At 41.8% G+C, this 60,538-nt stretch overlaps 3 protein-coding genes across 6 annotated transcripts; 2 read left to right on the forward strand and 1 right to left on the reverse strand.

Moving 5' to 3' along the window:
• Positions 1–285: 285 nt before the first annotated feature.
• cpsf4 (cleavage and polyadenylation specific factor 4) lies at positions 286–3,912 on the forward strand. The gene is made up of 8 exons (XM_040006120.1): positions 286–706; positions 848–898; positions 1,382–1,534; positions 1,635–1,730; positions 1,868–1,961; positions 2,194–2,266; positions 2,427–2,585; positions 3,300–3,912. The coding sequence occupies exons 1-8, from the start codon at positions 604–606 to the stop codon at positions 3,366–3,368; spliced, it is 798 nt and encodes a 265-aa protein (XP_039862054.1). The 5' UTR covers positions 286–603; the 3' UTR covers positions 3,369–3,912.
• Positions 3,913–3,956: 44 nt separating this feature from the next.
• On the reverse strand, positions 3,957–17,704 carry atp5mf (ATP synthase membrane subunit f). 3 transcript variants are annotated; one of them, XM_040006122.1, is made up of 6 exons: positions 17,700–17,704; positions 11,391–11,397; positions 6,776–6,813; positions 5,747–5,854; positions 4,237–4,353; positions 3,957–4,115 (listed from the first exon to the last, which is right to left on the reverse strand). In XM_040006122.1, the coding sequence occupies exons 3-6, from the start codon at positions 6,789–6,791 to the stop codon at positions 4,087–4,089; spliced, it is 270 nt and encodes an 89-aa protein (XP_039862056.1). In that variant the 5' UTR covers positions 6,792–6,813; positions 11,391–11,397; positions 17,700–17,704; the 3' UTR covers positions 3,957–4,086. The 3 variants fall into 3 exon arrangements, with proteins under 3 accessions (XP_039862056.1, XP_039862057.1, XP_039862055.1); XM_040006123.1 differs by lacking the exon at positions 11,391–11,397; XM_040006121.1 differs by lacking the exons at positions 6,776–6,813; positions 11,391–11,397; positions 17,700–17,704 and adding an exon at positions 6,245–6,329.
• Positions 17,705–25,085: 7,381 nt separating this feature from the next.
• slc29a4 (solute carrier family 29 member 4) lies at positions 25,086–45,390 on the forward strand. 2 transcript variants are annotated; one of them, XM_040006166.1, is made up of 11 exons: positions 25,086–25,339; positions 27,113–27,478; positions 30,482–30,613; positions 30,699–30,812; positions 33,299–33,427; positions 35,165–35,239; positions 35,349–35,608; positions 39,729–39,849; positions 40,036–40,223; positions 42,126–42,366; positions 43,233–45,390. In XM_040006166.1, exons 2-11 carry the CDS (start codon positions 27,256–27,258, stop codon positions 43,376–43,378), a joined length of 1,629 nt encoding a protein of 542 aa, XP_039862100.1. In that variant the 5' UTR covers positions 25,086–25,339; positions 27,113–27,255; the 3' UTR covers positions 43,379–45,390. The 2 variants fall into 2 exon arrangements, with proteins under 2 accessions (XP_039862100.1, XP_039862099.1); XM_040006165.1 differs by having other exon boundaries at positions 25,087–25,339; positions 35,349–35,617.
• Positions 45,391–60,538: the final 15,148 nt, after the last annotated feature.

Below are 60,538 nucleotides of genomic sequence, written 5' to 3' on the forward strand. Positions count from 1 at the left end.
TGTAGTCAGTTTTACATCTTTTCCTTCCAGCTCCCCCCTGGCTATTCATGCTACACTACAGTAATTTCTGATTTTAATGCTCTTACATTCAGATTACAAATGATCTACTATAGAAATTTCTGTTTTGGCTCCACAGTTTTTTCCTGTAATTTTTCTCATTTCTTACAGTTTAAGCCCAAAGAGAAATGCTGACAGATTTTACTAAAGCAGCATTTCTTCATCATGTGGAAAAACTGAAACTTACTGTTGAGTTGTGGATTTAACGAAGCGCTCTGCGATCGTTTAGTCATGTCTGATTTTGTCAGGTCGGAGGTCAGCCTGCGCGCCTCCCATCATCCACACAGAACAAGGAGTAGTTCGGGGACATACAAACATTTACGGACCGGTCGTGTCCATGGCTTGTCTTTAAAACTGACATTAGACCTACAAACTACGGCATCTGTTGTATTCTCGGTATCGGAGTTTGGTGCTAACTTATCAGTTAGCTTGGCTAGCCGCCTTAGCAGGCTGAGAGGGAACTTGGTAGCTAGTAGCTAGACTTCGAGCTAGCTTAACCGAAACGGACATTTATCTGATCGGAGGAGTGAATAGACTGCAGCGGACATGCAGGATTTGCTGGCCAACGTGGACCACATCAAGTTTGACCTGGAGATTGCCGTGGAGCAGCAGCTGGGAGCCCAGCCGCTGCCTTTCCCCGGCATGGATAGTAAGTGCTGGGATGCTAGCTGGTACTAAGCCCGCTGCGGGTTAACCTTAAGCGGAATTAACGGTAAAAGTGACGAGGGGAGAGTTGACCGCCACTGACTACTTATGTTCAATGACCCTGTGATCGTGTGTGTCTCTGCAGAGTCCGGGTCTGCTGTGTGTGAGTTCTTCATGAGAGCTGCGTGTCAGAAAGGTAAAATCACAACATGGTCTCAACTCTGTGGTGATGTCACTGCAGCGTGAACGGCCCCAACAATGAACTCTTTAACTTCCGAAAAGTTAAAGTTTAGACACTTCACGCCACTCAAACGCACAGATCGGTGCTGGTTGACCTTTTTTAAAGCAAGCTCGACCTCTCATGTCTAAATACAGCCTTAGATATACTGTTTACGCACTGCTACAGTAGCCTGCACCTCACTGATTTCCAAGAATAGCCCATTTTCATAATGTTGTGAATTCTATTACTCCTCTTAATAGCTTCAAGGGAAATTACCTTTCCCCCCATCTTTATTAAGCACTTTTGTAACCATTTCAATCCCTGCCATTAGGCCAGTCTCTGCTGATCTCAAAATGTTCAAATTTAAAGTACTAATTGTGTTTTAAGTGATCAGCATGACACAGAGAGCCATGTGTGTCTTAATGAGGAGAAGGTCACAGAGCGCACTGTGTCTCACAGGTGGGATGTGTCCGTTCCGTCACATCAGTGGAGAGAAGACAGTGGTGTGTAAGCACTGGCTCAGAGGTCTGTGTAAGAAGGGAGACCAGTGCGAGTTTCTCCACGAATACGACATGACCAAGATGCCTGAATGCTACTTCTACTCAAAGTTCGGTGAGTTGACATCATGAGTGCATTTATTTGGTTAAACTTTGCACAGATCTTGTCAGATGAATGCCGTACTGATTAATGTTTTGTTCTGCAACCCTCACAGGTGAATGCAGCAACAAGGAGTGTCCTTTCCTACACATAGATCCAGAGTCCAAGATCAAAGACTGTCCCTGGTATGACCGAGGCTTCTGCAAACACGGTAAGGTCAAATTCTGGTACTAATACCACAAACCCACTGCTTATAGACGTAGCCTGTCTGTTCTGTGGTTTAAATAGAGAAAAACATAATACGTCTTATTATTTGTCCTCATCTGTGTCTCCGTCTTCTTACCTCAGGTCCTGACTGCCGACACCGACATACCAGAAGGGTGATCTGTGTGAACTACTTGGTGGGCTTCTGTCCAGAAGGAAAGTCCTGTAAATTTATGCAGTAAGTAGTCCTTTTACATTTACTTCCTACACAACAGGTATGATTCCTGATAGGACCGCTGCTACACATTAAGTTGGTTAAATCTGCCAAGCAATTGTGCAGGAATTTCATTACATTACACTCCAGTATAAATGGTCTTTGTTTGATTTTATAATGATGGATAGCTGGATTAAAAGTTTTTTGAGACTTCACCCTGCAGTAACGTAAATTATATGTTGATGTTCCTCCACAGCCCCCGATTTGAGCTGCCTATGGGTGCTTCTGAACAGCCTCCTCTCCCACAGCAAAACCAGAACCAGGCAAAGGTAAGAATGCACACAAACACTCGAATGATGCATCCCGATGCCGGCGTGGATCCATCTCAGAGGATGAATCAGCATGACTCTCGGTGCTTCTATTTAACTGTTCGTTCCTGTTGCTGAGGTGCACAGTGAAAACAGTCTCTCTGCTTGCCTCCTGCCGCAGCCCGTGCCTACCATTGGTCGCTCGTCGCTCTCCTTAATCCAGCTCACCAACTCCATCCCAGCCCAGCGGCAGCAGAACAACACGACTACTGTGTCTCAGCAGAACAATCTAAATGCCAACAGAGGGCCTCGTCCGCTGGACCAAGTCACCTGCTACAAGGTGAGTCGGCTGTACATGTGTGATTAAAGCTATGCCAGTCTCTCGCTTTGGTCGTAATTGCAATCATTAATCAAACTGTGGTTGGTTATATTGCCAAAGCATGCACCGGCCATACATTTAGATCATTAAAACCATAATTTTCTCAAGTTTAGATGCACTTGTAAGGTTTTACCTATAATACTGGTTTCCTCTGCGTGGTTGCAGTGAGCCTTGAATAAGATGGATCACTGGTGCTCTTGTGAATTTATCCAGCTTCTTAAAGGGGAACAATTTACACATTTGCCTAAAAGCAAAAGGTGGTGACACAAATCTCTTTGGGATGAAAAATGTGCACAAGAGTCTGGCCCCTCAGTTCAAACACAATCTGGAATCATCAGTTTTAAGTTTGCTTCCCACTTTTTTCTGATTGGCTGTCTCTTGCAAATTGTATGCTGAACATGTATGAATGTGGATGGAGCAGCTGTTCCAACAGCCTGGGGTTTTGGGTTATAGGGTTTACTTGGACATTCACTGATATCATTATTTAAACCTTGTACACTTTTAACAGAGCCACCAATCTCACAGCACATATGACTGTAAATAAAGAAGGGAAAACACCCCTAAAACAATCTCCTTTAAAAATAGATTTGTTCTTTTTTTCTCGCTACTGGGAACAACTGGAACATGCAGTAAATGTCGTTAATTGCTTCATTTCTGTCTTCCTCTTGTCTGCAGTGTGGCGAGAAGGGCCACTATGCCAACAAATGCACTAAAGGCCATCTCGCCTTCCTGAGTGGTCAGTAACCTTCAGCCGAACACCTCAGTGCTGTAGCGCACCACCCCTGATGTGAGCAGAAGAGAGAATGGGGAAGACTGCTCTACATGCTGGTGTTTCTTAAAGACTAACTGCTGCCCGACAGACACGGACAGTGGGAGGGGGGGGCCTGTGGACACATGAAAGTGACAAGAAAAAAGGTCGTCCGGCCTGATTTGCTGGGTTTGTACAGTACAGGTGACTTTGAAGAGTCACTCCCAGGGTCCAGACTGCTGCAAACACCAATACAAGTGCTGTTGTTCCTCAGGTCATGTGACTGCAACTGCCACTGCTATGTTCCAAGTCTGACCATGAAAAAAAAAAATTGAACAAATGTGATAAACATCTTAGGAATGTAATTTAGCTTGTACTCAGTGCCCAAATCCACACTAGCTACAAAGGTCTCATTCTGGACATTTCAGCCTCGGTTTAGCAGCTGTGTGTGGCAGGTACGGTAGTGCAGAGCAGCTGGAAGAGACGCTTTGTTGACAGTCTGAACATATTCTGTCTGTACAAATAAATGTTCTTGTTTCAGATTTTATTAATTTTTTTTTACCCCTCACTTCTGATCTTCTCAAAGCCACTTCTGAGATTTACACAGTACACTCACAACATAACAGTAAATCCTTATCCTTATTTTTTTATTGGTCACAACAATCACATGAACAGAGCCGAGGATAGAAAGAGCTGATGCGTTCCTGAAGGGGCTCAGTGGTACTTCCTCCAGCGATCGTGTTCTACAAGAAAAGAAGCAGAAGTAGTTTAAAATATTAGCTTTTTTTTTTTTAACCAGTGAGGTTAACTGTGACAGGAGTGCAAAGAAAGAAAAGAGGCTCTGTAAGCGAGTGTGTTTCTTACTGATGTGGTCGTATTCCCATAAGTAGCTGATGGCCACGTAGCCCACGAGCAGCATAGCTACACCACCGATGCCCCCCTTCTTCACATTGATGTACTTGTTGTAGTATCTGTCATGGCCTAGAAGAGAAAACAGCATGGTCAAGTGTCCTGTTTAGTATTCAATACATGCAAGAGGAGCACTCATTCTGTGACCTTAATTACTACTGAGGCCAGATTCTCAAATTAGTGTCCAAGTATAAGTAAAGCTACTAGCACAGGGGTCAGCAATCTTTACTGTCAAGAGACATTTTTTTTAGCAATTTTTGATTCAAAAAAAATAAAAGACCACAAAGCACGAGCCTCATGTAAAGAAGGATACTAAGATTAAGTGTAAAGTAGCCTAAATGAGTAGATTCTTACTCTCCAGTGGGCCATTTCTGATTATTTTGTACTTCAATTCTGGATTTTCACTTTATTTTATACTTATTACTAACAAAACAGAAAAGTGGAGTTAAAATTAGCATTTTTAAATCCACTTTGAGACAGAGCAGGTATAATTTTCAACCCAGGTTTCTGTGCAAATCAATCTTAAGGGGCCCCAATCAGACAATATATCAAACAAAGTGAAATCTAAAAACTTTAAAACAGTCAATTTTCAACATAATTTTAACTAAAGTCCAGCTTTAGATAAAAAAAATACTTGGTGGTGAAAGTGAAGAAATCATTCCATTTTCCCCTCACACTTTTTTGTTTTTAGATCTGGAATCCATACCAACGGAGTTAAAACTACACAGCCATGCTGACCCTTTTTACTGAGGTTCAGCAAAAATCAAGGCGATAAACATGAGCTATGATGCACATCGTAAAATATTTTTTTAAGAATCTGTGTTTAAGGACACAATTGTACTGCTGGTAAACGTAAAGAGTGTTTTAGATCAGGGGTGTCGAACTCCATGCCGGTGTCCTGCTGAGTTTAGATAACACCCTGGGTCAACACCACTGAATGAAATGATTAGTTCATTGGCAGGCCTCTTGAGAACTTCAAGACATGTTGAGGAGGTAATTTAGCCTCACTGGCCCCCCGAGGCCTGGAGTTGGACACCTGTGCTTTAGATCAATGCCAAAAACTGAAATGTTCACACACAAAGCCATTGTTTATTTTTATATACATATCCATTTTCCAATAAAGTCACTGGAGAGGTTCAGGACCCCTGTACTAAGGAAGCGCCTAGCCAAAGGCAGAGCTGAGCCCTCATAAATAACATATTCCTTACATAACAGATGCGTTACAGGTGAAACAGTGAAGATGCAATAAGCTGAAGTAGTTAATGTGGATGGGTTTAAATATGTGGGGGTCAAACATCCAAAGCAACCAACAGTGCACAAGAGAGGTGAGGAAGAGAGTGCAAGCTGAAAAAATGTATATAAATAATCAGTCAGTGTTTAAAAACCAAGTTCCAGTAGGTTAAAAAAAAGAAAAGAAAAAAGTTTTTCCTGCCCACCAGAAGTAGTCGGAGCAAGTTGTACTCACCCCTGCGAATGGCTGAGAGGATGCCATTGGGAGTAAAGTCTCGACCTCCAAGCCAGGCTCCCAGCTCGTTGAGTTTCACGTCCATCAGCCGCTTCTCAGCTAAGGAAACTAAAAACACGTAGAAAGAGCGTCATCACTGAAAATGCACACTGTCAACAAATAAAAACATGCCACTGAATTACAAACATTAGCAATCTAAAAAACATGTTTAAACCGCTTGTCTAAGAAGACAAAAAAAGTGGCAACATCGTGTACCGAGGACAAAATTGTAATTTCCCTACATATTTTCTGACTTTTTTTTTTTTTTTTTAAATATCCAATAAACTATTAACCATTCAAATAATTATCAGGCTAAGAGTTACGGAGACTAATTAAAAACCGAAGCTCTTAATTCTGCAAAATAATTAACAACTTGTTAACATGTTTTCAGTCGTCGCAGTAATTCAATTACACTCAAAACACAGCAGCCGACTCGCTAGGAGCTAGTTTGACATTTACCAGGTGTGTGTAGCCGATTGTAATGACATAATGAATGAAAGTTTGCTGGACCGCTTTTCAAAAACACCATAAAGCACACAACAAGACAACCAAGCACCCAAGTTCTTCTTTATGTTTTTTACAATTAAAGTTGGTCAAAGAGACCATCCTAGTTTGTGCTAGTCGCACCGTGTTTGCGTGCTACCGAGCAAGCTAGCTAAAGAAACCGTTATATAATCGACACGTTTATCAACAGCACGATTATTAGAGCTTCATCCAAGCTTTAGGTCACTCTGAAAGGTGCAGTTAAATGTAAAAAAGCGGCCTGCAGATTTATTTTCACAGTAAATCCGCCAATGACACGCAAAGTCCTTGACGTGACTCAAAGGGTTTAGCGAGGCCTTCAGTCCGAAAAAGACCTTCAAGTGACGAATTCACGGCTTGTCTGATAGAAAACACCCCTCAGTCCCCAAAAGCCTCGTTATATGCCAAGATGATGACATATAAAACAAAAATAGGACAATATTTTTGGAAGAAGGCACATTACGGTACCTGCTCTGTCCGCCATCTTGACCGGTGCAGAAGGTTTGCTGCAAGGAATGATGGGAATAAAAGGAGAAAGTGCATTATGGGAGGTCATGTAGTTTTAAAGTGAATCCACTAGAGAGCGGCAAAAGCAATAAAACCAAACAACAAACATTATTATTATTATTATTATTATTATTGTTATTATTATTATTATTATTTCCTAAATAAATTAATTTCTTCTATTTTATCGTAATCTACTCTGAATAATACGTTCATGTTTATTAACATCTTAATTTATTATTTATTTTAGTGTAAATTTGTATCTGTTCACCCTCCCTCACTTTTAAAAATCTAGAATGAATCATTATTCAGATATTTTTAATGTTACTCCCAGTTGTCTGTTTACGTCTCTACATGTGTTAAAAAATAGGAACAAACTTGTCAGGCACACCATAATTGAAGCAACACTTTTGTTAAATGGTGTGCACAAATTTAATTAGAGTGAGATCTGCCCTTTATAACTTATTGATTGAGTAAAGACTTAAAAGATTAACTTGCACACTTGCAGAAGCCTGCTTTTGTTGCCAGCTTTCCTTCCTGACTTTGGCTACAGCACCTGTGCTGCTAGTACCTTGTTAGGATTACAGTTTTGCCCCACATGTGTGAAATTGGCACTGCAGATGCAAATAGTTGTATGCACCTCCTGGAGGTACTGATTTGTGCTCAGTGGCCTGGTCACAGCTCTGGATGGGAGTTCTTAGCTTGGTCGCTGTTGTGAGTTAATTTTTCAAGTGTGCATCACCTCAGGGAAGCCTGGTCTGCTTTGTATATCAGATAAAGATTTTGTCTGCCTCAAAGAGAGGAAATGCCGCATTTGATAGAACACCTGCACACTGGAGTTGGATTTCCACCATCTGTGTAACTAATGGAAGCTGTGTTTCAAACAAATAGTAGGAGAAGCACAAGAGGCAGGACACGGAAGGACCGTAGCAACTGTCAAAGTGGCCATTTGTGTTTTGGACTAAGACAGAGCATGACCTAAAGTCTCAGTTTCATGCCAGCAAAGGTGCATTGAGCCCCATGCAGGGTCCTTCCCCTGAGCTGTCTTTTCCGAGTGTATGTGGAGACTGAAGATGGGTCAGAGGCTTCCCCCATTAACTTTAGAACACAAGTGCCTTGCTCATGCCTGGCGGTTCTGTTGCATAGTTTGTCCATGTGGTGATCAAAAAGATGCCTCACCTCACAGATGAAGGGCTGATATGACAGAAGAGGTCAGTCCAGTGAGTTTGGAAACCATTGGAGGGAAAAACAGCACACATCTCAAACAGTCTCCTCGGCAATGAAGCACCTCTTATCTGTTCTGAAGGGCTCATTCGGATGGACACCACTGGAGCAGTGTTTATATCATTGATCAAGCCACTTGAAGGTCACTGGAGTCCCTGAAAGAAACCTGAAGGCTGCTGATGTGAGCTTATAACTGTTTTTCATCCTTTAGGTCAATGCAGCTCACAGAGTATTTCTCAAGGCACCTTAAACATTTTCTAAGGTTAATTGCTCAGCGTGGCCTCTGGGTCCGTGCTAGCTCTGGATGTTCTGTCATTAGCCAGTACAAGGTGATCAGCGAGTGGGAATTGTGTTTTTGTAAGATTGTTGGCTGGGATGAGTCATCAACCTTGTTAAGTTGCGAGGGAACAAAAAAGCCGCACTGGTCTCTGTGAATCTTTCAGGGCATAAGGATTTTGAGAGGCCGGTTGTAGGCTACCACGTGGGATTTTGTTGTTCCGTTTGTGAAAGATCTGTGATTCACAGAAGCAGAGTTACCTTTGTAACGTACAGTTTAGGGTGAGCTCACAGCTTTCCCCCTGCAGCAGATGAAAGAGCAGGACTTCCATCAGTGCTGCACAGCGACGCTCAAGCATCCACATGGAGCAACACAAAGAGCTGAACTGAGAGGGACTTCCATTATAAAAGAGCCTCTTACTTATTTAAAAGGTCTTCATAATACATTTAAAAATGTCAGGACTACAAACCCTGATTTTCCACAGCACACATGGCAAGGTGAAGTAAATAAGGCCCATTCTTCTTACACTGAAATGCTGTGCTGGGAAACCTTGGGTCACTGTGTTGCCTGCCTAAACTGGGGAAGTGGGAAAGTAACCTAAAAGGCAAAATAATCCAAGTAAAGGGTTTTATTAATAATAATTACGACCTTGAAAAAAAGAGAGAAACAAACATAACAGAGTCCAGAAGTTGGCCACCAAACAAAAGAGTAAGTTACGAAGGGTAAATCACCAGAAGACACACAGCTCATAAAGTGCAAATCAAAACAGCTCTCTGGCACCAGCATGCTCCTCTCTCTGGCATTAAGTACTCTGGCTTTATTGCTGAGTCAAGTCAGACGTACAAAAGGGAAGCAGCTACACCTGGAGAAAGAACAGAACACACCAACCGGGTCAAATCACAGCAGGCCTTGCTGGAGTCAGAGCACAGACCATGTTGTGGCTGATCAGTAGTGCTATTGTAACCTGTGCAGAATTTGAATGGGAAATCTGCAGACTTATTTATCCAGGATAACCTGTGTATGGTTCTTGTGCTGGCTGCTCTCCACGTTTTCTCACATTTTCTTTCTCTCTCTTTTAAAGGATCGGTGCTCATGAATTCTGAAATACTGACCTGAAGGGTTTACTATTGATGTGTCCCGACACGCTATCAGACAGGTCCTTTTTATTTTGGTTTCAGAAAAGGAGGCGATCGATGAGCAGCACAACAACAGCTTGTAGCACTTATACATAATGTACCTGAAGATACAGTCTCATTCAGAGCGGGGTTTGTGTTAGTGGGAGAGGAGGTGCTGTGGTGCTTCAGGTCCCTGCTAAACACACCCACCAATCAATACACCCCTGTGTGTCAACCCCACCCCTACGCACACACACACACCACTAACTAAATTATGGTTAGTGTGTTTCTGGCCTTCATCCAAGACTCAAGACTCAGCACCAACCTCTTTCCTTTATTAGACTGATTTTCCTGCTTGTCTCTAATGACTTTTATTAGATGGACGACTCGCAGACATGTCCAGCACCCACTATCCTTAGCTCTGCTTCTCCTTGATGTAGGTGGATACATAAATACACTGTGTGTGTGTAAGAGAGAGACTCTTTGATGTTTGATGACTGAATTCTCTTTAATGCATGTTAACCCAAATGCCATGGAAGTGCAGCTCAGTTTTTATATTTTTGGTACAGAAGTATCTCTCTCATGCATGTTCAACAGATCAAGAGGAAGAAAAAAGATATATTTCATCAAAACGTTAAAGACATAATCATAATTTTCATATGAGGTGTGGAGCTGTATGGTAATTTGGTTCACTAAAAGCCAAAGAGAAATAACATGTCAGTTATACTTCTGCATCAGATCTTAGGCCATAACCACGACCCCATTTTAATCCTACGTCGCAATCTTCTACGTATCTTGATGTGCACCTCCCGAGAAACACATCGGATCAACACACCAGGTAGATGCATACCACAGAAGTCCTAATCAAGCTTCAACTTTTTAGCATCATTCAACCCCTTGTTTTGGATTTACAGTCCGCATGTTTAATGGTTTTTAGACACAACATCAAATTCCTTATGATGATCCTCCATGATGTAGTGGTTAGCACCTTCACCTTACATGAAAAAGATTTCCAGTTTGAGACCTAGGGGCAGACGCAACCCCAGTCCAAGGAGTTATAAACTAATACACGCCTCGTGCAGGCTTCAAGTCCCCATAAAGAAGGTTGCTTCAGGAAGGGCATTAAGTATAAAATCTGCACCAAATTAAACATGAGGGACCAGCTGCTGTGGTAGTACCTTTGGAAGTAGGGGAGCAGCAGAAAGTACCTTATATAATTCTTCATAATGAAGTTTTAAAGAGCTCCCTGCATTACCTGGGCACAGAAATAACAGAGGAGCACTAAACCATGCTCGCCTCATGACCAAAACACAGTTACATTGTGAGTATTGCAATTATTTACCGAACCCACGCACCACTTTAACACTACACTTTTATCATACTATTGCTCTGTATCTACTGGATTGCTCAGTATGCTGACTAATGATGATGCTGAGTACGTACTGTGTTCACGGCTCACGTCTGGTGCTTGGACTTTATTATTTTCATTATGAAGACTTCATATGAATGTGGAGGTGTGTGCCAACGAGCACCTAAAATTACCAGTAACAAGAAGCACTCATTGAATGCAAACCTCCGCCAAGCCAGCTCACTCTCTGGACAGGATTTACTTACTAAGACAAAAGCATTGTGGTTTGTATCCAGGTTCTTTTTAAACATCTATTAAGTAGTTTGAAGTAAAAGTGAAAGTACAATGTACAAAGTACAACGCGTCGCCTCAGTGAAGGTTAGTGATGTGCCAGCTGCACAGTACCCAAAGAGTGAGGTACTTGTGTCCCATTCCAAGGCAAAACAAAAGTGTTTTTTCTGTTTTAAGCCTGACCATTTAATTGCAAATTGTGAGGCCTACAAACAGAAACAGTCGGTCTCAAGGGCTAGGAGTGTGCCAGCTAACAATGCTAATGCAGGCATGGTTTCAAGATCCAGAGCAAAGCTCTGTTTCTTCTGCCACAAACCTGGCCACCTGATTGCTCACTGTTCGAAAGACAACTCAAAGCAAAATCGATCTGCTTTCAAAAGAGTGAACTGTGGTTCACAAACGGACAAAGTTGCCAGTCCTAGGCGACAGTTGGAGCATAATTGCTCGGTGGTGTCATTTGGTCACTGTCAGAGATCGACTAATTGTGGTCCGCCACCTGTTGACCGTCTTTTAGGTCCAGAAGACCTGCAGTGTGACACATTGTGTACGACACAAACATTCAAACCTGCACCTCTGGCTAACCAGCATACCTGTTGCCATGACCCAGCGAAGAAGCATCTGAAAAGTGTTTCGGAAAGGCCTTCTAGCTATTCGCTGGGTTCTCCATATGTGATGGCTCAAAAAACATCTGGCTGTCACTTGGGACACTATGTTGAGGGACTTGAGCCAACCCCATTCAGTGTTTTCAACCCATCAAAAAGGTCTTGGCAGATTTGGCAGGGTATGCCTAACCGTTATTATGGTGCGTGGTAGGTGATATGTTTAAAAGTTGGGTAGGACGTTCTGTGACAAACCACTGGTTTGTATTTATGGGAGGGGGTGTTACGGCCCTAGCTGGGCCTCCTGATACTGCCCTTGTGTGGGCGTGGTGTTTTTCTCCGCCGCCTCCTCTCTTGCTCCACCCCTCTGTCTCTCTCTTGCTCTTCTCTCTCCCCGGACACAGCTGCTGCTCATTGGCCTCGTTTACCACCTGGGCCCAGTCAGCAATCACCTCTCTGAGGTTATATAAGCTGGGGATGGGCTGGATGTGGGAGGGTGGCTTTCTCTGGTGTAGCTGCTTTGAGTGTCAGGCCTGCGATTGGCCTGCGATTGGCCTGCGATTGGCCTGCGATTGGCCTGCGATTGGCCTGCGATTGGCCTGCGATTGGCCTGCGATTGGCCTGCGATTGGCCTGCGATTGGCCTGCGATTGGCCTGCGATTGGCCTGCGATTGGCCTGCGATTGGCCTGCGATTGGCCTGCGATTGGCCTGCGATGTGAGCAGTGGAAGAGGCTTCTGGTGGAGTTCCTCTGTGCTGGTCAGTGTGTGAGTCTGGTCTAGGTGTGGAAAAGGCCTGCTGTGTGTGTGACCAGCCCCACTGTGCGTGGCTCTTTGTGAGTAGCTCTTAACTGAGCAGTGGTTTTGCTTAAGTGACGGCGGCCTCCATTATTTGGTTTGGCCTGCCTGGTTATTGCTAATAGCAGCGTTGCTGTCTTTTTCTGTTGAAGCCTTATAGTTGTTTTCTTTGTTGAAGTGGTCACCATCTTTTTGGGTTGGCCTGATTTATCATTAAAGCAGCGTTGCTGTCTCTTTTTGTTGTTACTGTGTATATGAATATTGAGTTAATTGATTATAATAAAGATATATTTTGTTTTAAATACCTCTGCCTGGCATTCTTTTCATTTCAACCCGGATCCAACTGTTACTGTCCCCCACCCTCTTCGGCCTAGCTTTCATGTGGGGATGCAAAGTGAAGCTTTTTGTTATTTACCCTGTTGAACCAATTTTAATATACTTAACATAATTTTGAGTACAATCACTTTAAAACAATTGTGTGGATTTAGTACATGTGTAGCACTGATTTCTTTGTTTATTAAAATTTAAATGTGTAGAAATAAATATCAAGTGTAAAGAGTTTTTGAGATCACTTCATATTTTGTATAAAAAAGTATTCATGAACATTGTGCATGTATTTAAACAGTTATAACCTGTTACTATTCTGTACAAAAAAGTCTTAATAAAATGATGTCAAGACAAAAAAGGCAGCAGAAATTGATGCATTGCTTTAAAGATAAAAGACTTTTTTTGAAATTCTGAGCTTGAAGAGGTCAGAGGTTAAAGTAACTTACATCCCTATTTATTGTTCCCTGTATGCCTATATGTTGTCGATACAAACAACTGAAGTAAGAAAGATTTAAATAGCTCTGTGTAGAATTATCATCAATGACCTTCAGATTGGTCTGTTGATCTTGAAAGAGAAGTCAGTGTTCAAAAGTGGGATGATATTTTAAATCTTTATATGCTACTTTCAATATGTTGACAATACACACCGCACTTATGAGAATCATAGTTTCTCAGTCACGAGGTTTTTGCTTATTGTTAACCTGACCCCACTCCACACCTCTACAAAGTTTGATCACAATTGATTCAGAAAGTTTTGAGCTATTGTGTTTATAGACAGAATGATGACACATGCACACGCTGCCAAAAACGCTTGGAGGTAGTCAGTAATGGAAATATGCTGTCTCCTGAATCCAAACTGGGAGCTGGTTCCACAGGAGAGTGGCCTGAGAGCTGAAGGCTCCCATACTACCTGTAGAAACTTTATAGAAAGTCTAGAAATGACAAATAAGTCAGAAAGATATGATGAGGCCTGATCGTTCAGGCCTTTGAGTCAAAGACAAGCTAAAACAGGAGCAATATGATGGATTTTTCTAGTCCCAAGTCCCTGTGAGCTTTTGGAACTAGATAGTGGATTAATGTGACAGTTAAAGGACATTGTTTTGGCAAAGTTTCTACAATTTGGGTTATTGTAGGCTCTGTCTTACAATATAAATGCCGCTGTTTTGATCTATTGCTATATAAATAAAATAGAATTGAGCGTCTATTTTAATTAAATGTGTCTACTATACTACACAAAAAGTCAATTAACTGCGATGTCAGCCTGCAGAAAACGGCTCAGTCTATCCACGTTGCTCTTCTCTTCTCCGAATGAAGGTCAGATTCAGTCACACACTCTGTGGAACCAACACCTGTGTGCGTTTCACACACAGTGTGGGCCAGAACCTCTAATCCAATGTCATCCTTTGACACCGAGAAGCCGGCACCAACCTCCAGAGTGGCATTTTCCCAAATGCTCTCATCAAAACGCCTACACACACACACACACACACACACACTGATTCACACATATGTACAATGGCAGACTGGCACACTGAGCAACGGTGCAGCACAAACCCACATGTCTACTGCACTCAAATTTCATTTGGGCTCTGAGGGTTACCAGCGAAACTGTAACGTAATCTCATTTAGAGAATGAACCCAGAGGCAGAAGTGACCCCGCGGCCGAGCTTCACCTGCTTGTTTATTAGTTTTGCTTGTTTGCTGCAGCGCTGCTGCCCAGCGGCCTCAGTGCACTTCAGAGGAGTCTGCACTAGCTACACACACACACACACACACACACACAAAGGCACTAGGGGACGTATGATTTAATTCCACCTCAAGAGGCAGGTGCCCTCGAGGTCTGCCACAGAGACAGCTCTTTGAAGCTGATGGAGGGAGATAGAGGGAGAAAGAATGGGAGATGGAGGGAGGGGGGCTGGTTTGTGTGAGGGTGAAGAGTAGGCAGGCAGACAGGAGCGAGCGAGGACGAGGGGCTAGAACAGAGATATTACAAAAGGAGAAACTGGCAGCAGAACGAAAATGATGGAGGGAGATGAAGGATAAAGAAGAGAAAAGAGGAGAGGATGGAGCCCCGTGTCTCTGCACACGGATCTGTAATACACATGACCTTTAAACAGCCACGCTGCCACTCTCTGCCTGTTCATCCATCCCTCACCGGGCACATCCTTTTAGGTTTTTTCAGACTTTTATCCATGTTTTACTTAAAACTGCCACTTTTTTTCCTCCTCTCAGCCTCGCAAGAAATTCCTCCCTTCCCCCATTTGTAAGTGTCACTCACTTTTTTGCTCATTTCCTCTCTTTCTTGTCTTTTCACATCGACCTGTTCTTCTCCACATTGTTACAGATGTCCTTTTCTCATCGTTCTCCTGCTGCCGGTGACCCGGATGCTTTTTTTCCCCCTTCCTGACGCCCTGAAATGTAACAAAGGTGGGACGGTTAGTGAGCAATAGATTTAAAAGATTTTCTGTTACTACAGTAGTGTCATTAGAGATATGCAGATCATCAGGGGAGAAACTAAAAGGAGATCACAAGCCTGATGAAGGTCCCACAGGAAACTGGTGGGTGTGTGCGTGCGTTAGAGAGTAGGTGAGCCAGCAGGGTGGAGGGGGATGGATGCTACACGCACAGAAATGCTCCACAGGGAATATATTATTCATTGCAGTGATAATGGCTTCATCCCCTAAATCAAACTTTCCCATTCAAATCCAATCACAACCTTAATTGTAAGAGGTGCTAATGGCAAGCGGACTAATCAAAGGCACACTTGTGGATGACCTCGATCACAGATGAGCATGTTATACATTTTTTAAGAGAGCTAAAAACCGGCTTTCAGTTTACTGTCAAATTAATTGGCTGCTTTATTTACAACGTGGATCCCGAATGCTTGTCAGCATTGCTTGTTTTCATTTATTTAGGACAGCACCCAGCTGACTGCTCATTTAACCTTGAAGAATAATTCATGGTTGGAAAGCACGACGCCTCTGAATTTCATCACAATCCATGTTTAGTCGAGAAACAATTCAGTATATATTTTATTCTGCGTCCATGTTTTTCTCCACAGTTACTGTTTATTTAGGCTTGTATCTGTGGTTTGCTGTGCTTTATGTGACTGAACCCTGTAAAATTGCATTTTGTGTGTTGTGGATGTAAACACGCGGCTAGTCTCAAGGGCTGGGAATTAACAAAAGCTATAAGATAAGTTTGACTCTCTGTACCGGAACCATGTTCAACTGCATCGTTCTACTGCAAACTTTGCAGTAATATTACAATCTCTATCATACTTAGTTTGATATCCTGAACTGATAAGAAAGAAATGCATTTTTACTTACAACTCGAATTCCAGTAAAGTTGTTGTGCTGTGTAAAATGGAAATAAAGACAGAAAGCAGTGATTTGAATCCACATTTTATTCACGATAGAACATGGAAAACATATCAAATGTTGTAAAGCGAGGCGATGAAATGAAATTGTGAATGTGATGGCAGTTTACCACTGTGTAGCATCAACAGTCTGACGAATGTTGCTCCATTCATTCCAGTCTCATTTGGGAGATATATACCTCCTAGTTCAGTCTTCTACAAGAAGCTACGCCACTGTAATAGATGCAGTGTGCAGTTTAGCACTATCTTGCTGTAAAATGAAGAAGACTTCATCTGGATGTATATTGCACTAAAACCTGAATATACCAGTTATGGTGCCTTTCCAGATGTGCAAACTGCCAATTCTGCAGGCACTGATGGACCCCCGTACCATCAGAGACTTTTAAACCGAGCGCTGGTAACAAGCTGGATGTTTTCTCTCCTCTTTAGTCCAGAGCAGCGGTCCCCAACCCCCGGGCCTCGGACCGGTACCGGTCCGTGCGTCATTTGGTACCGGGCCGCGAGAGTTGAAGCTCAGGTGTGAAATGTATAGTGTTCAGGGTTTTTATCGGTTTTCAGCGTTATTTTGTTATCGTTTTTATCGTTTACTCGGTTTTCCTGGGTCTTTTCACGTGTGTTATGAATAAATTTTCTTTTTTTCGGTACCGGTACTAGTTTTATTTTGTTCTATTTATCCGCGACACCTTAAAGGCCGGTCCATGAAAATATTGTTGGGCATAAACCGGTCCGTGGCGCAAAAAAGGTCGGGGACTGCTGGTCCAGAGGACACAATGTCCATGTTTTCCAAAAAGAATGACAAAAAATGACCACAGAGCAGTTTTGCACTTTACTTTCTGGATCATGTTAACATATGGCCTGTTCTCACGTGCATTTGTAGATGGTATGGTGAAGCGCCCTGACTCCTGTACACAGAGGTTTCTCCAGATTCTCTGAATATTTTGATGCTTTTTACTGTAGATAACGAGATATTCAAGGCTTCACAATTTCACAGTTTTCATTTACATTTCTTTCCAACTTTGTGGATAAAGTTTTATGTAGATTGGTGAACCTCTACCTCTCTGAGGTGCTCTTTTATATTAAGTATTCAGTCATGTTACTGACCTGTTACCAGTTAACATAAGTAGTTGCAAAATGTTTCCTGGCTTTTGATGCCATAGTGCCAACCTTTTTTGAAACATGATGGCTCCATCAAGCTCTAAACACCTGATATGTTTTCTGTGCCTCACTGTGTATAAGATTTGTAAATCATTGCATTCTGTTTTATTTAGACTTTACATGCCACTGTGGGTATTTTGGACTGGACTCACATTTATCTGTTTAATGTATGTCCACTAACACGACACCAGGTGCTTGTATATACAGGTGAGAGAGGGGAATCCAGAGGCGGGCACAGGGGAAGTCCAGGAACAGGGGGTCTTCACACAGCTCCACTCTCAGAAAACAAACGCCACACACAAGTCACTTTGCTCGCCCAGGGCTCCAAGGAGCTGGAGACCTATGCACAAGAACAAGAGGTTAATCCAGTGAAACACGAAGAGCAAACTAGAAACATGCGAACGAGTGGTTTTACTAATGAGGGAACTCAATAGTCCAGAGGTGAGATGTTCTCAGCCACTGCCTTAAGTAGTGGACGCTGGTGAGGTAATGAACCACAGGTGCATTATGACTTACAGGTGTGAGGGCCAGGGGCGGGGAGCCCGCAACGAGCTCCGCCCAGGCGATGCATAGCTGGGCAGACACAGGGACCATGACAATTCCAGCTTTTAGACCTGTTTTCATCTTCACTACCTCCTGGCAGAAATCCTCTGTTAGCAGGAAGTGCTCAGTCGCTAACTTTGTCTGTGTGTCGTTTGACGCTGAGCAAGTATTGATAGAGCTTTTCACTGAGATCAGCTACAGACTGTGTCTGAAAACCATCTTATGAGAGCTGAAACAACAGAGTATCAGAGAACCACGGCCGCCCTGTGCCGGAGATTAAACACAGATTGGTCCAATTGTTTGGCCGTAAAATACTGCAGCGGGGGGCAAAGAAACATAAAACCACAAGCCACACATTGAAAGGCACACAATAAAACACACACGGTGTGTTAAAGCCGCGAGCAAAGTAAGTGAAGTGGTGAAGAAGCTCCTCGTTACATATCAGCCTTTAATACACACAAGAGGGAGGCAGTGCTGAACTCTGACCCTCCCAGTGCCAGCGATACAGAGCACGATGTTTGCATGTTCACACACACACACACACACACACACACACACACACACACACACACACACACACACACACACTAAGAAGCTTAAAGCAGTGTGTGTGTGTGTGTAATTTGAATGCTTATGCATTGTGTCTGTGTGTTTGTGTGCATTTTTGTGTTACATAAAGGAAAAAAAAGAAAGAAAGCAGAGACTTGCTGGGATTTGCCTGTGTTGTCGTGTAATTCCGTCCCAGCACTGATCACTGCCAAACATAACAATAGTGTGGATTTACAGCAAGTGCTTTCCAAGTGCTCAAGGCACTCTCCAGTCTTCACAGCTTCCTAGAGTGTGTGTGTGTGTGTGTGTGTGTGTGTGTGTGTGTGTGTGTGTGTGTGTGTGTGTATTCTGTCTGAATGTGTTTTCCTTGTATATGCCCCGCGAGACAATAAAGACACTGAGATAATGTTTGCATGTGTGAGAACAGTAAAGATTAGGAGCTCATGTTTCCGTTTCTTAGGTGTGTATGTGCAATAGCCACAACCAGGCTCCTGAGACAACATTTGATTCCTACAACATACAGGAAACCGTTTTATTTTAAGCTGAAGGCCTGAATCATGTTCTTCTCATTAACCAAAGTGGGTTTTTCACTGTGTGAGCGTCTCTGCGTGCAGAAAATATTTACTGAAGCTCCTCTTTTTATTACAGCCTTGTTATGGTGCGCCTGTTGTTTTGTTGTGTTTTGATAATCGAAAAAAAAAAAATCTGGCACCAACTTTTAATTTTCATTCATAGCCATTTTTAAGTCTTTTTTAATCCTGAAACATTAAATTCTAAAGTGTGGTTGAAAGTAGCAGGCACTTCTAAAACATGTCATCTCGGACACAAATATGATATTCTTGTACTCAGGATCATATGCACAAAATACTCCTGTGGACAAAGTGACCACTGTTAAAATAACTTTGAGTGTTGTACAGTGAAGTTCTTGCTCTTACACAAAGACATCTTCTTCTCATACTGAAGGACTGAAGGACAGCCTGTGCAGCAAATGATTCCTGCTGATAAATGTCGTAAGAATGCCATTGTATGACATTTTGTGTACGTTCCCAGGTGAAACAAAAGCTTGGTAGTTAGGAACTGTGTGATTCAAACGTTTCCACAGTCCTGTAAAGACCTCACTGCTTCCTTTGGAATTAAGTGGATAAATAGCAGCAGGCGCTGATAACTAAATGCACTTGACTGATTGATCACCAGGAAGTATGAGCACCTCTATAAAAGCAGATGTTCTGGAGCAAGTGTTAAGAAAACGCTGCAATCTTCCCGGCAAATTTACCCCCCGGCCTCAGCGCCCACAAGCAAAGCAAATATTTATCTGGCATTATTCACACACATTCGACTGTTGGAGCATTTACACAGTCTGTGATCATCCAAGGAATCAACACATGGTCTGTACAGATGTCAGGCTGGGTTGCACTGAGCCTGTTCTGTGAGGCTGTTCAGCTGAACTCACCTGCAGTGCTTTGATTTCCTTCCAGTTTCTCACACTTTCTACAGATTTGGGTGGCTTTGGCCGTGAAGCTTTAGATAATGAACATGAAAAAAAGAGCGGTGTTGTGAAGTTAAAATTCCTAATCAGGTCACAGCTTCTGAATTTGGTATTACCAGGAGCGAGCAGTGAGTCAGTGCCGACCTCACTCTCTCTCTCTCTCTAGTCCACGATGCAGCGCTGCGTGTCTGTTGAAAATCCTTCAATTTTCCTCTCTTTTCTCTCTTTGTCAGATCTCACTGGAGCCTCTGCAGAGTCAATACACTCTCTCTGCCTCTTTCTCCCTCCTGCACCTGTTCCTGCCTCTCTACTTTTCATTTTCCCTCCAAACTCACATCAACTGAGCGCCTCTCCTCTGTTCGCTACAGAAAAGCCTGTAGTCTCCACTTCCTGTACATGCACTTTTATTTTTGATTGAACTATCCTTTACTTTTTACTCCCTCTTCCACGCTCTCTCCTTCCTCAGACACAACAGCTATTCTCCCCTGCTCTCTCACCCTTCGATTCGTGTGTCTTCATCTCTGCTCGTGTGAACTCCCCACCTCCTCTTCCCGCTTCATCTCTCTCTTTTCCCCCTCCTCGCTCCATCTGTCTCCATCTCCCGATGCCTCTGCCTCTTTTTTTTTTTGCTTCCACACCTGCTCTCTCCTTTCATCTCTCTCCTTCACCTGCCTGCCTCGCACGTCGCCGTCACCTCCTTTTCTTCATATTTCTCGTACTCTTCCCCGTGTGATAGGATGAAGGCCTCCATCTGTCTTTGATTGTGGTTTTTTTGGGGGGGTCTTTTTTGCCTGTTTTGCTCTCATCTTCTTGTCATCGTTTTCTCTCATTCGCTGATCCTCCTGCTTTTGTCTCCCTCCGTTCCGCCTGCTGCCTTTCTCCATCTCGTTCTTCGGAGGTGAGCGGAGGTGGTGATAGGCAGGAGTACTATCAGCATGCAGAGTCATGGCGCTGTGGCTCTGCCGTCATTGATTGAACCAGGAGCTAAATATAGACACAGCAGAGGCTCAGCATCTTTACCAGGCTGGAAGGAGGGATGGATGAGCGGATGGAGGGACACACACACACACACACACACACACATTGCTCTAAGGCAGTGTGGTAAAGAGCAGGATAAATATTGGATAGAGATGATAAACTAGTACCACACATAGATACTACTGTCAGTGCAGCACCTCGGGCTATTGTTGGGAAGAAAACTAACTCCATCTGAGCAAAGGAGGCATAACATACTCTGACCTTTTTACACATTCATGACAGAGAGCTACTGAGGAAAATATTTACGGGACACACACACTCACTCACAAAGTGTTGCATCCATGATTTCGGAGGATATCACACTGACATTTACTTCCTGGAGTTCTAGTCTCACCTGAACCCCCACCACAACTTTCTTTTAACAAAAAAAGGTATTAGCTTTCAAATTTAAAGATTTATATCAAGAAGAGGGAAGTCATAATGTGACTGTGCAAACACATTTAGGTCTTCCACAACATAAGTGAGACGTGGATGCCAACAAATCTACAGGAAGTCTTTTTTTTTTTGGACATATTGCTGTGGGCTAAAACAACACGGCGAGCCATTACTATTCAACATGCAGCATAAATCCAGAGATGTGAGCCTTCCTACGAGCTGAGCAGAGGGAGGCAGGCGCGCAGCCAAAACGAGAGAGCCGGTGAGACGGGCAGGCTGGAGACTCAGTTATAACCCAGGCGGACAGGCAGACGGGTGAAGGGAGAGGAAGACAGGTGCACAAACAAAACAGCCAGCTAAAGAGATAAAGCAGGCACCAGATCCAGGGTATTTCACACAGATTAAATTCATCTTAAGGAAGCGTTTCTGGACCACCGTCAGAATGCCTGCTCCTCGGCCACAAGATCTTTTTGCGTGTCTCCGTCTTCCCCTGTAGCTGTAACCACTGACTTCCTTTCCTTTCTCTGAGTAGCAACCTAAGAACTGAAAGGAATTCAGAGATGAAAGTTCAGCTTTTCAAATTATCCAAGCAGTAAAGGATGCAATCAGGGAAACCCGACATTTTTTATAATTAGTTTGGCATGAAGTTAAGAAAAAAGTTGCCTGGATGGGTCCACAGGGGATAAAAGCCTCCTAAGAGCCCCTCTTAAAGTGAACCTGTTGTCTTTTCCCTTACGTTTGTGTCAGATACAGTACATACTGTTACAAATGGTACAGACTGCACTGCATTTTCCGTTTCAAACTTCTTCTCTGCTCCTGGCTCTTTATGACATCAAACAGGACAGGCGGCTCAGGCTGTAAACACAGCTGCCCTATCAATCTGCAGCACCAGCTTTTTCTTTAGGAGGGGCAGCCAATGAGAAAAAAGCTGTCAGTGAGGGGAAAGAGTGCCAAACTGGAGCAGCCAGCTCTGTTTATTGAATTTGTTTTTCTTCTTTGAATGGTTTAAAGATACAAGGGAAAATGTGTTGTTAGTGAGCTTTGCATTTTTTTTTTCTCAAATCTTTTTATTTGGTTTTCCAGTGTTCTTTATCATAAAGGCAACTAAGATTCAAATATAAATGATTACATATATACAATAGAAATTAAACAAAGTAAAAAGAAAAAAAAAAGAAAAGAAAAAAAAAGGCAACAACAAACAACGTTGGACAGAGGATGCTATTTATCGAACTAACAATGAGGCTCAGTGACCATTTATATCTGTACAGTATTGAAGAAATCTATAAAAGGTTGCCAGGTTGAATGGAATTCCTCCAACCTCCCCCTTAGTAGGAGTTTAATTCTTTCCAGCTGCAAGTGTCTCAATACATCTTGTATTAACGCTGATGTGGTAGGAGGCACCTTTTGTTTCCAATTTAGTAGAATCAAACGGCGTGCCAGCAGCGTCACAAAACGTATCACATTATTTTGGGTGGCTGATAGGTCTACAACAACCGGCTTCACTCCAAATAAAGCACAGATTGGGTCTGGCTTAAGTGTTTTTTTTAGGATTTTAGACAAGATATGAAAGACATTATTCCAATATGTTGTTATACAGGGACAATTCCAAAACATATGCGCCAGTGAAGCAGGTTGCTGTTTACATCTTTCGCAGGACGAGTTTACATTGGGGAACATTTTTGACAGTTTCAACTTTGATAAATGGAGTCTATGTAGCACTTTAAACTGTAAGAGTCCATGACGAATGCAAACAGAGGAAGAGTGTACATTTTCCTGGGCTTTTGTCCATTGATTGTCTGTAATTCTCGTACCAAGGTCACACTGCCAGGCCTCTTTCAGATAGTCAAGTGTGACAGTTCCATCCAGTTGTGACAAAGCGTTGTGAATTTTTGTTATTAGTCCTTTCTTGAGTGGATCAAACTGAAATAAGTTATCTAAGGCAGAGTCTGGGGGCCGACCTGGAAAAGATGGAAAAAGCTTCCTTACAAGAGCTTTGCATTTTTAGGCTCAGCTGTGACAGAGGTATTGATCTTTTAATCTAACTCTGCAAGAAAACCAATAAGTCCCAGGGCCAGTCCTTTACATCTGTCAGACATATGTTCTGCTGTGGGGCATCTACAGTAAAGCGTACATACTGTAATTATGGCTCCAAAATTACACCCACAGTGTGATTCGTTTTGCTCATAATCCCCTGTCAGCACACAGGTCTGTGTATAAAGTGTGTGCAATTTTTCTAGTACTGTGCAGCTTTGCTTTGAAAAGAATTAAATGTACAGAGGACACCGAAGCTTGAAATTTAATGACAAGTGCGTCTTCTTTGGGATATTTTAATGCTTTTCTTTTGTATATGCAGAGTAACACTGGTGTGGAGACACACAATGATGGGTGCACTTGTCTTTTTCATGACTTCAAATTGTTCATTTCTCAGAAATCGGTTTAAAAAACAAAACAAAAAATACACCTTGCTGTGCTGTGAGTCAGCGAATGCGCTCTTTGCACTGATGATGTAGCACAGGGATGTAATTTGGACTCATTTCAGGTATAAAGTAAAGGTCTGAGTGATGCCATTATGAAAAAGACAGACATACGAAATCAGCAGCATCAAAAAGTACTTGCTATGTAGCTGTGATTTTCTTTTCTGTAAAACATGCTTTAGCACAGCTCCCGCTGCTTCACTTTAAAAAAAAAATTTCTACTTGTGTTCTCGCCCTGCGTCTTTTTAATTTGCGTGTCTTCTCTGAATTAGTCTGCCATGCACAGCGTGTGCCAGGAAGAAATCAGAAATAGAAATCCAGACTATCAAAGGTTTGCTCTCTGCACATAATCTTTAAGAGATCAGCAAACAGCTATGTGCAAACGTGGCGATTACTAAAATTCACCAAAGGACAAATTCAGCATTTGAATTAGATCAACTTTTTGTTTGATGCTTTACAGCATTGGAGCTTTTCTGTGACCAGTGATTTTAAGCTTGGAGATGAGTGAGCTGAACTCTGCATGAGTGAAATCAACGCTTAAACTAGCAAGCTTCAGAGTGGCATTCAAACCAAGGACCTCACATCATGAACTGCAACAGCAGCAGAAACAATAACAGCAGCAGCAGCAGCTCCTGAGGCTGTTGCTGTGACACTGACAGCAGGCCCACACCTAACAAGGCTGCTATCCCATTTAGTTAATTCCCGCCTGGCTTGGCTCCTTTATGGCAGCAGTGGGGGTGTGCAGCATGACGGAGAGCTTGCCAGTAATAAAGCATTAGCATACTGAACTGAACTGATAAACTTGTCAATCACTTGGAGGCCCCACTGCCAGCATTGTGGTTGCTGTGTAGGTGTGCACAATTTATCCCCATTTCCTACCACCGTGTGTCTCATCCACGTGCTCTGGCGACACATGTGTATGCAGGTTATCACATCAGGCCAGTAAATGTTGAAAACAAGTGGGGGGGGGGGATGGAGGGACTGTTAAACACATTTATATATGGGCCTGTGATACACAGAGGACTGTGGTGTGTGAAGTAAGTGCATAATGTCTGCATTTTCTCCCCTTTCTTCCACTGAAATATCATTTTTAGTTGTAGTTTGATGACTTACACCATGGCTTATAAATCATTAAAAAACAAAGCAGCACTTTCAAATCTTTAAAGCAGGTGATTAAACTGGAAAGTTGTTGGATACGCACTGGGATGAATTCTCTGCTCTATCGGTGCCTTTCAAAAGGCTGATTGCAAAAGATGAACAGCCACAGGCGGGTGCCCCCCCTCCTCCTCCCTCCTCCTCCCTCCTCCCCCCTTCGCTTTCCTCGTCCATCCATCCGCGCTTCCCTCTGCCTCTGCCGCTGGATGGTGCGTTTTTAGGACCCCACGGAGGAGGAAACCCGGAGCTTTCCCCCTCTGTCTGATGGAGACGGCGCTGAGGAAAGGAGCGAGTCCGGTCGGCGGAGACCACCTCGAGGATCCTGCAGGAAGGACTTCGCTGCTGCTGTAGGAAGGCGAGAGAGAGAGGGAGAGGAGCGAGAGGGGAGACTCGGGAGGTAACGGGCCGTTAATAACCTGTTGTTGGTGTGTTTTTGTTTGTCGTTCATAAAGAGGAGAGCCGAATGAGCGACGTGAGAGCGACACGTTAGCCGTGCTGGACTGACTGGGCTGGATTTCTAAAAGAGGAACTGGCATTATTATCTCTGTTTCGCCCTCCGCTCTAACGTCCTGCTCATGTTTATTTTCTATGTATGTATTTATTTTTTTCATTAGATTTTATGAAAATCACGCGTTTTCTATCAAAAGCAAATGATTGTGAGTTAATGTGTTCATTTGCCATTTCTGCAGGCGTACGCTCTTCAGAAGGCGTAAAACGAGATGTTAGTTTTATTTATTCCTTTTCTTTCCTTTCTTTTATAATTTTCTTTGCGCATTTAAGTCAACAATAGAAACTGCAGCACATCAGACTGCAATTCAATTACAGCAGCTGGCTGGAGCCTTTTGATTTAAAAGGAGAAGGGCTGCGAGCGCCGCCCGAAGTCTGGACGTGGAATCTGTACAGAGCGTAAACTGGGATCATATCTGATCTAGAACAGCAGCCCGGCTTTACTTCATAAACAGAGCTGTCACTGCTTTGTATTTAATCACCTGTTCCTCTGAGGGGGCCACCGGGGCCCGTGATGTTACACAGATGATAACCTTCTTACATCATCTGATCCTACCAGTTTCCAGACAGCAGAGGATTAAAATAGAACATAAAAAGAAATAAAGCCGGCTTGTTCCGCACTCGGGAGCTTCGTGCTGTTGGCCTGGAGTGAAATAGCACTTGCAGGGCACCAGAGGTGAGCAGGAAGACTGGCAGCGAGGCCGCAGGGTTGAATTGTTGCCTCCTCTTTGCATGTCCTCCTTGTGTTTGCACAATCCAGCCAGGTGCGCAGAATAGAAGCGCTTTTGTGCTCTCATTCTACGCCAGTATGGAACAACATCAGCGGCCATTAATATTGATCCAGCTTGTAACAATGTTGACTGAAGTAAATGCAAACACGTATTGAACCGCAGCTCAGCTGCTCTGATGACAGAAGGGACTAACTTACATTTAAAAGTGAGCAGGAAACGCTCCTCAGCAGGCTACACTTTCAGTCATAGTGCAGAGAATTTATTGGCGTGTGTTCTGACTGCTAATCAAGTTTCTTATTAATTGCTCGGTAGCAAAGGTCAGCGCTTATCTCATTTATAAGCCTGCAAACTGACTAGATTTGGACTGTTGGCTACAAATAAAAATCAGGGTATTGGTGACAACAAGAGATTCCAAGCGAGTGTTGAGGTGTTTTTGTTATTGCATGCTGCAACTGTGATGAGCATCGTGCTCTGTTTTCTGATCTTTGTACACAAAACGATTCAACAGGTGAAAGAATACAGTGGGCTTCTCTGTTGAATTGTAAAGCTGCAAAAATGCAAACTAGTAATCAATGACTTGAATTGTAGATGACGGGTATTTCTGTTAGTCAGCTAATTGATTTCCACTTGGACCTCTTCCTCTCTTCTACACGGCACAGCAGCAGCTCTCTCAGCGCCTCTTTACTGAATGCAGAGATGCATTTATGCTCACCTTGTCTGTCACTCAGTCATGCATCCTTTGTCATTCTGTTCCTCTCTGTTAATATGCTTCTCACACCGACACACATACACAAACAGGGGGGCCACATTTCTTTTGCTGTGTCTAACCTTGAGTTTTGTTATTTTCCGGAAAGCACAGCTTGCGTTTTTTCTAGTCTTCTTCTGTCTTTTCTTATATTTATTTCTGTTTCCTGTTCTTTCATGCCCTGCAGATCCTCCATCATCGGAAGGTCTCCTGCATCTCTTCCAGGGCGTGCCTCTGTGATTGCGTCTAGCATGCACGCTCACAAGAGCGCACAGCTTGTCTAATCAACCACAGTGCGTGTTTCTTCGCGAGCGTACGTCAAGTGCAGGAATGGGTTCGGTGGGCGCGGAGCGCCGCAGGCCCACGCCGGCCCAGACACCCGAGGAGAGGGACGTGTGGAGGGATGGAGGAAGATCTGTTTGGAGGGAGGGCTGGAGAGAGGGAAGAGAGAGCGGCATTGTGCAGAGCTACAGCTTCGATTCATACCAGCTGGAGGAGGAGGAGATCAGTAAAGACGCCCCGGAGCGAGGAGTGCTGGCTTTGTCCGAGCCCGGTGAGGGAGTTTTTGTTCTATCTGTGCATGAGTGTGTGTAATCTACTATTTATAAAGAGAGAGGCGAGGAACATGGAAGGAAGGAAAGGGGTAGGTGTACCAACAAACAGCAATTTGTCAAAGTGAAAAAAGGCACATTAATATCCTTCTACTCCTAAACACCAGGAACAAAGTGTTTAGATACGTGGACAGAGAGAAAAGTGTTTGCCAATGATTTTCCACCAGGAAATTTAAAATGCACCTTCTTCATTGTTTACCACACTTTCACATTATATTCTATATATAAAGAATTTAGACAGAATAGCATTTACATGTGCTGTTTACATATTTACTGATTAACTGTTAGATATGTATTCAGAGGGCAGTAAACCTTTGCTCTGGATGTTTTTAAAACATATTTGAGATTGTAAGAAGCAGTGAAAGAGGTGGTTATAGGACATTTGCATTTTTCAGCTGGAAGTTTTCAGAGTTTGCACAGTTGTATAGATCGAAGAACCCCAAGATCTTTTATATCACTGCTACTGATACCGCAGATTAACTACCCAAACTGTCTTATCTTTTAAGACATGCTGAAATTGTATCTGTGTGGACGGGCTGTGATCTGCTCACCTGTGTTGATTTGACCTGAAACAAGCACATATGCCACAACATTATGTGGGATTTGACAAGAGAGAGGTGGAGAGACTCAAACTGCATGACTGCGAACCTGAGTGTGGATAACTCACCTTCACTGCATCCATCCAAATCAACTTGGTTCTGGTTTAAACTGGAGTGTTTTTTATTGTTGTTTGTTTAACAACAAAACACAACACTGTGCAGAAGCCTTGAGTCACTCATAATTTCTTTATATTTAATTAGGAAAATGGGTGCAGAGATTTATTGAAACATGTGCAAACATACATGTAAATACAGTATATAACACAAAACAGAGTTTGTATAATTCTAATCAGCTTGAAAGTCAAGATTTGGTACGACCACCTTTATTCTTCAGCACAGTCTGATCTCTCTTAGGCAGCTTTCTTGTCATTTCTTTAAGTAGTCTTCAGGAATAGTTCTCCAGGCTTCTTGAAGGACACAAAGCTCTTCTTTGGATGTTGCTGCCTTTTGTTCTGTTCTCTATCAAGATGATCCCACACTGCTTCAATAATGTTGAGGTCCAGGTTCTGGGGAGGCCAATCCATGACTGATAGTGTTCCACTGTGTGTTTTTCTATCTAGGTATGCTTTTGCTGCATTGGCAGTGTGTTTGGGATCATTGTCAAGCTGAAAAATGAAGCTGTTGCCCGATGGTATTGCTCGGTGTATCAAACTGTGATGATACTTTCCTGTGTTCATAATTCCATCAATTTTGACAGGATCTCCAACAACATTGGCTGAAATTCAGCCCCAAACCATGACAGAGCCTCCACCATGTTTTACAGATGGCTGTACACACCCACTGTTGTACTTCTCTAATGACCTCATCTCTACATACTAATGAGCCGTTTTCAGTTAACACCTTTTTGGGAATTACCTCAATGGTACAAAAATACTACGTTTATTGTCAAATACACTTTACAACAGCAGCTAACCGGAAAAAAATGTTTTAAAAAATCTGAAATAAAAATTTTAGTTATATTAAGCTTTAAGTCTCTTCCCCCTCCCCTTTTTACCATTTTTAACAATGAGACTATCAAACTTCAGTGCTGCAGCTAAGCTTCTATACCAACAGCTACCACAACAGATAACTAATATGCAAACTTTATTTCAAAAATGAACAATATTGAAAGTAACATCAGATTTTTTAAATCAAAGGTTAAACATGGCCGTGCTGCTAGATTATTCCAGCCCACTTAACCTCTGGATAAGTTCTTCCAAATGTAGAAAACCGATTGGTTTTCCCAGCTGTGTTTGGGCAGGAGGTGAGGTGCACCCTGGACAGGTTGCCAGTCCATCAAAGGGCCCTTAAATTTTTGTAAATAATAAGTCAGAATGGATTTAATAAGCGTCTTGAAGATTTGTATGGGCAGTGCATGTTAGACACAGACGGCGGTCTTGATAACAAAAAACTGCTGTGTTGCCTGGTTACACGGGTTACACAAAGGCCATGTTAATCGGGTCATAAGTGACCAGTGACGCACAATGACGGCCTTGCAGGCAGAAGCCTTTTTCGCTGCTCTCTTCATGTGTTTCTTACTTATATTTTGCTCTTTTTTTTCCTGCTTCCCTTTCTTCCCTGAAGCTGCCAGTCTTCATATTTCAGTATGCAACAAAACAGACAGGGGATGCAATCTCCACAGAGTCTGCCTTCTCCTAGAAGAAAATAAAAGATGGAGATGTGGCAAAGCAGCCTCTGAGAATGAGTTAACCTTAAGATGTCATTTCAGTTCTGCAGCTGCACAGCAACTGTGTTTCTGAGCAGAGGACAACAGGTTTTATGAAGGTGTACATTGATTTTTATTTTCAGCAGCCAAATTAATTTTAAAAGGGTGAAAATCCATTTGTATCAACAGATGCATCAGTAAATAATTTTTTTGTTTCTACAGTAATAAAGTAGTGACATGAGTCAGCGAGAAGGATGTTTTCCCACTCAGTCTGCAGTAAAGCCTAAATTCTCATGATGAATGATTTGGGGCCATTAATATTAGGCTTACGGGATTAGGAAAGGATTAAGAACAGTTATATAAAAAACCTGCACATCACACTTTCTCCATGTAACCGATCCGGCTGCAAAACAGAAATGTACAAGTTTTAACTGAAGCTATTTCGACAGCTAGACCATGATCTGAGATCCCCATGATTAATCTTTCACTAACACAAGCGCAACAGTCTGTTCCACCATCAGCTGCTCCATCAAGTGGAACAGAGGCGTTCCTGCTGCCGCTGCACCTTTCTTCCTCCTGATTAGCTTCTCTGAAGACAGAGTGTTCTGGCTTCAGTACTAATTCAGATGTTAATCATATCCCGCCGTCTGATTTCATGCTGCTTTAATTCTCTAACCTATGGCTCCCATTTTGCTGCTCAGACTTTGAGGAACCGATCCCTGACGACCGTTACCATGGCATCTACTTTGCAATGCTACTGGCTGGAGTGGGTTTCCTGCTTCCCTACAACAGCTTCATCACAGATGTGGATTACCTGCATCAGAAGTTTAAAGGTATAAATATGGATGAGTGTGCACAAAGTCACGTTTGCGGTTACGGCTCGAGGCTACGCTGTCACATCTCTCCCTTGTGTTTCAGGGACATCGATAGTGTTTGACATGAGTCTGACGTACATCTTAGTGGCTTTGTTGGCCGTCATCCTCAACAATGTGCTGGTGGAGCGACTCAGCATGCACACCAGGATCACTGTGGGTAAGTCAGAGAGGCGCCAAGAGCACAGATCGAGTGGAAAATTAAAAACTGTTCCATTAAAACCCTGTTACTTATTAAATACTTTGGGACCACACAGTCCCAAAGAGATCTACCCACAGGGGAGCTTCACTGAGAACTACAGTCATGAAAAAGAAAGCACATTCCCTTTCAATTCTTTCACAGATCAGGGTGTAAAAGAATCATCTCGGCCTTCAGACTATTTAAATATAACCTCAGATATATTTTTACACCATGCCACTTTATTTTACAAACACTAAGGCAAAATGAACGGTAGAGTGTGTGCACCCTATGATTCAGCAGCTTGGAGAACCACATTTGATAGCAATCTATCTTTTCTGTATGACTTCAGTCTCTCACATTATCGTATTGCAAAAATGTCAGTGCACCTTGTGGGCATTTGTTTATGCACAGCATTTCAGTCAGGTTGAGCCTGGGACTATTGCAACACTTTGATTTTTTTCTTTTTCAGCCATTCTGTTGTAGATTTGCTGATGTGCTTGCAATCATGGTCCTGTTGAAAGACCAGCCTGGGCCAAGCTGTCAGACAGATGGCCTCACATATGACTCTAGAATACTCTGGAGAATTTAAACACGTTCTCTCTCCCGAGGCTCAATATTTTACGCTAGGTGACAAATCGTCAACATGTTACGCTTCCGGGCACCCAACACGTTCCTAAATGGCGAGATCGGAAAAATAGGGAAATATGAGAACCGTTTGGAATCAATCCACACATATTCGTTCATTTTCCTCAAATCACTTTGGAAAACACTATTTCACGTCATTAAAGTGCTGGTTAAGGTTAGGTATAAGGTTATGGTTAAGGCTGGAATACATGGCTGGAACATGTTTTACCACGGGATCGTCATTCTACTGTATTTCACCCATAACCCGGCGCTACCTTAAGAACGCCGAAGGTCGCCTTCCACATTCCTCAGGAACGCTGCCAGATGTAACAAATCGTCAGGATGTTATGCCTCCGGAGTGAGAATGAGCTGAGGATTTCATGGTCAACTCAGTGGCTACAGGGCCCAAATCATCCAACGTCCCTCACCGTGCTTGGAAGTTGGTATGAGCTGTTTGCGCTGATGTGTTTGGTTTTTGACAAATAGTGTTTTATAGCCAAACATCTTCACTCTGTCCTTTGGACTGAGAAGACCATTGTTCCAGAAGTCTTTTTTTTTCAGTTCTATCTTTGCAAATCTGTGCTGTCATGTTTCTTTTAGAGAGACGAGGCTTTCACTTCAAACCTTTTGAAAGAGCCATACACTGTACTGTGATGAACATTAACATTTGACGTGCTGGCTGAGACCTGTAGAGTCCAAGATGAAGTTTCTCTGAGCGTTGCACGGTTTGACCTTGTGGAGAATTTGCACAAGAATGACACAAGACTTGGCTTGTGGTTGGTAATGGAACATAACTCTTATTATGGTCTTTGATCGTTTTGTAATCCTCGTTAAGCTTCTTCATGTTGTCTTAATGGCTTTGGTGTATAATTTCTGCCTTATAGCATGCTGAAAGTGAAGTGCTGGTCAAGATATGCCAAGATTTATATTTCATTTTAATGAGTCAAAAATCATATTTTACTCCCACACACATGAAGCATAAAGCCAAAAACTTCACTGCTGGTTAAAATCAGTTGTATTTTTAATTCTTAAGCCTAACCTTACAAGCTGTCCTTCACGTGTGGACACATAAAACGGTGCACTACTTCCAGCAGTAGTAACAACTGTCAAAAAACAGCAGGAAGCTCAAAGCTAATCAGAGTGTGCAAAAATGGGAAAATGTTATAAAGATAAATAAAAATCCACTTTTCCATGGATCTCCTGTGGTCTTTATTCATAAAGACCACAGGAGATCCGTTTTTGGCTTTTGCCGAAAACTGTGAATTGACAAGCAGCGGTTTCAGGATTCATCTGCATCTTCCTCAGATTGCTTTCATATTTCAAAAACATCTTTAAAGGTGATTTGCTATGCTCTTTGAATAAGCTGTTCGGTAACAGGCAAGCACATACAGGCTGATTTAAAATCATGTTTGTTAAAGTCTTAGCTGGAGATACTGGAGAGATGTGGCCAAAAATATTAATCTTTGCAGAAATTATTCTCAAACTGTGATATTGGAGATGAACCTAGAAATATTAAAGCCCTTCAAGCTCACCCTTAAAAAAATCATGATAAAAAGTTCTTTAAATATGCATGTTCCCCGGAAGTTTGAGATCACTGCACATACATGATAAATTTCAGAACGGGGTTTCACCGCAATAGCCTCTGCTGCTTAAAATAGCTGTGCTTGTATTTTTGGTTAAAGGTCTTTTGGAGTTTGACGTCAGCTTGAGAGCGTATCCCCGGGTTAAAGAGTTAATGAACTGCCTCACATATAGTTTCCTCACTCTTATCAAATATGTGTTCAGTCCTGCAGTCACAACATTACCTGGATCACTGACTCAGCCTGTCACTCTCTCTGCAGGTTACATCTTAGCTTTGGGGCCCCTGATCTTTGTCAGCGTGTTCGACGTTTGGCTGGAAAAGTTCACCACCAAGCAGGCTTATGTCATCAACCTGGTATCAGTGGGAGTGGTGGCCTTTGGATGTACAGGTACTTTGATGTTCTTTTACCCTAATAATGGTTAAACGAACTGAATGACAGACTACACTTAAAAGGCAGAAGAGCCACTCTTGACTACATCCTTGCAGCCTTGACTTTTTGGAACTAGATGAACTATAATTGGATGAAAGGCTAGAAAGACAGATTGCCAACATGTTACAATCAGTCCATCTGCACCAATTAGCGCAACTTGTCTGCAATGTGGCTCTTTGCAGTAGGGAACTCGGCTCAGCTACCTGGCACCTGGTTGCATTCTGGTTGTAGTCTATATAAAATCGAGGTGGTCAAGCACTTCTTGCATTTTGCAGTTAAATTACAGAGACGCAGCAATTATGTCACTTTTTGTGGAGAAATTTCAGAATTTCAGTTTCATATCCATTGGGTTCTGGCTGTGCAATGAGCACTTAATATGAATTTCTATGTATGTAGATGGCAAAAGATTTTCCATCTACATGCCAGTTTATCAGTTTATCACACACAATTGCCACAAACAGGCTGCATGTAATTTCGGACTTAACTGAAACTAGCAGCCTTTGAGAAATGTTTGCTAGCCTTTCAAAAGCCTAGCAATCATTAGCCGCTATTACAGCCACCTGTGCCTTGTCTCCCGTATAAATCAACGCAGTAACAATGCTTATAAGCTTTAAGGCTTAACATCTTTGAAAAATGTTTAAAAGTTCACCGCTGCAGATTTTTTTTAATGAAGGGAGAAATTAGCTTTCGAGACATACTCTCTTTTTCTGTCCCAGGCTATAGAGATGTTAGCTAGTTTTACTGTCCAGGCTGTATGTAAATGATGGCTCTCATGTGACCATAAGTGACCATTTGTGGATGAAGGGTGCACAGCTCGGATATCAGATGGCACAAATTAGCTTGGTTAGCAAGCTACATTTTTGAAATATACCGATGCAACACAAGCACATGTGTAATAACAGCTTTAGGTAACAGACTACTGTTATCTAAAGCAATTCAAATACTAGAATTTGAATCGCCATAACTGTTGCACAAACGTATTTGGAGGTCTGCCTGATAATTCCATTAAAAAAACCCTCCAAAAGGCGCTAACAACACAATCACCTTAATGAGGTTGATTTCAGGGACTCTGAAATTGTCTCAATTGTGCCTCAAGTGGAGATTAGAGGACCTGCATTGGGTTTAGTCCTGGAGCTGCTGGTTGTATATGACTATGTGAAAAGTGTGGCTCGTAGCAAAAAGCTTACAGACAATGTACTGTTTTGTCTGCAGGCAGCTAGCAGACAACAACACTCTGCTAAAGCCTGTACACCACCGATTCAGCCTGTAAAAGAAGGCAGAAAAAGTGGAACATTTAGCTCCTTAATAGCCAGACAGTTCCCTCATGAGTTTGTGGAAAACAATATAGAGCTATAAGGACAATTGCTTTTATTAAAAGGATAATAAATTATAACTAAATATGTGTCAGAGCTCCCCCTGTTGGGATAAACACAAACCCAATAGAGGTTTTGGTCCTCAGTTGGTGCCGACTTTAATACACAGAGTCGTTTTCCTCTGTGTGTTTGTCAGTGAGAACTCAGAGTTTCTGCCTGCTGTAATATCAGTTTAATTAGTGGAGGTCTGAGGGTCAGAGCAGCTTCTCTCAAGTGGTGTGTGGTGGTTCATTAAGTTCCCCTCTAAATAAATCGTGTCGTTACAATGTTGACTGTTGGGCCTCTATTTACACTGATAACTGCCTCCCTCCTCCCTCTTCAGTGCAGCAGTCCAGTTTCTATGGTTACATGGGGATGCTGCCCAAGAGGTACACACAGGGGGTAATGACTGGAGAGAGTAAGTACACTCAACGATTAGCACACACGTTTACGTTAGCTCTCGCTGCCAGACTTTGTCATCCTCCTCACCTTCTTCATCTCCTTCATCATTTACGTACCCTCCTCAGGTACGGCTGGGGTGATCATCTCGCTGTCCCGCATCTTCACCAAGCTGCTGATCAAAGATGACAAGAAGAACACGCTGATCTTCTTCCTCGTCTCCATCAGCATGGAAATGCTGTGCTTCCTGCTTCACCTGCTGGTCCGCCGCTCACGATTTGTCCGGTATTACACCAGCCACGCCCAGGGTAAAGGTCCGGGCAAATGTCACGATCCGAGAGACAACGGGACCGGGTACAGGGTTCACCACGATGTCACTGCAGAGGAAGTAAGATTTGTAAGTTTATGGACAGCTTATTGACTCACATGTGTTTTATGTCTGTTCACTGCGAATACTAAGTATTGTTAGCCATGCCAGCAGCAGGCTCAATTACTCTGGCACAGAACACACATCTTAACATATATACTATATATCGCAAAGAGCCAGGCTTTCTTTAAAGTGTTTAAAGTGCTCTTAAACTATTGCCTTTAGATATTGGCTGGTTTTCACACTTTTATATTACAGTCCTAGTAGCCGATCATTTCAAAGGAGTGTTTTTTGTTTATTATGCCATTAACACTAACCTATGAATCATTCAAACATTAATAAGCTAACTTAGCAGATGGATCAGTGTTGTCTTAAGTGTACCGTTAACAGCTGTGACAAAGACACAAAATTTCTTCCCATTTCTTGAGCTAAATCTATGAAAAGTGTCAAAGATAACAGAGTTTAACAGGCAGAAAATGTTTTACACTAACGTTCCCAAAGCACTATCAGTAGAAAACTTATATCTCAGCATGCTGTGCAGCATATTCTTAAAAAAATGAATGAAATTGTAAGTAGCAAACAAAAGAACTAAACAAGTATCTACACTAGATGAAGAGTATTTGAAAGTAATGGTCTTAAGAAATAAGAAAAAGAAATCCAGCAAAGACCTGACATACGATCAGAGAGATGTATCTGGCCCTTCAGTCGATCCATCTACTGTTCACTAAAGATGGTGGAAGGATGGCTCTCAAGAAGCCGTTCTTAATGAAGGGAAAGAAAAAAGACTGAGGTATGTCAAATTACATGAGAACTGTACTGAAAATAGGCGGGAACATGTCTGATGGAGTGATGAATCCAGTTTTGACATTTCTGGTTTAACTGTTCATCAGTATGTTTGGAAAAGGTCAGGAGAGGTACAACAGTGTCTACAGCCATCTCTAAAACACGGTGGAGGCTCTGTCATGGCTTGGAGCTGCATTTCAGTCAGTGTTGTTGGTGTTTTTAAAACTGATGGAATTATGAATGCAGAAAAGTACCATCAGATTTTAATTCGATATGCAGTAACAACTGAAAAGCATCTGATTGGCTTCATTTTTCAGCATGATCCCAAACACACTGCCAATGCAGTAAAAGCATAGCTGGCTAGAAGGACACACAGTGGAACATCGGTCATGGATTGGCCTCTCCAGAGCCCAGACTTCAGCATTATTGAAGCAGTGTGGGATCATCTTGACAGAGAACAGAATAAAAGGCAGCAAACATCCAAAGAAGAGCTTTGAATGAAAGCCTGGAAAACTATTCCTGAAGACTACTTGAAGAAATGACAAGAAAGCTATGCATATCTCCTGTAGTGCATTTGGTACCAAAAGTCATAAATATGCCATACACTATACAGTGAACTGCTAAAGTGCTTGGACTTGATATTTTGCAGTCAGCGTTGTATCTTCAGCGTCTTTGATATTTTTCTCACGTTGCTTTTCAAGTTAGATTAGGATACTGACTCGACACAGACCAACAGGCTCCCTCATTAAAGCTTCCGCTACATGTTTTATTCATTAAATCATTTATAAATATTGTAATGACAAATAGTTTCTGGACTCAGACAGGGAGGAAATGCCAGGCCTCTAAACTGTAATGTCATCCAGAGTGAGCACGCACACAAGTATTGAGGGCTGGTTGTGCTTTAAAAATGCAATCACTTAGTAGCTATGAGCTGTTTCTTGGCTGCTGGTCAGAAAGATGCTAAAGGAGAGGAAGAGCAAAATATATTGGAAGTTGTTCTTTAGGGCTGAGGAATATAGGGAGTGGTGCAGGAGAAAGACGGAGAGTTGACGACGCCTCCTTTGAACCCAGAGAGAAAGAGAGTCACGATGCTGAGAGAGAAAAAAAAAGTTTACGGGAAGCTACTAATGCGAGACAAGTGAGAGAGGCAGTGCAGAGAGTGGGGAAGAGCTCATAAAAATTGTAGAGAAAACATAAGACAAAACAAATTAAAGGAAGAGAAGGGAAAGAGAGCAGGACACCGGCCATGACAACGAGAGGAAAAGAGGGAAAGAAAAAGACTTTGAATTGAAACCCACTTTGTAGCTGTGCTTTGAGCAGCATTTTGTAGCCTGAAGACATGAAGCTAGTACTGCTCATCCTGCTCTGTGTGTCTGTGTGTGTGTCTGTGTGTGTGTCTGTGTGTGCATTCAGAGCCTTCAAAGGAAGAAACTGCACCTGAGGCTGTCATTGCTTAATGTGTGCGTGTTCATATTTGTATGTGCGCCATTACATACAAGTGTGTGATGGACGTCCCGCGGTGTTTTACAGCTCTGTGTGTGTGTGTGTGTGCACGCGTGTGTGTGTCTGGGGTTGAGTCTGGCAGTTCTTTGTTCTGGTTGCCATGGGAAATGAATGCAGCTCTTCCTATTATGCGATAATCAAGAATAGGAGTGCCTTCTGGCCCGGCAGCCCCTCTAATCAACTAATGGATCTGTGTGTGTGTGTGTGCGTGCAGTCACCTGGCTCAGTGAATTAGTGTGTATTTGGAAAGACCTCAGCATAAAGGGATGTGCCCATACCCGGAAAGATGTCTGTGTGTGTGTGTGGTGGTGGTGGACATCATTAAGTCAACCTTCAGCCGGTCACAGCCATCCTCTCTAATAGTCACTGTCATAAAAAGGGAATGTCATGTATCGCAGAAGCCATTACTAATGAAAAAAACAAAAACATGTAAAGGTCAAAGCAGTAAAAGTGAATGTGTTTATTTATTGTGTGATGGCTACCTCTAGTGTTTCCTTAAAGAACCTTCAAATGCTTTAAAAAAGTTTTCAGAAATGAGCAACGAAGTCTTAATTTTCCCACTCAGAACTATGTTTAAAAATGAATACAGTTCAGTATTTTCTAGCATAGGGAATTAAAAGGGGACAGAATCACATGTTTTAGTGTTTTTGAGGACAAAGGACCCTTTTTTTATCCCAAAGATACGGATGAGTATACGAGGGAGGCTGTGACTTCAAAAGATGATAAGTACTGCCCACACCTGCAGAATGGATCTGCATTCCTAATATAATAACCAGCTGGGTTTTTGCTCTTTTCTGGAGTCACCGTTTGCTTACTAAAACTCCAAAACTATATCACCCGCAAAACATAAAACTCCAAAACCTCCAAAACAAAGTTTGCATCTTGCAGCTAATGCAGCTAACATCACCACCTCTATGCTGCTCGCCTAATTTCTGTACACTTATGTAATATATTTATTCTGTGGTACAGCAAATATCCTCAAAACGCTGTTCTCATTTACATATTTGTTTCTGTTTCTGTCATCACACAGAGATGAGAGTGTGAAACAGGGAAATGTAGCCCATTAACTTACAAGACCGTTTTCACTCACCTCTAAAAATCTTGAAACCATCAAGTTTCTCAAGAATATAAGTTTAAAGCAGCGGCTAAGATCTATAATGATCACTTAGAGAGAAAGCAGTCTTTTTCTTCCTCTCTCACTCTAATCAGTTTTTTTGGATACCACCCAAACTGTAAGTAATTATATGAGTAGCTGGAGCTCTGATCTCATGAAAAGTGCTTTCTGATTGTTGTTTTCACAGTCTGCAAACTAACAAGTTTGTCGCTTTAGGGCCCGCAACATAATGTTCTTGCTTTGTGACTCTTATTTGTTTCCACATCTTCACTCATTATCATTATCGGGTCTATTTCGTGTTGATTTTTTCACATTGGGGTTGTAATGTAGTGATCTTTAATAACAATCTTAATCTTGTAGTTTTTACAAATATGTTCTGACTAGAAAATTCTCCCATAGGACATCATTCCCACAGTGTTGAAGGATTAACCTTCTGATTATTTTTAAATACGTCATTGGATCCAACACAGATGAGTTTCTGAAGCTAGGGTCGTTCAGCACATTGATATTAAATGTTCATGTTTTCTGTTGCACACCCACTACGTGTAAAGAGAAATAAATGTCTGAATGATCTGATATATCTGACTATTTTACATTCTTTTCATTTCATTCATATATGTCTATCGATATATATATAGAGAGAGATATGTTACAATTAAGATTTGAAAGCATTAACATAAAGTCTCGTGTGTCTGTTCAGTTTAGAAGATTACAGTAAACATCTCGTCTGTCTCTCTTCAGGGAAACGGTGGTACAGGAGCGTCTTCTGTGGAGGAAGGCGTCGAGGACATTGCGGGCGGTACCTATGTTCGATTTGATGCCCCAAAAGCCAAGATGAGAAGGAGCTGGCCCGGGCTCCGAGGTAGTCTCTTTCAAAATCTTGTCTAATCACTTCTCAATTACCCTCTGACTCCAACAGATGGATCTGAAATTTAAATGCATCCCCTGGTGATTTTTATTTAGGTAGAGGAGCGATCTCAATGAAATGACTGCTCGAGTGAATCATTTGAATTTTTAATACGGTCCTGTGTGTGTGTTCTCAAACCAGACATGATCTTGCATCGTTACGTGGTGTCCCGCGTGATCTGGGCCTACATGCTGTCAATAGCGGTGACCTACAGCATCACTCTCTGTCTGTTTCCCGGGCTGGAGTCAGAGATACGAAACTCCACCTTAGGTGAATGGCTCCCCATCCTCATCATGGCCACCTTCAACATGTCGGACTTTGTTGGCAAGGTGAGCCATATATTAACTTCACAAGTTTGAATTTAAACATTGTGGGTGGTGACTTTTACATGAATACCACTTCACACATGATACTTTTTATAAAATCGGGGAGATTAGAATCATATATTCATATATTTCACGGTGGTGACTTTTAACCTTTGATTCCAGGGATTTAAGTTTTTGGAGAGAACTTTGTAGAGAACAACCCCAGTTCCAAACCTTTTGTGACACAGTGTAAAATGTGAATGAAAAACAGAAATCCAAAGCCTGGCCTTTGGCTGATCCATGTTCTTTATTCATCCAAAGAACATGGATCATGTTCTTTGGATGAATATGGTTTCTTCTTTGCACGATGGAGCTGTATCTTCATATGTGGATAGCACAGTGTGGTCACACACAGTGATTTTTGGAGGCACTCCTGAGCCCACAGTGATTTCTATGACAGTCATCTCTGTTTTTTATGGAAGCCTGTTTCCGCCACAAAAAAAAAGGGTATCCATATGATATAGCTCAAAATTTTTGACTTATTAACTTGAAATTTCAATTTACTTTTCTCAGAATTTCGAGTTAATAACTTGACATTTCGATTTAGCTCTGCCAATCAGTAATCTACGTGAATGGCGTCATTTTCTTGCAACCTGGAAGGATACGGCACAGAGAAATACGCACTCAAAACCGGATTGCAACAAATTGGGGCTTTTTATAGTACGTTTGCTGATAGTAACGCCACGTGATTCAGCTAATAACACAAGGATTTCATCATTTGTGAAGAAAATAATCAGCAATTTGTGCGTTCATGACTAGATTACTGATTGGCAGCGCTAACGCAAAATGTCGAGTTAATAAGTCGAAATTTCAAGAAAATAATTCAAAATTTCAAGTTATGGATACTTTTTTTTGTGGTGGAAACAGGCTTCCGTAGTTTTTAATGCAGTGCTGTCTGATGTGTCTTTCAGCCTTGTCCCTTGTGCACAGAGATTTCTCCAAAATTATCAGAATCTTTTGATCTATATGTATGACAGATGATGAGGAATATTACTGAAATTGTTCCAAAAATGCAGTTTTTTTGCAGATTGCTGAAAGTCTGCCTCTCTAAGATGCTCTTTTTAAATTAAGTTTTAGGTTTGTTCTGTTGTGAATCCCATCATTTTTGGAACTGGGCCTGTATTAACTTACTGCCAATGTATAAAATTCACTGGTTTAACATCAATATTAAATGCTATTGCCCTTCTCACGCTACACTTACAGGCATCTTGGCATTAAAGGAACAAGAAAGACAGAAAGGCAGAGTTAACCTCGTGAAACCATTAAAGTCGTCGACCCATTAATTTAACGTAAGGCTGGTAAAACATCTGGTGTATTGTGGGATAATTGCACTTACTATAGCTCGGAGGCTTCATCCGAACACTCTGAAACTTATCTGGTTTCCTTGGGTCATAATTTTGACTTTGAAGGCACCAACATTGGTTTAGTGAAAGTTGTTATGTAGGCTTTGGCTTTGTCCTCATGGCAAATTGAGTTTTTTCTTCAAATGAAAAGGGAAAGAGATTAGAAGAGGAATTAAATTGAAAAAGGAAAAGGAAAAATTAAGGTAGCTTAGAGGTATAAAAAAGAGAGAGAAGAAGAAAAATGTCACGATAAGAGACTGGAAAAGTGTAAAGAGGATTTTTCTTTTGCATTTCTCTCACGGTTCACTTTGTTTTGCACTAATACTGTTATTGTTCTTATTTATTTTCCCTGACAAGTGCTTTCCTTAGAAATTGTTCCAAGCAATGGAGAATTACTGAACATAACGGTCTTAAGTTCAAAACTGCAAATGCTCATATATTTCATATATTATTTGAATATTTTTCCTTGTTTTTCCAAAGTGTAATACACAGCCTGACTGAAACACTCCTGCTGTCCCCTCAGATCCTGGCAGCGCTGCCATATGACTGGTCTGGGGGTCGTCTGCTCTTCTTCTCTTGCCTGAGGGTGGTCTTCATCCCTCTGTTTGTCATGTGTGTGTATCCGGCCAATGAACCCACCCTATCCCATCCTGCCTGGCCCTGTCTCTTTTCTCTCCTCATGGGAGTCACCAACGGATATTTTGGGTCTGTACCGATGATCCAGGCTGCGGGCAAAGTGCCGCCTGAACAGCGGGAGCTTGCAGGTGATTTTTGACTTCTTTTGTCTGATTTATTGTTAAATAAAAAGCATCAATAATTGAACTGAAGCCAGTTGATTAGACCCATTTAGCTTAATTTTAGCTATATAATTTGTTGTATGTCATAAGAATACCATTAAATGGTTGTAAATTAGATCATTATATTCTTCTTAGCAGCATAACACTGACCTTAGCACTGTAACTTAATTATTTTATCAACTTAATAAAGTTGCCTTGCTTTAGAATGAATGACTTTTTTTTGGCCTGACAGCTAGCTTAGCTTAGCTAGTAGCAACCAGGCAAATATAGCCTATATTAGATGTAATTTTATGTTAGCTTAAGCCTTCAGAGAAGGATTACATATAAGATATCAAACAAACTCAACACTGTTATGTGCGCTATAATATTAAACATTATTACCTGTGAGATGCTTTTTAAATGTTATCTTTAACACTCAAAAGTAGTGCATATTTCAAGAGTTTTTTTAGCTAGCAGTCTGACATTGTTTTCAGGCTGGGATTTTGTGAAGAAATACTAAAGTTACATTTAGATTATAATTATAGATTTTATTATAATTTTCCTCTGAGTGACCTGTCCTTGGTGTCTTGCGCTCCTATTAATGTTAGCTTGCTAAATTAGCATGCTAAATTAGGATGGTTATAATGGCACATGCTATCCCTGCTGATGCTAACATGCAAGGACATCAAAGAGTGGATAGCAAAGATGTACTTTCTTAGACTTGTTACTCACTATCTAACATGTTTCTTGCTTACTTGTTCATGCCGAGCAGTATTCTTTATTTAAAAATGGCATTCCCCCCGGATTAGGCAGTATGATCAGCTCTACAGTTACTCTCTGCTCTCTCTCGCCAGGGAATACTATGACTGTCTCCTACATGACAGGCCTGATGGTTGGCTCCGCTGTAGCGTATGCAGCTTATAGCTTCACTGCTCCACCAACAGGAATACGCTCCTCCATGCTCAACATACACACACCTGCCAACACTACCGTGTATTGAATGTCCGTAGGTTTAACACGCACTCACTCATCCTTCTGTATACATTTACATGTACACACATGCTGCGTAAGGACAGGACGTTTGCCCTTTCAGCAGCATAAAATGATGTACTAGACTCCAGCTGCAGAATAACTCAACAATAACAAAAGAAAAGACAAGCAGTGGCTTTTAGTGTTGAAAGGGATTAAGTGAAAAAAGTGCAGATTTCTCCACTCGCTCATCTCCCGGTGATCCACTGACCTTCAAGCATCTGCTCCGATGAACTTCCCCGGAGGAAGAGAAGTGGAGCTGTGCGTCTGCCAGCAGGCAGACATTAACCCTCAGAGTATCACACAGTGAAATTACTGTCTGCATATGTGCGAACACATCATCTGACATTTGTACAGTGCAAAGTCAAGTGATATTTTGTTGCGGGGAGCTAATGGCTTGTGGTTTTAGAGGAGATCTTGCATTATATGTGATGTTATGTTTTATGAATTCTCAGAGCTGTCGCCCATCATAGAAGCGAGATGGTGTTCAGACTCACGTAAAAATATGATCAGCGTTTTTAGACGATAAGTTCCATAAATGCTCATTTTATTCGGGCCCTGTTATTAAAACCAGTTTAACCTTATGAGATCTCAGCCCTTATTGAGGATGACCCTAACCCTGTGCTATCAGAATAAGTCATTTTTCAAACAAATAATCATTCTAACTGAAAAAAACTTACGTCTTGGGTTAGGGCTTGGGGCTATGACTCAGACCTCACAAGGGTTAAACAAACAGTGTCTTTTCTGCCTAAGACCCAAAGACATTTTTTTGACCCTGAGAGCACTGTGTTAGATATCTAATGCTGCAACCAGACTGGGGGAAATAATGGTTGGAGGCAATTATTGCAACTGTGTGCAATTAAATTTTAATGTCATTGCCTTTGAAATGGTTGCTTTGACAACGTAAATCGGATCTGCAACAACTTGCAGTCAGTCGTTGTCTTCAAAGCGAATTTGTTGCATCGAGATGACGATAAAGGAACAAAAAGACTAAATGGAGTCAAGTTGGCAGTCTGTTTGTGATAACAAACACTGAAATTCACAACAACTACTTCAAATTCGGAATCCATCCAGAACCTCACAGATTTGAAAGAGAACTCCCTCTGTTTCAATAGTGACGTAGTTGCTGCAGGATTGCTCAACAACCTTGCATTCTAACAGGAGAATAATCGTTTGCAACCAGTTGATCCAAACCCCTTACTACAACGAGACACTTTGCAGACAAGTTGTACTCTTCGATGCAGACTACTATAGACTGAGTGCAACATGTTGACAATCTGTCTCCATTTATAAAGTCAACAATGATTATCAGCAAAAATTCACCAATCAGTCTGATTGCTTCGTACCTTGGAGCAGGCAACACCCTCAACCTCGGGGTGACCGCTTGGTTTCACGTGAGCGGACCACGCTCCTCTCTAAACTCACCTTCTTTCTTCTTCTTTTTTTTTTTCAATCTCTAAACACTTGTAACATTTTGTGACTGCATCTTGCATGTTTGTGAAACTGTGTTGAAAGAATATGTCCACAAAGTACTTGAACCTGTCGGTGTGGTATTTCCTACTACAGCAGAGGGTCTCCAGGACCACCCAATTGTCATCATGACACACAAACAATACCAGCTGTAGGGTAAAAAAAGAAAGAAAGAAATCATGTAAAAGGAGAGATTTCAGGTCACTTCTTGCGCCCCCTGATGGCTGAAAAAAGTATTTATTTACCAGAGGAGGTATCGGAGGTATTGCAGTCCTATCACGCTAGTCTTTGTTGGTTTATCTGAAATGCTTTGCACCTCCTTTGAATGGTGTCTGTATTAAATGTCTATGTGATGATGTGGGATATGAGGGGACAAAATAATTAGTGCCAAACAGTCTGTGTTTATGACAGATGCGATTGGGGGAGGGAGAAAAAAGTGAATGTAAAGTTGTAAATAGAATAAAATGCATTCAAGGCAATGAAAGGCATTTATTTTCACTACTGCAAAGCCTGTAGAAATAATCAGATTCATATCTTTTGTAGCTTTATTTAGTTGAAGTGACCCCTGGATCCCCTCCTTTATTTATCTCTTTCTTTTTTCCAGCTGACGCGCAGCAGCGTCTCTGTTCCCTCATGTTTCCTGTTGGACTTGATTAATTTTTCAGCGATAAGAGAAGCAGCCGAGTTCACAGTTTATATATTATATTTAAAAATAAATAAATAAATAACAGACCTCAGTGTAAAGAGCTGCAAATGTGCACTGCATTATGTAAGTGATGGCTTGGATGGAGAATGTTGGCACTGTTTGAAATACGGTGGGATGCCATTTGGGAGCTAACCTCATTACTGTATGTATGTCCTGCTTCCTGCGGCCTCTCAGCGAGCTGCTGGGTTTGAAGGTGTTTTTAGTTATTTTTGGTCAATTGTGTCATTAAAGGACATGAAAAGTCTCTCTCCTTCTCTTTCTTTCTCTCCTGCAGACATTTTGAGGGGGAATCCAACTTTCCCAGGAATGCTTTTTTAACCATTCCTCACGATGAACTCGCACATTCATTGTGAGGATTAGTAAAGCAGTCTGGTTTTTATGGAAATTATTTTTCTGTAGGGTTTTCAAGAAGGGTAAACAAGAAACTAGCAGCTATCTAACTAACCAACTCCCCATTTTTACTTTGACGATGGGATGATGGTTTTTTTTTTTTTATGTTGATTTCTCTCTTATCTGTCTCACCACTGCAAAATATGGTCCTCAAGACACCCATTGTGGAAGAAACAACCTCAAAGGACGTCATACTTGTACATATTTAAACTTCAGGAAGAGTGAATACTTAGAGACCATGTGGTGTACGATCACACACCACACCTAAACTCTTAATAATGATTTTAGTTGCACCAGCGAATGCAACTTTGTGATCATTCCTGCTGCAGTAAGACCACAAAAGATGAATAAATAGACCGAAACAGCTTTACGAAAGCATCTAAAGGAGCCTGCACAGTTCTGGAAAAAAAATTTGACTGATGAAACCAAGATAACCTTGATGAAACTGCTCGGGATCTAAAGCGGACTGCATCATCTGTCAAACATGGTGAAGGATGTTATGCAGATGTGTGGCTGATAATAGTTCATCAGTGTTTATTGATGATGTGACTGCAAAGAAGCAGCAGGATGGCTTGTGAAGTGTACAGGGTTATAGTCTCTGCTCAGATTCAGACAAATGCTCCAAAACTATCTGGACAATGATTTAAAGTGCAAATGGACAATAAACCAAAGCAAAACTTTTAGAAATTTGAGGATTTTGTGTAAAAATGTCTGATATTCCTAAACAATTAATACAATACCAGTCTGAATGAATCCATGGAGGCAGTATGAAGAGGCAACACTATACAAATTATGAAATATTGTGTCTTGTCCGACAAATTAGGGACCTAACTGTAGCCACATGCCAAAAAATGAAAAATAAAAGTTGTCTCCAGGATCAGAACAGGATGAAGACAGCCATGCTGTCACAGCTCATAGGAGCAGCTGAGAACATGAATCCAGCAAAATTGATATTAATAATCTACTACAAGAAGAATTGCATGTACACTCTGGGAACTTTTTCCACTGGTGATGTCGGACTTTCATCATGTCATAGACTTTTCTCGGATTATCCAAAGTGACACATGATGGGTTTCACAGAAGAACGAGCTTCATGAAAAAATGAATCTCTGGAAATTTCAGAGAGCTCTGACAAAATCACACATGACAGCAGAAAAATCCTCAAAGAGAAAGCGTGTCAAGAAATCACATAAAAAGGGGCAAAAGAGGCAGAAGGAATAGTTGGATGACAATTAGAGTGAGCCTTGGAGCAATGGGCAAAAGATCCCCAAGGGTGAGGTTTGTGCCTGTGATGGAAAGTGAAGGAGTTTGAAGGTTATGCCACAGCTTTGCAACGACTTTCACTTTCAGCATCATGAAAACAGGGATCTGGTTAGAACAGAAACAGAAGCACGGGAACTCTTTTCATTCTACATTTTATCTCACCCATCGGGGCCGATACAGTGGGGCAAAAAAGTATTTAGTCAGCCACCGATTGTGCAAGTTCCCCCACTTAAAATGATGACAGAGGTCAGTAATTTGCACCAGAGGTACACTTCAACTGTGAGAGACAGAATGTGAAAAAAAAATCCATGAATTCACATGGTAGGATTTGTAAAGAATTTATTCGTAAATCAGGGTGGAAAATAAGTATTTGGTCACCTCAAACAAGGAAAATCTCTGGCTCTCACAGACCTGTAACGTCTTCTGTAAGAAGCTTTTCTGTCCCCCACTCGTTACCTGTATGAATGGCACCTGTTTGAACTCATCATCTGTATAAAAGACACCTGTCCACAGCCTCAAACAGTCAGACTCCAAACTCCGCCATGGCCAAGACCAAAGAGCTTTCGAAGGACACCAGGAAAAGTATTGTAGACCTGCACCAGACTGGGAAGAGTGAATCTGCAATAGGCAAGCAGCTTGGTGTGAAAAAATCAACTGTGGGAGCAATCATCAGAAAATGGAAGACATACAAGACCACTGATAATCTCCCTCAATCTGGGACTCCACGCAAGATCTCATCCCGTGGGGTCAAAATGATCATGAGAACGGCGAGCAAAGATCCCAGAACCACACGGGGGGACCTGGTGAATGACCTGCAGAGAGCTGGGACCAAAGTAACAAAGGTCACCATCAGTAACACAGGTCACCATCAGTAACACACTACAACGGCAGGGAATCAAATCCCGCAGTGCCAGACGTGTTCCGCTGCTGAAGCCAGTGCATGTCCAAGCCCGTCTGAAGTTTGCCAGAGAGCACATGGATGATACAGCAGAGGATTGGGAGAATGTCATGTGGTCAGATGAAACCAAAGTAGAACTTTTTGGTATAAACTCAACTCGTCGTGTTTGGAGGAAGAAGAATACTGAGTTGCATCCCAAGAACACCATACCTACTGTGAAGCATGGGGGTGGAAACATCATGCTATGGGGCTGTTTTTCTGCCAAGGGGACAGGACGACTGATCCGTGTTAAGGACAGAATGAATGGGGCCATGTATCGTGAGATTTTGAGCCAAAACCTCCTTCCATCAGTGAGAACTTTGAAGATGAAACGAGGCTGGGTCTTCCAACATGACAATGATCCAAAACACACCGCCCGGGCAACAAAGGAGTGGCTCCGTAAGAAGCATTTGAAAGTCCTGGAGTGGCCTAGCCAGTCTCCAGACCTCAACCCCATAGAAAATCTGTGGCGGGAGTTGAAAGTCCGTGTTGCTCGGCAACAGCCCCAAAACATCACTGCTCTCGAGAAGATCTGCATGGAGGAATGGGCCAAAATACCAGCTACTGTGTGTGCAAACCTGGTAAAGACCTATAGTAAACGTTTGACCTCTGTTATTGCCAACAAAGGTTATGTTACAACGTATTGAGTTGTATTTTTGTTATTGACCAAATACTTATTTTCCACCCTGATTTACGAATAAATTCTTTACAAATCCTACCATGTGGATTCATGGGGTTTTTTTTTTTTTTCACATTCTGTCTCTCACAGTTGAAGTGTACCTCTGGTGCAAATTACTGACCTCTGTCATCATTTTAGGTGGGGGAACTTGCACAATCGGTGGCTGACTAAATACTTTTTTGCCCCACTGTATCTTCCACCCAGCATGTGACTTCCTGTTTCTGTTTATAAATTCAGCCACACTGTTCCATAACACTTTTTTTGAACTATGATATATTTTAGGACTACGTCACGCTGACTATTTTAGGCTTCAACATGTGACTGCACGCTGTGATGGTGTAAAAGGATGGAGCATACACAGACATGCACGCACACACTGTAACGTGATGATATTTCACAGTTAATTTGTGAAACAGAAGAAACAAAGAAGAGTTTAAGGGCTTTGCACGTCCTCTGTAAAGACCTGTTCTGCAAAGAGGTGCCGCGAGCTACTTTTGGCTAAATTATTGTGTGAGCTTTGGGTCTCTAATCAGCTTTTTGATGCAAAATCCTTTTGCATTAGCGAAGGATTCAACAGAGATCATTCTCCTGACTACAATTTATAGGGTGTTAAAGTAAATAAGGACAGGATACCCTTTAAAAATGATATGTAGTACTTCACCTGTCAAAACATGACTGATATTATTGTAGGAACTCAGCAATTGTGCAAAAATTAAAAAATAAAATAAAATGGCTTCAGCTAAAAGTGCTTTTATATGAACTGTTCTCTTTTTGGTTTAGGATCCGTCTGCCCGTACCCTCAGCAAACATCTGCTGTTTGTGTTGCTATTTTTGCAGTTATGGAAATGGAGATAAGACTCTTTCGCATGCTATGGTTTAGATCAGAGATAATTTGTGTCTGTGAAAACAGGAAGAACATTGCAACCACATTCAGTCGCTAGGATATGGCTCTTTTCCCCCCTTTTTTCTCATGTTTAAACAGCTGTGAGCAGCACCGATCTGCACCACAAAAGCTCGAATCTCGCAAAATCTTTTTTTTCCTTTCGTTTGAGCTCGTACAAATCCAGCCACGATTACGAGTGTTTGAACACCGAATTATCTGGGCTTGTGCACAACACGGAACACTAGATGCCGGAGCTGCTCTGTTCTTCAGGTGTGGGTTGGTTGCTGTGTGATCTGGGGTCAGTTAGCAGCCTGCTGCAGGAAAGAAACTGAAGAGACAAGAAACTGTGGTTTTCTTCATTTCATTCCAGCAAGTGCAATACTCTTAAAGTGCTCCTGAAAAGAAAACAGCTTTTGAAAGCTGATTTGTATTTGCTGCTTCCATCCAGCAGAGAGAGCACAAGATCAGAGCACAGCATTTAGTCCCGTGCAGTATCGGGACTTCACAGGACTTCAATATTTACAGCAGATCAGGGGCTCCAAACAACCAATCTTATTCTCTGCAAGGAAAGAAAAAGTTCTCTTTGTGGCACAGAAATGTTTCACTGAGACAAATGACACCTCCGTCTGTGTGCTGTGCTACAGAGGTCAGAGCGCTCTTGTGGAGCTGCTCATCTGCAAGTGCGTGCATGCACCTTTCTGGTTTTTGGTTGGAAACGTCTGCACGCAGACTTGTGTACGCCTGTGTTCTCATAGGTGTCTGTGTGTGCTAATTTTGGATGTGGCTGCAGGGAAAGCAAGTCTCCCGTGTGTGACAGAGCCACTGATCATTAGTCACTCTGCTCCACATACTGTAGCGAGGAAGAGTGGAGGAGAGGGAGGAAGATGGAGGAGATACAGAAAGGTGGAAAGAGAGTGAAAGTGTTGTTGTGTGGATGCTGCAATTTAAAGTCTGAAGTTAAACACATAATGAGAAGCCTCGCATCAGCTGATTTGTTTCTCTAAACATGTGCATCATCAGCCCACTGCTTCCTTTGAAACGTTATCTATCACATCCGTCACATGTTGCAGGAAACTTGCAAGAAAGAGTGTGATTCTGTGCCACGGGGCGCTTATTTTTGCATCCTTTATTTTTACTGATGTGAAATTGCAACAAGCGCTGTTTTCGCATTGTTAAAAATTGTTCTTCTTTACTCTGTCTGTGGTGCGAATCAAACCCCAAACAGAGAAGGAGGAACCAGCACTAGACATGCAAAACTGCTGAGCTGACCACTCACTTTTGTGCAACTTACATCTATTCCCTGTAACCAGAATCAGAATCACTTTTATTGCCAGGGTTGTACATAAATGAGGAATAGGAGAATAATGTTTTTTAATTACAATAAAATCTGATAGGATACAAAACAAAACTGTTGTGGAAGTTGGTTTCTGTGTGAGTCCACAGAAACCAAGCCCTACCCCAGTATTTCAGTAACATATAGCGCAATTTATCACCTTTGTCAACTGCAAATTACGTCCTCAAACTTAAACTTTGTCAGCATCTGTTTTATCCAATAAGATGAAGTCACGCCACGTTGGGTATTTATTGGCTTAACAATGAGACTGTCAAGAAAACCAACAGGTCAGAAAAGACTACCATAAATGTTGCAATAAGTTGGAGTCAGTCTGTCTGTTTCCTATAACACAGCAACTAACTGTGGAAAACTGTTAAAATATAGTTATGGATTTTATTTGTGGTGTTGTATTTTCAGATTTTCAGACACGCAGTTGAAAGACTAAATAATGACCCTTGTATCAGGGTTTTTCCCCACGTCCCACACACCTGGTCAGGTGACTGTTCTTGGTTAGGGAAAGCCAACAGGCTGGTGTGGAATCTGGATTTCCATTAAGCTTTCAAAGTGCTTTCGTATTCAAGAGACAGAAACAGCAGATTTGTGAAGATGTTGAACTCTGAAGCAGCCTTGGTGACTCAAACAGGCTGCTGGCTGAACTCCAGGAGTAAATGTCCCGATGGCTCCCCTGTCCACTGGGTGGAAGTCTACACTCCATATGTTCAAGCAAGAAAAGATTAATCACTGCAGTGAGGACACAGGCGGATTTAAGGGGTTCATTAGTGCGCTAGCAGTAGTGCACAGTGGAGGTCGGAGTACAGACTGTCCAGTCTGTGGGGCTCATTCATTTCTGTTGATGTGTGTGCAGGTTCTCAAAGCTTTACTGTTGGACACCTTTAGGTCAAATAAAGCAGTAGAAACATGTGTTCACAGTAGCTGTCCATATGTGGTCAAAATATCTGACCAGTCCTTGATGATTGGTCCCCAAGGTAAGGCAGATTCAAGGTGGTACCCAAGTCACTTCTCAGGGACCTGAGGATGGATGTTTTGTTTTTTGCTGAGGTAGATAAGTTGACCGAGCCGTCTGGAGAACCTGCTGCTTCCAGGAATCTGTGTAAACCTAACTAGCTGGCACGCTTAGATGCTGTTCTTTTTTTTTTTTGTGATCTCATTTTTATCGCCATTTGAACAAAAATTGTCACACATTCACTAAAACCACAGAGAAAGATTAAGCAAATGAGAAACCCACAGGAACCAGAAATAGAGGAATGGAGCAACATAGACGAGGAGAGTGATAAGCAACATCGATAAATGTTCGCTCTGATGATGATTAAGCAAACCATCTTTGAAGCAGCTGTCACGTCGGCAAAAACGTGCTTCTGGGTTTTGTGCAATGGCAGCTGATGCAAATAATTTAAAGTCAGGATAGATGGAGACAGCGGATAAGTAATATCTCCAACCACTCTGCAAAAAAGTGGAGACTCCAGTGCATTCACATACTACACCATATAAGGTGCCAGTGGTGCCTATAGGGCATCCTGTGTATGAAAGTTAAGTGTATTTGCTGATAAGCAGGATTTCTGGAGGACTGTTTAACCTCGTCCCAAACACCAGTCCGATTAAACTAGGGCTGAAGTCAGGTACACAAGTAGCTGACCTGCCTTGTACCAAACATATCATCAGACACACTATTTGTCACAGCAGGATGTGTTTGTCACTCTGTCACTCCAGAGTCATGTGCAAGCCCTGTTTTTCACTGAATACAACTTGGGGAAGTTTGGAGTAACTGCAGATGGTTTAAGAGACGTGTGCGTTTACAGTTTTGTCATTAAAATGAGATTAAAGTTCAAGAAAAAAAGAAAAATAGACAAAAACAGTACCTGATTTTCATTTTGAATGACAAACTAAACACTTGATTTGTAAGGCTTCTCTATTTCAGCTAACCAACCAGTATGAAGGACTGTGCATGTGTGCAAAACAGAATCCTTCAATTTATAAAGCAGTGAAAATAACACAGTCACATCTTCTTTTAGTCTTTCTATAACTTTCCATTAACTGTACGCAGTTTCCTGAAAAACCCTTTGATTCCATTATGCTAGACATAAGAGCTTTGCGATGTACGAATCTTGTGTTCTAACTGATGAATTGCAGTCACATCACATCAGGACAATATAACACAACCATCTGTGGAAGATCAGAACTCCGTGAAGGGGCCCCGGTAAACATCATGGACTCCTGACAGATCCATGAACTTGTGTACTTTTGGATCTTTCCAGATGCACATCCTTTCTGTACAAAACATTCATAAGAGCATCTGATAGATCAGATCATCCTGTATTCCCTCCATAAACCTCTTGGATATCTGACACATAAGTTTTTTCACTTTTGGCTTGAAGGGTGTGGTTATTGTGGGGTTCAGGCAGTTTTTAAAACTTTGGTTTAAAAAAAACATGAGAGATATGAAATATTAAATACAGTAACTGATACAGTACTACAGACATGTCATCATTACTGGATGCTGGTATATAAAGTACAACAATTACATTCCAGAAAACATTACATGAAGACATAACAGATCAACCTTTTCCAGTCGGCTGTTCTCGTTTTTCTGGCTGAACAGATACACAGAGAGATAATATTGTCTCTGTGTGCACCTAACGAGCTATTTGCATGTGACTGTCGATGTCCTACTTTTAGTCTTTCTGTTGTAGTTCAGCATTTCATGGTCACAGCTAAATTTAAAATGTTGCAAGAACATCATCAGAGGCTATGAGAGGAATGTAGGAAATAAGCACCATGATCGCGCTGTATGCAATTATCTGTAACAATCTGCAGCATCCTATCTGAGCATCAGAACATGTAAACTATGCTCGTTCATACGCTTGCTTCCTCCTTGCACATCTGCTGTATCTCCATGCCTCCCTGAGGAGGGATCACTCGTCTTTTTCTCTATGCTACGGTTCATCTTTCATTTCCATTCTAGGGTTGCTTATTAATGGACCACAGATTTGACTAAACAAACTCAATGCTTAAAGCAAGGAAGACAAACACAAACTAATACGTGCTATCTATGCTGATAAAGAGACAGCAGGGGTTCGAAATAATTGCCATGCAGCCAGGCTGCTATTTGCTATCAAGTCTTTTTTTTTTTTAATTGTTGTTCAGCCAAAGGAAAAATGGCAGAAAAAGTAGCATCACGACTTCTGACTTAATGAAGATGAAAGAAATAGAAGAGAGCAAAAGAGAAAGACACGATAAAGAACAATGGCTACAACATGAAGGTATGGAGGAAGGAGGAGGAGGAAGGAGAGGCGATGGCTGAGTGGCAGTGGATTGGTTACAGGGACAGATGGAGGCCTCCTGATAAGAGACACAATGCTCTGAATTGTCTCATATCTGAGATGGATAGAAAACAATAATACAAATCTGTCATATAAAAGATGAAATATGACAGTAAACTTTTCAGGATATGAATGTGAGCTCTGGCCTACAGGTGGCAGCATTGAGCTGGCGAACGCTTCAGCCCTCTGCTACTTTAAATAATAAAACTCAAATTTAATGTTATGACTATGAAGTTGAATGAATCCAAACAGGTTGTAAGACTTAAAAAGCAAATTATTTATAACAAACAAGCGTGAGATTGTATTCCCAAAGGGACTTTAAGATATTTCAGCATTATTTTCTGACATTCTCCTGTAGGTTTTTTATTCAGATACCAACCTCTAAGATATCGATAATCAACTTTGAATTAATATAAAAAATGTAATAATCTCACCATAGACTGTAAATAAAAGATAGAAGCACCCAATGTCTCTCCATCCGTTGGTTTGCCTTTTTTGTGGCTATATTTGGAGGAGTGAGCATAGCTGGGAGTTATCAGGCAGCAAGGACCATCTCTGGTCCTTGTCACAAGTAACGCGTTACTCGTCACAAGTAACGCGTTACTGTAATCTGATTACTTTTTTCAAGTAACGAGTAAAGTAAGGGATTACTATTGCAAAAACGGTAATTAGATTACCGCTACTTTCCCGTAGGAACGCAAAGGCTGCCAGAATGTGTCATGACAATGACGTAAGCAAGTGCGACATTGGTGACAACAGCTGTGTGCAGATCAACAATGGATCATATATCGAGTGCAGGAGAGAGTATGAGCGCGCAGCGTTTAAAGCGTGGAAATACTGACCTTACTTTAAGTTTGATTCCATAAAAAGTGACAAAAACATTAGCGTCTGTTGTGCGTGGGAAGAAAACTTATTTTTACAGCGAAAAAAACCCCTAAACACCGCACCCTAAGCAAGCACCGAGTGCGTTACGCCGTAATGGGAAATTCACAGAGAAGCTTGCGGATTCTTCCACTGACCGCTGAGGCACACCTGCACCAGGGTAAACCTCCGCCTACCCTACTCCTGCTTTACAGGTGAAAATAGAGCAACACGACCGCTAGTCTTTGACTTCATTTATTTTCGGCTGTGTTTTACTTGCATCTATTTGAAAGACTGAGTGTAAACACACACAAAAAAAAAATTTTATGTGCTGGAATGTGCAGAAAATAGGTTTAAATATTAAACAAATTTCTTCCAGTCAGAGAATGTTGCATATAATTAAACTTTTGCTTGATGCATAAAGTTAAAAGATTAAAACTAATAAAACAAGTTTTAAAAAGAGACTTTTCCATTTGATTACATTTTGTATGATGGATTATGTAGAAAAAGTAGAACTGGGCTGAAAGATCTATCGCTTTATCACCTATTCAGGTTGTAAATCGTGTTTTTAAAAAGTAACTAAGTAATTAATTACTTTTGAAAATAAGTAATCAGTAAAGTAATGGGATTACTTTTTGGGGGAAGTAATCAGTAATTAGTTACTGATTACTTTTTTCAAGTAACTTGACCAACACTGGCAAGGGCTGGCTAGTTCAGCAGCATGGTCCATAGCTAATTTACTGTGATATTCACTGGGATGCTAATTGTAGTTTGCTAAAAAAAAAAAAAAAAAAAAAAAAAACAAGCTTTAAATATAAGGTACTTTCCACAAAAGCTAAAGCTATATCTTTTTAAAGCATCTTTTAGTGCAACTCAACACTGAGCCATAAATACAGCTTAAGTAGGTGAGTCATGCCCACAGTTATCCTGAAAACAAATTCAGCTCTTGAGACCACAACCTGTTTTTTTCCTTACATGTTACAGCCAAAGCTAGCTTGGGCTTCTTAAACATCTGGAACCTTCTCGATTTTGTTTAGCTGTGTATAAAAATGCTTTTTCTTTAAAGATGTTTGAAGTTATTTAATTATCAGAACAGGGAAGACAATTGTTGGATATACTGAAAAACTATCTGGGTTTCTTTCTGACTAATCTTTTCTTCTTCTTCAATTTTTCTCTGGTTTTTAACACCGTGTCCTTAAACAGTCCACAGAGCAAACCAAGCCAGAAAAATTGGTTTTCATTTTCAGTCCTCCCTTCCTGTGATCCTGCTCCAAAAATGGTAATTTTTCATTACGCCACAGTTATACCAGAGCTGTTTCAACATGAGAGCTAACTAAATAGATTTTTTGTACATATTCATTTCATTTATTTTAAAACTAAATATGTTATTGAACGTGATGAGATAGAGTTTATAAACATTAAATTAATAGCAGTAATAAAAATCCTAACAGGCTTCAGTGTATCTATAGGACCACTGTGGTTCTTCGATTCTTTTATTAAAAATAATATAATAAATACATAAAATAATATAATAAATAGTAAAAAAATAATAATATTAATTTCTGTCTCTCTTCCACGCCGTGTCTTTGTCCTGTCCTGGTTCTGCTGGAGGTTTCTTCCTTTTTAAAGGAAGTTCTTCTTTCCCACTGTCGACAAGTGCTTGCTCAATATATCATTTTAATCTCAACGGACTCAATATATGACTGCTGTTATGATTATAAATAAATTGGCCATAGGTGTGAGTGTGAGTTGCTGTCTGCTCTCTGTGTGAGCTCTCCGACAGATTGGAGATTTGTCCAGGGTGTACCCCACCTCTCGCCCTATGGCAGCTGGGACAGGCACCAACGATCCTGCAACCCTGAACTGGGTTAATGGAAAAAAATCTATTTAGTTAATTATTTCTATTTTCTTTATTTTAATTAAAACTTTATTTAAAAAGGAAGTCCGTTGAGATTAAAATGATTCTTTCAAGGGAAACATGGCGAAGAAGGCACGTCATTACATAATTAAATATAATAATTAACACACATAACACAAAACACGCTCCCTTCACTAGAAAAATACACTTCTTTATTTAGAAATGAGTAATTACAGTGTACTTCTTTTTGTTGCCTGGTAATAGAAACAAACAAAGAAAAGGAAGAGCTTGACACCAAGTAAACATACATTATTAATGTCACTCAAAACCACACGTACATTTTTTTGTTAGGCAACTTCTGGTCTTGCCAAGAATGTGTCATGCCTCTTTGTGTTTAAATCATCCTCACGGTTTGCTACGTAAAGAACAAACTGCACGTTGAGTTTTCCCCCCTTTAAAACTGACATTTCTGTGTCTGTACGCCCTCTCACGTGGGCCCTAACAACCTCCACCCATCATGAGGGTGAGGGCAGCCTGAACAGAATGTCGCCTAAGAGGCAAAACCCGGGGGGGAAACGCCCACAGCCTCCACTCTGATTGCTTTGAGCCCACGATAACAAATGAGGGCAGACCAGCACATGGACATTTTTATGAACTCAACTCTTCTCTGGATTTTGGCACCTGGACCATTTGGAGGACGCTGCTGAGAGAGATTCTGCAAACTAAATCATCCCTCCCTCATTCTCCCTCCAAATGATGTCCTTCCCTCTTAATTACGAGGAGCTGGTTGTCTTTGGCTGGATTCAGCTGTCACATCATCAGCGGGCGCCACCTCGCCCTCGCGGCTACAATGGGACTGAGCTCACACTGCTTCTCCTGTCTAAATACGCACAACGGCAGCTGTGTGTGTGTGAGAGAGTGAGAGACAAGTAAACATGCCTGAAATACAAAGCCTGTGATGTTTCATTCATTACACTGTCAGCATGAATAATAGATAGCTAATTGATATGCAGTAGACCACGCACGTGCACGCACGGCGCGCGCGCACACACTCTGCTACGTGGCTTCGCGCTCTGAACTAATATTTGTCTTTTCACATTCAGATTTATCACAAGAGGGAGAAGAACGAGAGACGCAGTGAGAGGAGATCAAACGCCAGAGAAAGCAAAGAATGCGCACTCACAGACATGTCAGGTAAATCTGCACCATCCTGCAGCTCAGCAGGACTTCCACGCTGTTGGAGCTCTGCAGCTTTGCAAAAGCGTGAAACACTGAGTCACCTGAAGCACAATGAATCTGATCGGGAGTAATATATACATGTGTAATCAAGTCGTTACATATTTGGTAAACTCGACGAGCTGATATGAGGGAAACATTGTGATTCAGGAGGGTTTGGGGCCACCTGATGACTGCACAGAAGTCAGAGGTTTACTCTGCTTTCATCTGTTTTTAGTCTCCATCAACTTCTGAGATTAATACCAGATTTATTTATTTAAAATGCTAAAACCAGCTGGCTGACTGTATCTGTCAGCTGTGCAGAGCTGAAATGTAGGTAGTGGAGCTTGGGAGATTTTTGCAGCTGAAAGCGGTGAGAGCGAGGCTGAAGAACCAAAGCAGGCACGTGATAGCGCTCTACAGGTCCATCCCTACAGGTGGCGCTTACGTGTGTGGCTATTTAATGCGCTGCCTTGATGAAAATGATTATTGTAGCCACTTTAATGCCACGCAAATGTAAGAAACTCAGTGGCAGGTGTTAAAAAAAAGTGAAGCTGTTCCTTTTCCGTTTGTGGCCACGAAGCAGAGCGACGACGGCACAGAGACGCAAGACATTTTGAGATGGAAGGGGAAAAAAAGCACAACTAAGAGAGGGGTGGAGGTAAGGAGGCGAAGCGCTTTGTTAGAGCTGGAACTGAATGCAGAAACGTCCTTTTCTCTTTCACTAAAGAGAGCTGAAGGACAAACACAGAGTTCTGAAAGTCTGTGGGCAGACTCCAGTCTGAATAACAAGCCTTTCAAACTGTTGTGCTCAGCGTGCATTTGAACGCCCCCTCACTCAGATACCTGTCTCCTGGGAAACTGTGCGACACGCGCACACACACATAAATGCAAGGCTGCCTGAAGCTGAGGGAGGTGGGTGAGAGGGAGCAGGTTCAGAAGTAATGAGTTCAAAACGCTCACATACACAGATACACGCACACGCTTCTGCCCCCTGCACAAGCTGCAATGAAGCCTCGGCCAATAGAATGTTTCCGTTTGTGTGCTGTTGTCCAATCAGAGCGCTACATGCTGACACACCCACAGGAAGGTGTGTATGGCAATGCAGTGTGTATTTAAGGATGCCTGGTACCTCTCTGTCTTGCCCTGTGTGTGTGTGTGTGTGTGTGTGTGTGTGTGTGTTATGCTGATGCCGGTCCTTAAGGGAAAGCAGAGAGGCGTCTGAACCCCTCTGACTGCTGCTCTCACCATGAAGCAGGGACACACACTCACTTCATGTCAGCAAAGATTTAATTACACGCTGACACACAGGAATTCAAAACACACACACACACCTTTACCAGCTCTTTAAAAGCACAGTCATGAACGGTCAGCGGTGGAAAATGTGTCTCCTGTGGTCGTCTCTGCAGCTCAGCGGAGGAAGCTGGACTTTTCCTCCATTTTATCACAACCAACAGCTTCATTACTGGGCTGCCAAAATGGAGCCCTGATTGAGTCCACTATTGACTAAAGGAGCAGCGTGCACACGCACACACACTAAACAGGCACAGGAAAAAAAGAACAACAAAAAGAGAAAAGAAGAAAAAAGAAAACAGAGCATGCCTGAAGATCCTTGCTGATTGACATACAACTGCAGATTGGGTGAAGGCAGAGTAGGACTTAAGCATACATGCAGCCCTTCAGCCATCTCTATCTTAACCTACAGTCTGAAAAACCAGAAAAGAACTCATATATACTGTCACCAGCCACTTATTAGCTACACCTGTTCACCTGCTTGTTAACACAAATGTCTAATCAGCCAGTCACATGGCAGCAAATCAGTGCAAAGCAGAATGGGGAAGAAAGGTGAGTTTTGTGATTTTTAATGTGGCCTGGTTGTTGGCGCCAGACAAGTTTATCTGAGTATCTCAGAAATTGCTGATCTACTGGGATCTACAGATGATGGTCTAAAAAAAAAAGAGGAAATATTCTCTGGTTGACGTCAGAGATCAAAGGAGAACAGCCAAATCGCTTTGAGCCAATAGGAAAGAACAGTAACTCAAATAACTATTTGTTACAACTACAGTTTGCAGAAGAGCATCTCTGAATACACAACACATCAAACGCTAAAGCTGATTAACTACAACTGCAGAAAACCAACACCGGATGATGCTCCTGCAAGCCATGAACAGCAAACTGAGTCTATAGTTCATATAGTA

This window comes from Simochromis diagramma, unplaced genomic scaffold, assembly GCF_900408965.1.
Source record: "Simochromis diagramma unplaced genomic scaffold, fSimDia1.1 OVJJ01000510.1, whole genome shotgun sequence".
Classification (NCBI taxonomy): domain Eukaryota; kingdom Metazoa; phylum Chordata; class Actinopteri; order Cichliformes; family Cichlidae; genus Simochromis; species Simochromis diagramma.

What these genes read in the sequence shown, in the direction of transcription:
- cpsf4 (XM_040006120.1), top strand. Translation starts at nt 604, where the DNA reads ATGCAGGATTTGCTGGCCAACGTGGACCACATCAAGTTTGACCTGGAG. An exon ending in AAGTCCTGTAAATTTATGCA is followed by an intron (nt 1,962 to 2,193) that starts GTAAGTAGTCCT and finishes GTTCCTCCACAG; the next exon opens with CCCCCGATTTGAGCTGCCTA. An exon ending in AAAACCAGAACCAGGCAAAG is followed by an intron (nt 2,267 to 2,426) that starts GTAAGAATGCAC and finishes CTCCTGCCGCAG; the next exon opens with CCCGTGCCTACCATTGGTCG.
- atp5mf (XM_040006121.1), bottom strand. Translation starts at nt 6,314, where the DNA reads ATGGTGTTTTTGAAAAGCGGTCCAGCAAACTTTCATTCATTATGTCAT. An exon ending in CAATCGGCTACACACACCTG is followed by an intron (nt 5,855 to 6,244) that starts GTAAATGTCAAA and finishes ACGTGTTTTTAG; the next exon opens with TTTCCTTAGCTGAGAAGCGG. An exon ending in CCTCTCAGCCATTCGCAGGG is followed by an intron (nt 4,354 to 5,746) that starts GTGAGTACAACT and finishes TTTCTCTTCTAG; the next exon opens with GCCATGACAGATACTACAAC.
- slc29a4 (XM_040006165.1), top strand. Translation starts at nt 27,256, where the DNA reads ATGGGTTCGGTGGGCGCGGAGCGCCGCAGGCCCACGCCGGCCCAGACA. An exon ending in GGTGGCCTTTGGATGTACAG is followed by an intron (nt 33,428 to 35,164) that starts GTACTTTGATGT and finishes CTCCCTCTTCAG; the next exon opens with TGCAGCAGTCCAGTTTCTAT. An exon ending in TGTCGGACTTTGTTGGCAAG is followed by an intron (nt 40,224 to 42,125) that starts GTGAGCCATATA and finishes CTGTCCCCTCAG; the next exon opens with ATCCTGGCAGCGCTGCCATA.